General features: G+C 38.3%; 1 protein-coding gene across 1 annotated transcript; it reads right to left on the bottom strand.

Annotated features, from left to right (window-relative positions):
- Positions 1 to 1130: 1130 nt before the first annotated feature.
- On the bottom strand, positions 1131 to 54214 carry cfap46 (cilia and flagella associated protein 46). The gene is made up of 50 exons (XM_065295949.1): positions 54166 to 54214; positions 53931 to 54046; positions 51739 to 51870; positions 51304 to 51368; positions 50503 to 50667; positions 48905 to 49028; positions 48516 to 48604; positions 47177 to 48307; positions 46802 to 46901; positions 46613 to 46708; positions 46272 to 46456; positions 44173 to 44401; positions 41716 to 41827; positions 40934 to 41054; positions 40538 to 40653; positions 37596 to 37690; positions 35079 to 35185; positions 34769 to 34981; positions 32483 to 32696; positions 31463 to 31606; positions 31250 to 31360; positions 30773 to 30954; positions 29949 to 30083; positions 29676 to 29841; positions 28908 to 28977; positions 28397 to 28544; positions 27882 to 28065; positions 26902 to 27055; positions 26568 to 26776; positions 26354 to 26473; positions 25938 to 26099; positions 25059 to 25207; positions 24076 to 24168; positions 23560 to 23623; positions 23227 to 23367; positions 22530 to 22730; positions 20631 to 20737; positions 20335 to 20517; positions 19903 to 20038; positions 19556 to 19753; positions 19052 to 19240; positions 18601 to 18708; positions 14597 to 14776; positions 13786 to 13941; positions 13615 to 13712; positions 13301 to 13377; positions 13074 to 13216; positions 12738 to 12841; positions 12276 to 12322; positions 1131 to 1809 (listed from the first exon to the last, which is right to left on the bottom strand). The coding sequence occupies exons 1-50, from the start codon at positions 54212 to 54214 to the stop codon at positions 1646 to 1648; spliced, it is 7782 nt and encodes a 2593-aa protein (XP_065152021.1). The 3' UTR covers positions 1131 to 1645.
- Positions 54215 to 60948: the final 6734 nt, after the last annotated feature.

Genomic DNA, 60948 nt, shown 5'->3' with positions numbered 1-60948 from the left:
AAAACTGCTTGTTTGTATATTAAAAATTGTTTGGTTTATTCAGCTATCCCATGCCTTTCTTTATTTCATAAAGTATTTTTTTCATAAAAAGATATTGACTGCACTACAAAACATTGTTTTGCGTTTATGTTTCAGACTGCTTATGTTTACCAAATATTCCTTCTGTAGGCTTTTATATTTACTTTAATCATCAAAGAATGAACCAACACAACATCACAACTTTAAAACAGAAAGTAGAAGATTTATTTTAATGTGGTGACAAGGGACAAGTAGTAAATAACTTTTAAATTAACCTTTTGTGTTTGTGTTGAAATTTAAAATCTCTCTGGGTGGATCTTTTTACAAGAAGCAAAACTAAAAATAGAGCCAAACCCCAGACAAGCATGCTGTCAAAAACAATTCAACAAACATGTCAATGATGTACAGTATTAAAAGTTAAAAGACAGATTGAAGTAATAGTTTTGAGAGATTTTACAATAGATCATTGTTTATTTGACAATGTGTCAAAAAATCACCAAAACCTAAATTATAGATTGATTTTGATCAAGACTTATGATCAGTGAAAATTGTGCGACAAATTTCGGAAAACTGAAAACTAATTTTATAATCTCAGAGAATCTAAAAGAATGATTTAAAACTTTTATTGTAAACTACTTCTTGGTTTAAAGATAAGCTTCACATTAGATTCATATTGTTTTGCTTTTATACAGGAGACATACTGCCAACCAGTTTACTTTCATTTATTAACAGAAGGTTAATGTGGCGTAAACTCTTTGGATTCCATTCTCAAATTCCTTTATATCAGAATCATCATCTTGCTCGGATGAAAATTACTTTCTTAGATGAGACTTTTGAAGAAAAAAACAAATCTGCTGCTTCACCCACCGATTTTTTTAGGACTGCAAGTCTGTTACATGTTTCATATCAAATCAAACCTTTTAATAATGAATTAAGGACATGCAGACAGCGACCAACCTTCTAGCACACTGGTTCTCCAACTTTTTTAGGTTTAATTACACAGAATTTATGATAAATTCATGTATTTTATAAAATGTCATTAAACTAAAAATTTACAACACTGTCACAGTTTGATGACTGACCAATGTACAGTACATGACATTATGTTTATTATTAACACTGTTTTAGGTCACTCAGTCTTTAAATGTAAAAATATAAACAGTAATGATATGCACTCATCTCAGTCATAGACACAGTGCCACAAATCAATGAACTTTAGGCTACTTCTCATTCAAAAGACTATATCTGAGGATCTACATTCATCACCTGAACTATTCAGTTCTCAATAATCTATAAATGACATATGAATATATCAGCACAGGTAAGAGATGAGAAAACCTTCAAGTGTCAAAGCATTTAGCTCTAAATTTGAAAATTTACATAGTTAATAAAACGTAACCACAGGTTTGATTTTTCCAGAGATTAACAGACTAAAAAATCCTGGCAGAATGTTTGATATTAAACATGTTTTATTACTGAAAATGTGGTACAAATTCATCATTCAATTTTTTGATCATTAAATGAAGAATTATTTAATCAGACTTCATCACACAGTTATTAATGTATCAGATCTGTTGATCTACAGTAGTCATATTTACTGTATGAGAAGAGATGAAGAGCGTGCAGTTTAAACTCTCACAGCTTCATCTGTCTGTAGACGCTCATGAAGAACCTGCAGTGAGAAATCTCGAGATACACGACCGATACCATTCACCTGTAGAGCTGACAGAGATTCCAATGGCAGATCTGACAACATCCGGTCAGCTAAAATCACCAAACTCTCATCAGTTTCTGGAAAAACACAGACAAGAACAGACACAACACACATTAAAAACGTCAATCACATTCAACACATCACAATCACAAGACTTTTTTAAGACGTCAAATAAATCTTTGGTGTCCCCAGAGTACTTATGTGACGTTCCAGCTCAAAATACCATATAGATAAATTATTATAACATGTTAAAATTGCCACTTTGATGGTGTGAGCAAAAATGTGCAGTGCCGTGGTTTGATAGTGCAGATTAAAGGGCGGTGTAGTGGCTATTTGTCCTTAAACTTAAACAAAACTAATAATAACAAACCTTTCAAATGGCCACTAAGGCTGCGTCATGGGTAGGCTTTACGCATGGTTAGAGGTACAAAAATAAACTAATGTCCATAGCCAAAGATGAGTTCGAGGAGGTTTATTTACACATATAAGCAAGCTCACAGACATTTCCTGCTGCCTCTCTCACGCTGTGGTAAAAAACCATATGCCCTCGCAGCCTTTCCGGTTCCTCCCACCTTAACCCATTTATGCAAATTAACATAGCACCACGTGACCAAACTATAGACTATATATAGTACATTGAAACTTAAGCCTAAAATAAACAAAGTGCAAAAAATAGCTCCAACAACCCAGCCCCTAATTGTGACGGTAAGTTACCCACAATTAACCTTAGCTGTTAACACAAAGGAGCTATAATTATAACCTAAACATCAAGCTTAAATCTTGCATCTTCAGATTCTCCATGCCTGCAAAAAAAAACAAAATAGATAGAAAACAGATGAGAAAGAGAATGAGATGCATAGTCAATTGTTAGCCTCCAAGAGAAGACAGAGCTTGGTTATTGGTCTGTCCAGGATACTGGTCTTCGTTTGGACCTTCACAGAGCGAACCAGTCCTCTTGAGTCAGCTGTAGTACTTAGAACTCTACCCATCATCCACGAGCCTCTTGGAGCTGTAGCATCAGCGATTACAACAATATCTCCAGGAATGAAGTTTCTTTTTTGCCTCGTCCATTTTTGTCTTTCTTGCATTACAAGCAAATACTCTGATGTCCACCTTTTCCAGAAAAGCTCCGCAATGTACTGCACTTGCCTCCATCTCCTCTTAATATACAGGTCAGAATTTTCAAACAGACCTGGTGACAGAATGGGCTTGCCTTTCAGCAGAAGAATGTGATTTGGAGTGAGCGCTTCCAAGTCATTGGGATCCTCTGAGACCTTAGTTATTGGCCGGTCATTGAGTATTGCTTCTACCTCACAAAACAGTGTTTGCAGGCCTTCCTTGTCCAGCAGTTGATGTCCAACAACAGAGGTAAGTACACTGCGCACAGAGCGAATCAGACGTTCCCAAACGCCACCTTGGTGAGATGCAGCTGGGGTGTTAAAACTCCACATCACTCCTTCCTGCACCAAAGTCCTTTCAATTTTAGAGTGATTTAAAGCAGCCAGGGCCTGCCTCAGCTCCTTCTGCGCACCAACAAAATTTGTGCCGTTATCTGACCTCATACTTGTTACAGGTCCTCTTCTGCAGACAAACCTTCGCACAGCATTGATGCAGGAGTCTGTGTCGAGGGAGTTCGCCACCTCCAGATGTATTGCACGGCTGCTTAGACAGGTAAATATCACTCCATATCGCTTCAGCACAGTTCTCCCTCTCCTCACATCCAGTGGTCCAAAATAGTCTACTCCTACATTTGTAAAGGGCGCGTTATCAGGCACAACTCGTTCCTCTGGTAAATCTGACATCTTTTGTTCTCCAAGTTTTCCTCTGTACCTTCTGCACACTGTACATTGTGAGAGAATCTTCCTGGCCGCAGAGTTGGCATTTATAATCCAATACTTTTGTCTCAATCTGTAAAGCATGTGATTGCGTCCAGCATGTCCAAGTTGATAATGGATGTAACGTAATATGAGCTGGGAAACATGCAGATCTTTTGACAGAATCACAGGATGTTTAACCTCCAACGGCAGGACAGATCTAGACAGGCGTCCACCAACTCTGAGGATGCCATCTTTAATGAAGGGGTCGAGGCGATAAAGAGGGCTGTCTTTGGAAACAGTCTTTGGGTCGTGTTTTAGTGAGGAAATTTCAGTGCTGAATCTTTGGTTTTGTGCAAACTGAATTATTGCCCTTTCGGCTTCCTCCAAACGCTCTGGTGTCAAGCTGGATGTTCCAAGCGTGGCTTTGAATTTTTTAAGCTCCTTTTCCACATTTTCATTCTGCTTGACCACATATTCTTTCCTCTTTTGGCTCAAAAGTAAAAGTCTTTCTTTCAACGCCAACAACCAGGCCACTGATGTTTTAAGCTTTCTCCAGGATGAGAAATAGTGAATGAGCCGACTGAGGGGATTGTCACGGTTCGTTGCGACAGCATTCATTTTAAGTTCCCTTTTCACCTCTGGATCATCAGATGTGATGGAGGAGAAGTCCAAGTCGAGTTTTGGCCATTCGGTGGAAGACAAATGCAAGAAGTCTGGTCCCCTTAGCCATTTTCCTTTCCCAAATTCCTGAGCTCTTAGTCCTCGAGATGCTTCATCTGCAGGATTATCTTTGGTGTTTACATACCTCCACTGATCTTTATCTGTGGCTTCTCTTATAGTGCTGACACGGTTAGCAACATATGTGTGAAAGCGCTTTGTTTCTTTGAAGATGTACTTGAGAACAGTAGTGCTATCAGTCCAAAAAACTGACCTTTGCAATGGCAACTGTAACTCCTTCAACAGCATGGAATTCACTCGAACTGCAAGCACAGCTGCAGCAAGCTCAAGGCGTGGGATGGTTAGTTGCTTTAGAGGAGCAACACGAGCCTTGCCTGTGATGAATGAGACATGCACACTGTCAGCACTCTCCAATCTCAAGTATGAAACAGTGCCATATCCTGATTGACTGGCATCTGAAAAATTATGCAATTCTGCTTTCACTTGTGTTCCAAAGTTCTTAGGTTTAATGCACCGTTCCACTTTAAATCCACTCATATGCTGAAGTTCAGAAAGCCACTCAGACCAATGTCTGGAGACGGCACTAGGGACTGGCTCATCCCATTTGAAGTTCATTCTACACAGCTCCTGTAACAGTAACTTAGCAGGGATTATGAAAGGAGACAAAAAACCCAGTGGATCATAAAGAGAGCTCACCACAGAAAGGATGCCTCTCCTGGTGTGTGGACGTTCCTGTACCGCCGTCCTGAAACTGAACGTGTCTCCTTGAACACACCATTGCATCCCAAGGGCTCTTTCCACAGGGAGTTGGTCCCTATCCAAATCCATGCTCTCCAAACCCACTGCCTGATATTGATGGGAATAAGTGCAAACACATTTTGGCTATTTGTGACCCACTTTTGGAGATGGAAGCCACCTTTTTTACAGAGAGATGTTAATCCATGTATGAGCTTCACTGCATCTTCCTCTGTTGCAGTAGACTTGAGACAGTCATCCACATAGAAATTTGTTTTGACTGTGCTGAGGACGTCGGGTGAGTATCGCAATGCATTATCCTCAGCAGTTCTTCTCAGTGCATAGTTTGAGCAGCTTGGAGAGGATACAGCTCCAAACAAATGTACACACATCCTATATTCCTCTGGCTCCATTGCAACATCTCCATTGGGCCACCATAAAAAGCGCAAGAAGTTAACATGCTTGTGTGGGACCCGGACCTGATGGAACATGGCGTTGATATCAGCCATAATAGCAATGGGCTCTTCTCTAAACCGGAGGAGGACGCCAATAAGCGTGTTAGTGAAGTCTGGGCCCTGCAAGAGCTGGCTGTTTAATGATGTACCTTTGTAAGTACTAGAGCCCGACCGATATGGATTTTTGGGGGCCGATGCCGATGCCGATATTAACTCGAAAAGAGCCGATTTATAAGCCGATATTTTGATTTGGAAAATAAACTGGATATTAGACCCATTTCCTATAAACTGCACTTACACAACATTCAATAGCAAAATATCTGCCTGTTCTATGTATGTGGGCTGTATAACCTTTACAACTATTAGCATTATGTGTAAGAAGAACTCTTTATTTGGCCACCCGTTGCACGCGCCTCAAGAAACATCTGCCCGTCAGAGACCGGCTGCATGAGCACAGAGGGAGGGAGAGAGAGAGAGAGTTTGCTGGAGACCCGCGGTGGATTCACTGCATGGCGCTTATTATAAAAAATTACACAAATAACTCGTTCATTTGTTATGAGTGGATTATTTTATATGGCGAATGGCGCTTCACATTAAAAAGTCACTTGAGTGTTAACATTTGCAAGCCTTAGAAACACGTGTAAATGATAAACTTTCCCTGTTTAAATATGCATATTAATCCGCGAATCGCATGCGAGCCGAACCGCGGATCGTGATCCGTACGGATCACGGATCAACTGCGATCCATCACAGCACTAATAGCAAGCGTTTAAGAGCCTGCTACAAAGGAAGCTAATGTTAGTGTTAGAATAACGTAACAGTTGTTGTTTTTTCGAGGCACGCTGTACATAACTTCTAGTCATTGACTACACGCGCCCCCCTGCCACAATTACGCGGTCATTATGTGGGAAACACTGCAGATATTTAGAATAAGTTAAACGCTAACGTTATAGTTTGACCTCTTATTAACGTTCGCGCTCTTCCACTGATAAACATGGTATTACAGAATATTTAGAAGTGATAATGACAGACTCACCTCTCATCCAGGTGTAATGCTCTGCCACTGGCTTGGCTGATAGCTTTCTTCTGTAGCGGATTCTGGCGCTGTTGTCAACTTGGGAGTTGCAGACCTCCCTCTGGTGGGCAAACTATGCAACACTCATAACATGAGTGAAGCATGAGACTCTGTTTCTCATGTTTTTTTATCGGCCGTTATAAACGCCGATGCCGATTTAAATGCAATTAGCTCATATCGGCCGATAATATCGGCCGGCCGATATATCGGTCGGGCTCTAGTAAGTACAGCCACAATCAAACACAACACGCAATTTACCTTTGGTTGGGTGATGTACACCATGGTGGGGAATGTACCACACCTTTCCTTGTTTTGGAGCGGGCTCATTTGTGGGAACCTTTTCTGCATATTCTTGCTCCAACATGTTGTTGACAAAATCAGTATATTGAGCCTTGAATGAAATATCTCTGTTAAATCTCCTCTTCAGGCTTTGGAGTCTTTGTAATGCAATGCAGCGATTATTTGGCAAAACAGGATCTTCAACTCTGAAAGGTAAATCAATACAATAATGTTCATTGTTAAGCACTGCTGTATCCTTCACAATTTTCATAAATTTAATGTCTTCTCTTGACATCTCAAGTTGTTCGTCATATGTTCTTTCAGCAAAGCCATGATTGTACTGCTGCATCAACATATTTTCCAAGTGCTCCACAGATATATGATTAGCAGTTACAACAGTGAATCCTGATTTGACGCCAGCACCTCCAGAGTCTCCAACACGAAGAGGCCCGTTTATGACCCAACCAACTCTGGTCTTCACTGCATACGGTCCACCACATTGGCTGTTTATTAGTTCCCATGGCTCCAAAACTTTGGGAGAGTCAGTTCCAATGAGCAAGTCCACATCTGCATCTACTTCATGTAGCTTAATGCTACTCAAATACGCCCACTTGGCAACATCATCCTGACATGGCACATTGACTTTGGATACAGGCATTTCTGTTTGTGTCAGAACAGATGGCAGCTCAATAAAATCCTCGGTATCAAAACCAGACACCTCCAGACCAGTTATCACAGTGGTATTAATGGTTTTAGTCTGTCCCATTGTCCTTAATAGTATGTTACAGTTTTTACCTGATAGTCCCAGCCTTTCAGCCAGACTTGCAGTGCAGAAGGTACCAGAGCTCCCAGGGTCCAAGAAAGCGTAAGTATGCACAACTTTATTACTTTTCTGACTTTTCACCTGCACAGCCACAATGGAAAAAACAGCAGTATCCTCTTCACCAGCCCCAATATGACCACATGTCTGCTGCTGCTCAGGTACAATGCTCACAGTTTCTTTGCAGGATATCCTTGTAGTATCCTCCTTCTCCACATGCAGGACAGATGGGTGTTTCCTGTGACACACTTCACAATCCAAACGACTCCTACAGTCTTTGCTTGTGTGTCCATATTTCAAGCACCCAAAACACACACCTTTCTCCTTTAGAAAGTGAATCTTGTCCTGTTGGGTCTTTCTTTTAAACTGAAAACATTTTTCCAGAGTGTGATTAGTGAAATGGCAGAACAGACATTTGAGCTGATTACTATGGGCTGTTAAATTTTTCTTTTCTCTATGTTCATCCTTTATTACATTGATGCTGGTGGCAAAGGTACCACTTTTCCTTTTCTGCTTAACTTGAGTGGATAACTTTGTGTGGCTGGTGGGGAAAACATCATTAATATTTCCAAACAGCGGGTCTGAAACAATTTTGACTTGTTTTTCAATAAAATTTACAAAATCAACAAACACTGCTCTGCTTCCAGTTTGTTCCAGTATATCACATGCCACATTTCTCCACTTTTCCCTCAGTTTGTATGGAAGTTTCATTAGAATTGTCCTGAGGTTAGCTGGTATGTCCAACTCCTTCATGTACTTTATATGATGTACTACATTGGCGCAACCTCGGAGAAACAAAGCATATGACTGCAGAGCGTTAACATCCTCAGGTTTTATTGAGGGCCAATTATTGATTTTGTCCATATAAGCAGAAGAGATTGTGTGTTCACTGCCAAAATGTTCAATCAAAAGTGTTTTTGCTCTTTGGTAACCCAGATCAGAGGGCAGATGCTGACAACTTCTTACAATGTTTCTTGGTTGCCCCCTAGTGTATTGTTCTAGGAAGTACAGACAATCACTGAAATTTTGAGTTTTATCCTCTATACAATTTTCAAAGGCTCTGAGAAAAGATTTAAAGTACAGGGGATCACCATCAAATACAGGTATATTTCTCATAGGCAGAGCAGAGGCTGTGTTTTGTTGGACCAACAAGGCAGTAATTTCATTTTGACGCTGCATGATGTTCAAAATGTCTGGAGAATTGATAGATTGATTATTGTCGTGAGCATTTAGCAAAACCAGTGGTTGTGTACTTTGTCCTTGAGAAGCAGGAATAACATTAGGTATGGGTGGTTGCATCACAACATGTTTGGGTTTAGCACCAACAGGGACAGAATTTAATAAGCACCTAGGAGAAGGTTCAGAGTTTTCATTGGTGGGCACAAAATGGTCAGCAGTTGGATTTAGTTCATATTTTCCTGGAATTTCTGACCTTTCCAAGTAAGAGTTCATGCCATCTGATGTTGTAGATGCACATTTTGACACTTTAGAGCCACACTTTGAATTTATTTCTAGAACCTTCAATTTTGCGTTGGTCACCTTTAATTCTGCTTCCAAAGCAAGTTGTTCCTTTTCTCTCCTTAAACATTCCTGTTTCTTCTGTAATTCCTCTTGGTCCTTTTCCTGTTTCCTTCTTAATTCCTCTTGTTCAAGTCTTATTTGTTCCTCCTGCGCCTCCAAAATGTGCTTTTGTTTTAGAGCAGCCATACGCTCCTGTAATGCTGCTTTATCTGCTTGTGCTAATATTTTTGCAGATGCACTAGAGGAAGTTCTTGACAGTTTAGAGCCAGCTTTTGAGCGCGCTGCAGAACCTTTATTGGAAACACTGTCCTCAGGCCTAATATCAGTTTGATTATCAGGCGGTTTAATTGGAAGTTCATATAAATGGCCTGTATTTGATAACCACCCTTTGACATCATCAATAAAGTTTGAAAACAGTTTTTCCTTTTGTTCAAAATATGTATTCTGTCTTTCCTTTTCATCCTGAGGTATGTTCAATGACACAAATGACAAATGATGTTGTTTTGCCTCATTAACACATGTTATCATTTGACCCAAAAGAGACTTGACTTCACCGATATTGTCTGCAGAATGCATCAATTCATCCATTTGATTCATGAACAATTTGGCTTGTCTGAATTTCTTCGATCTCTTTTCCTGACACGTTTGCATGAAAAACATCATTCCTTTAACAGTAAAACTTGTACGTCTCTTTATCGCAAGCGCCGTGTCACTTGTGGCTTTGAATACAACGTCAGACATTTTTACTTTCTATTGACGTTGGCCACGTGCACACACAGTTATTTGCCAAGGTTAAATAAAGCACATACCTTGCGGAACTTTGTTTGTAGCGTTGTTGTCTTTGCGCACGGATCTGAATGCGTGCAGTGATTGTTGTTGCGCGCGTCCGTGCGCGTCACCTGTGAAGGCTTTGGGCCAGCCTTTGCGAATCCAAATGTAACAAACTTCAATCCTCCGTTCCGTAAATGCAGCTCCAGCGCTCCAATAGCGCCACCGTTATCCAGTACGGTGTCCAATGAAGCTTTACACTGTAGGATGGGTCGTGGCTTGATGTTTGCGCTATATCCAGTCCGCACCTTCGCGACTCCTAGGCCCAGCGTTGTCTCGAGCATCCAGGTAAGTAATCCACTTTCAATGGGGTAATCCAGCAAACAACGAGTCCAGGGGCGGGTTTTTTACTTATGTAGTGGCTATTTGTCCTTAAACTTAAACAAAACTAATAATAACAAACCTTTCAAATGGCCACTAAGGCTGCGTCATGGGTAGGCTTTACGCATGGTTAGAGGTACAAAAATAAACTAATGTCCATAGCCAAAGATGAGTTCGAGGTAGAGGTCTACACGGGTCCAAAAATTCCTACCCGAACCCGATCAGACCCGTAAATGTGCTACACTGAACCGACCCGGACCCGTCTGTTGTTTTGAAAGCTGGACCCGGAACCGACCCGGACCCGTCTATTATTTAAAAGCTGGACCCGGATCCGACGCGGACCCGTCTATTATTTAAAAGCTGGACCCGAACCCGTCCGGGAAGAAACAGACCCGACCGGCAAATATTCTTTAGCTAAATGTTATTAATAAGTCAATAAACAAGTAGCGAAAATTAAACTTTTTGTCTTACCCATAACGTTAGAAGTTAGTCTTCTCCCTCCTTGTACCTGACTGTGTGTGATGCACAATCCTTATTTCCAAGAAAGTTCCATCCATGTTATTCCTCTCTTGACGATTGAAATGTTTAATGCTTATTCCAGCTTTAAAAGTCCACTTTGTTGTGTATCGGGTCAACTTGCTTAATAATGTTTGCCCATTTGGATTATAATAACGATTGCTCGTTCGGTGTCATAGCTGCTTTCGTTAGCTTTACTTTGCTATCATCTCTGTGCTCTTTGAGCAGAGTCGCGAAAACTTTAGATATAATACCAAGACGGTCAATTTATAATATTATTATAAAAATTATAGAAGTCACGTCAGTGCAAAATGCGCGGTATGGTGGAATAGGTCCCGCCTTCTAAATAAAAGAGCCAATTGTCAAAGGTAAAGTCATTGCGTCTCACTGCAGAAGCTCCTGACTGGTAGCCAGAGAAACATTACAAGAGCGCATGCGCGTTAGCTGCCTGGTTGGAGCAACCAAATATAAACTTTTTAACGCAACTTTAGCGTCATAGAAAAAATGTATGCGACAGTTAATCTAAGTTTTTGTTGCTGGATAAATATTTTATTTAAATGTGAGTGTGTGTTCTCCGAGTCCGATCGACCTCGGGTATTACCCACAATGTTAAACAGACCCGGACCCGAAGTAATAGATTGAGACCCGACCCGGACCCGGCTGATCATTTAAAATATAGACCCGAACCCGTACGGGTCCCGGGTCGGGTCCCGGGTCTTCGGGTCTCGGGTCTTCCGTGTAGACCTCTAGTTCGAGGAGGTTTATTTACACATATAAGCAAGCTCACAGACATTTCCTGCTGCCTCTCTCACGCTGTGGTAAAAAACCATATGCCCTCGCAGCCTTTCCGGTTCCTCCCACCTTAACCCATTTATGCAAATTAACATAGCACCACGTGACCAAACTATAGACTATATATAGTACATTGAAACTTAAGCCTAAAATAAACAAAGTGCAAAAAATAGCTCCAACAGGCGGTATTTTCCCCTTCTGACATCACAATGGGAGCCAAATTTCAATTAGCTATTTTTTCAAATGCTTGCAGAGAATGGTTTACCAAAACCAAGTTACTTGGTTGTTCTTTCCCACATTTTAGGTTATAAGCACTGGGAACCCAATTATAGCACTTAAACATGGAAAATGTCAGATTTTTTATGATATGTCCCCCTTAAAGTTAAATGTTTTGTGTGTACAAGCCCTGAATCTTTAAATATATTTTATGAAACATGTTTATTCTATTTTAAGACAAGACACAATAACACTACAACTGAACTTGTCTTATGATAAAGTCAAAGCTGAAGAACTGATCAATAATTGTATCTTTACAGCAGCTCAGATCAAACATCTTTTAATTCTATGAATAAACAGTGATGCACTTCAATCAAAGCACAGAAATACAAATAACAGATAAAGCTGTCATTCTGACAACAAGTGAGAGATAAATTCACATGAGCAGATGACAGCAGAGTGTTATTTTGTGTTTGCATGTGAGACGTACCAGACTGAGGTTTATCAGGAGCAACACGGACCGATGAAGAGCACACGCTGGGATAAGAGAGAGAAGACAAGAGAAAATTTATGAAGATGAGAGACAAAAAACCATCACACACACGCACGTTTGTGTTAAAACATGAGTTATGCAATTTCACAATTTTTGGATTCACACAGACAGATTTGCTCACCTGTACCTTATTTTTTTGTATTTATACTAAAAACACAGCCTTGTTACATTGCACACACGCACGCACGCACACACACATACGCACACACACACACACACACACACACACGCACACACAATGTTTATATTGTCAATCATAAACTTACATGAAGAAGATTGATCATTAATATAAAAGTGTGTCTAAGTAAAGAATTTGTGTGTGTGTGTGTGTGTGTGTGTGTGTGTGTGTGTGTGTGTGTGTGTGTGTGTGTGTGTGTGTGTGTGTGTGTGTGTAAGTACCGAAGGCACGAAAAGTTAAACTGTGAGAGAACAGGATGCAAATAGTCCTCCATCGCATTTATCAATGACCTGAACACAGAATCCACATCTTCATCTGTGTGTTCCTTCAGACAGACAGACAAATAGAGAGAAAGAGAGAGAGCCAGAGAGGGGGAGAGAGAAAGAGAGATACTAAGAAATAATGTTCATTACTTTCTGTCCACTATATTTAGATGTATTCATTTGGCAGACACTTTTATCCCAATTGACCTATAAATGAGCATTTAACATTATGTCTAAGCAAATGTCTGATGTCAGGTGGAAATGAGTCATCAGTAGATCAGTGTTGTGTCATACGGTCTCTCTGCAGACATCATCGCTGGTCTGATGTGAGTTTGTCCGCACATCCACAAGTTTGTAATCCTGCAGATGTTTATGAAGCTGCAAAAGATCTGAGTGTTGAACCGAGACTTTCACAACTTTAGAGCAGATCAGACCACCTACAAACACACAACAGATACAAAATCCAAAGTTGAAATTCATTCATTGTCTGTGCAAAGGAAGAAAAAAATAACCGTTGTTACCTATTGAGTTTACACTCTTTCCTTTAGGAGTCTCTGCAGTTTTAACCTTTTCATAGAAACCACCATACAGCACAGATCTACACAAATACAGATGTGTTACGTAAAACACAGATCTGCACAAACACACACAGCATTGGCAAAGTGGCACAAGTACACAATTTGGTACTGAAATGTAACAACTCAGAAACACAAAGACTGCTGCCCTCTAGTGGAGAGTATAGAAACAGCAAGATTCAACTATATTTAAAACCAAACATTAAAGAATTGAAAAGACTAAAGCAGAAGAGAACTAAGAAAAAACGTCCCCGGTTTACCCATCATCTGAGTGTTGTAGCAGAAAGATCTTCATGTTGGGAGGCATTTCACTCAAAATCCTCATGTGGTTTGGGTTTATGGTCGGGTGACTGCGGACCTGAGAAAAGAAACACACAGTGTTTGTTATATCTGCTGTACTTCCACAAGAGCTGCTGTAGTCAGTCCAGTACCTGAAAGAGACCCGCATGCTCTTGTCTTACTGCTGCCAGTACAGCACTGGATCTGTGATCAGACGAAAAGATCAGATTCCTCCTCAGATCAGACTCACTGACATCAGAATTTACCGCATGCTGGCCGGACGACATCTCATTACACCACACACTGCTCTGAGATCAGATGAAACACCTATATTAATATTAATCAGCACTGCGCACACATACACACACTTTAAATAAAGACACAAACACTGCAAGGAAAATATTTTAGATATATGTGACCCTGTCTTATAATCTAATGATGAAATTAGGAGCATAAAAGTTTGATTTTACATTGATCTTTGATATGATCTTACTCTGTCAATATCAAAGATATCAAGTTTATATTTTCACAGAATGTTCATGACATTATAAATCACAAAAGCTTGGTTTTCACAGACTGGATCACATACTGTTTTTATTTACAGGCAACACAAAGTCATAGGGATTTTACTTGAGTCCTGCTATTAACTAGTTACTGTAAATTGCTTAATATATTATATATATATAATATTTTACTGCTTTTTTGTTTTACTTACTGACTGTAAATTATTGCTAACATCTATTTTTACAGATGTTCCTCTAGAGAACTGTCATTTAAAATAAACATATGGACTATATATACATTGTTATAGCTGTGCTTCTGCAAAGAAAATAGCAAAGTAGCATACACAGATCTGAATATGCAGATGTATAAAAGGCTGTTAACATCTTTGTGTTTCACTGAAGAAAGACATATATGTAAGGTCATTTTTGAATAAAGCATGTCTTTATAAACACATCAGACCTGTAGTAGGGCGAGGTACTGGCCGCTGGTGCTGGTGTCAAACTGACCATGACACTCCAGTAGATCTGAGCAGACACCAGGAATCAACTGTAGAAGATTGTGCTGTAAACTCAGAGTCACAGACTGAACGAGCATTTCACTCGACTGAGCCAACAGATACTGAGCGGCCTTCCTGCGGTTCTGAAAACACATACAGTACACACAGATCACACACATATAACACACAGATCACATACAGATCACACACAGATCACATACAGATTATACACACACATCACATACAGATCACACACTGATCACATACAGATCACACGCAGATCACATACAGATCACACATAGATCACATACAGATCACACACTGATCACATACAGATCACACGCAGATCACATACAGATCACACACAGATCACACACTGATCACATACAGATCACACGCAGATCACATACAAATCACACGCAGATCACATACAGATCACACGCAGATCACATACATATCACACGCAGATCACATACATATCACACGCAGATCACATACAAATCACACGCAGATCACATACAGATCACACGCAGATCACATACAAATCACACGCAGATCACATACAGATCACACGCAGATCACATACAGATCACACGCAGATCACATACAGATCACACGCAGATCACATACAGATCACACGCAGATCACATACAGATCACACGCAGATCACATACAGATCACACGCAGATCACATACAGATCACACGCAGATCACATACAGATCACACGCTGATCACATACAGATCACACGCAGATCACACACAGATCACACATAGATCACACACAGATCACACACTGATCACATACAGATCACACGCAGATCACATACAGATCACACGCAGATCACATACAGATCACACGCAGATCACATACAGATCACACGCTGATCACATACAGATCACACGCAGATCACACACAGATCACACATAGATCACACACAGATCACACGCAGATCACATACAGATCACACGCTGATCAAATACAGATCACATACAGATCACACGCAGATCACATACAGATCACACACAGATCACATACAGATCACACACTGATCACATACAGATTAAACACACACATCACATACAGATCACACACTGATCACATACAGATTAAACACACACATCACATACAGATCACACACTGATCACACACAGATCACACGCAGATCACATACAGATCACACGCAGATCACACGCAGATCACACACAGATCACACACTGATCACTAGGGCTGCACGATTCAGAGAAAAAATCTAATTGCGATTTTTCTTATCAAAATTGCGATTCGCGATTTAAAGTGCGATTCATTAGTATATAATAAAAGAGCTACATCCAGGTTTGTTGTGGTGGTTTTAATAGCACCAAAGAAAGATGCTGTGCTACTGTTTATTTAAAACCTCTTAAACATTGTACCAAGTTCTCTGCAGGACTTTGCTCTTTTGCAGACACAATTTTTTTTTATCTAAGAACATTAAAATACACTTTAACAAAAATGTATTGAAAGTTTTATTTAAAATAACATATAGGCCAATGTATTTTGGCTGTCACTAAAACAATGCTTCTGACAAGCAAATGTTTAGTTTTTTCTTTTAATCATAAGACTATACTCATCTTGTTTTACTTTTCAGGCATCTGTAATAAATGTAAATATATTAGTTATTAGAATCTATGATTTAACATAAGCAAAAAATACAAATAAAACACTGCACAGTCCTCACTGTATGATTTTAAATGTGGAGCTGCAGAAGCTTGTTCAGTTAAGAGTAAGGAGTGATTTTAATTTTTGGTGTGTAATAAACATTTCTGACACAGAAAGCACCAGGTTACTGTCACTTTAAGACACAAGACAGCTTTAAAACTGCTCTGCTTCAATATACTGATAAACATCCAGCTGTTTATGTCCACTTAGACGAGAAAGAAAACTTAAGTTTAGTGATCACGCGTGTGCTGACTGCTCTCTGTGTGCGCGCTTCATGAACCCTAGTGCCTGTAAATATTCAAAGCGGTGCAGATGTGCGCGTGCAAGAAAGTATAATGTACCTCTTTCGTCTGCTGTGTTCCGGGCTTTAATGAAAGCTGCTTATAGTCTGATGAGGCGCCTGTCATTGTTTGCGATGCATGACGAGAAACGGACGTATATAAACCTTTCTTTAAGTCCAACATTACACAAAAGGGAAATGTTCTCGCGCATTTCTGTCCTTTCATTTGCCGGTTAATGAGTTATAATGGGTTTTAAAAATGACTAAATCCAAAATCTGACAACTTCATGACATTCCGCGTTGTGCAGTTAATTCCATTTGTATGCATTTCGCGATTCTGTCCGTGTTTTCCGCATCGCGGAAATCATATGGCCGTACACTTTGTTGAGGAGTTGAACTGCTGCTCGCTCATGTTTTCCAAATGACGTTATCTGACGTGTAGTCAGCACCTCAGTGTTAATGCACTCTATTGGTTTAAACTGCATCAAATGTAAAATGCGCATGAAGCGAACTGTCAAAAACTGCGTACTAGATGATTGTTATATTTGATAGTTTTGAATCGAAATAATCGCATCTCTTGCGATTCAAAAATCGCATCCATTCACATCGCGATTTCGGTTTAAAAACGATTAATCGTGCAGCCCTACTGATCACATACAGATCACACACAGATCACATACAGATCACACACAGATCACATACAGATCACACGCAGATGACATACAGATGACATACAGATCACACACAGATCACACACTGATCACATACAGATCACATACAGATCACACGCAGATGACATACAGATCACACACTGATCACATAGAGATCACACACAGATCACACGCAGATCACACACTGATCACATACAGATTATACACACACATCACATACAGATCACACACTGATCACATACAGATCACACACTGATCACATACAGATCACACGCAGATCACATACAGATCACACACAGATCACACACTGATCACATACAGATCACACGCAGATCACACGCAGATCACATACAGATCACACGCAGATCACATACAGATCACACGCAGATCACATACAGATCACACGCAGATCACATACAGATCACACGCAGATCACATACAGATCACACGCAGATCACATACAGATCACACGCAGATCACATACAGATCACACGCAGATCACATACAGATCACATGCAGATCACACACTGATCACATACAGATCACACGCAGATCACACGCTGATCAAATACAGATCACACGCTGATCAAATACAGATCACACACAGATCACACGCAGATCACATACAGATCACACACAGATCACATGCAGATCACACACTGATCACATACAGATTAAACACAAACATCACATACAGATCACACACTGATCACATACAGATCACACGCAGATCACATACAGATCACATACGGATCACACGCAGATCACATACAGATCACACACTGATCACATACAGATCACACACAGATCACACGCAGATCACATACAGATCACACACTGATCACACACAGATCACACGCAGATGACATACAGATCACACACAGATCACACACTGATCACACACAGATCACATACAGATCACACACAGATCACATACAGATCACACACTGATCACATACAGATCACATACAGATCACACACAGATCACATACAGATCACACACTGATCACACGCAGATGACATACAGATGACATACAGATCACACACAGATCACACACTGATCACATACAGATCACATACAGATCACACGCAGATGACATACAGATCACACACTGATCACATACAGATCACAAGCAGATCACATACAGATCACACACAGATCACACACTGATCACATACAGATCACATACAAATTACACACTGATCACACACAGATCACATGCAGATCACACAAAGATCAAACATTGATCACATATAGATCACACACACATCACATACAGATCACACACTGATCACACACACAACAAACCACTTTGTACCTGTAGCTCTGCACTGTGTTTATTGTCTGTGTAGTTCTGCTTCCGCTGTGTTTTATGTTCTTCCTCTTTCTCTTCTTCACTTTGTGTTCTCTTCACACTGTGATTATCCTGCATTGTACAGAGATCATACTGACTTCATGAAATCAATGACTCTCTAGAGACTTAAAGACTTTAAATTGTTGCTGTTTCCTACAGAGAGGCCCAGACTTTCATTTTAATGATCTTAATACAGTTTAAACAAGGGAAACAGTTGCAGAGAGACAAAAAATCTATAATGTGCCGGTGGACTTGAGAAGGTCTGCCAGAAGTCTGTAATGAGAGATGTAATGACAGACTGCTTCCCTTAGTACATAATCAATACAAAAAAACACATGTATAAAATTCATTAATATTTCACTACGTTTTCCATGACCATAGTAACCCTGAAATGAACATCTTGTTGGTGCTATACCGTGATTGGCTCATTCCACAATGTAGACGAATATAATGGGTCTTGTTGATGAGCTAAATATCTCAGACATCTTCCCATCATGGCAAGTGAGCGAGCTCTGGTCTCCATGCAGTTGATAGAGAGAGAATTCACAGCAGTGAGATGTGTCAGAATCACCTGACTGAGACTTTGACCTACACCGACCCACTCCTGAAGGTAGAAACACAATACAATGTGACACACATAAATATCACATCAATGTAAAGCGTCATACAGCACTCCAATGACTGTTTACAGCAAATATATGACCATGATATTATCTGAATTATTTGTGTTTGATAAACAAAAGTAAAAACAACTGCTGTCAGATGATTATTAAATTGTTAGTTTGGTTCATCAAACCGCTGACTTATGTCTGCTAACAGAATAACCAGATAAACCTCACAGTCAATAAGAAAACACTGATGGTACATCTTCTTTTTTTTCATAACAAACTTAATAAACTTGAAGAACTTTTTTTCTTACCGTTTGGAGATCAGTAAGATGTGAGCTGCTCCTGATGAACTCTTCCACTGCTCTTTCCTCTGATGTCATCATGTCTCGTGTGATGGCTCTTCTTTTCTCTTCTGCACTTTGAATCTCCAGCATCATCAGGGCGAGATCAGCAAAAGCCAGTCTTAGACGTACACATGCGCGCATCACAGGAAGATCATACCAACCAGACTGGAACACACACAAACACACAAACCACTATATGTATTTTCATGTAAATTCAGGTTTTAAATTTGGAATAAGGCTAAAAAGAATCAAATTTAAAAATTAATAATAACACTATAAATGAGTTAAAAGTGATCATTCAACATCTGTGATACCTGATGTGGTGGCAGAAGGTTTAAGACGGTAAAGACAACATCCTCATGAAGGGACACAGCCGACTGTATGAGGTAGAAAGCATCCAGGAGGTGGCGCTGTTTCTCTTCTTCATTCACAGTTTGCACAGACAAGATTCTTTATGAAAGAGATGAGAAACAATCAGACATTATTAGTAGGACAGTACAGTACATAATAATTATCAGGGTCTTTAATTTATAACAAAACATTTTAATTTTGCAAAGGTATTTGTTTCAGAGATCAATTAAGCCACTAGCCAAATCGATGCATAAATGCAGACCGGAAGTTCACTTTGCTTTAGGCTTGTAACCGCGACAACGTGTACGCGTCCGATGTAATCATCTATACATCTAAAGCTCATGTTTATAGTATATATGATGAGCAGTGTGTATTGACGTAAGCAAGTGAATTACCTGAGTGTGTTGGCATGTTCTAGTGTGACGTCTGCAGTGCATGTCCTGTAGCCCAGCTGTAGCAGTGTTGACGCAGTGTGTTTTAGTGTAACACAGACTGATGTCATCATCACTAATGTTGAATCACTTAGTGGAGATGCAGGACCATCAGGACAAAGCAGGTGTCTGCGCAAAACTGCACATCTGCACACACATGTGCACACGCATGCACGCACGCACACACACAGTAGTTACCAATTTTTGACTTATTCAATATTGAGCAGCTAAAGTACAGTACAGTAAAATCAGAAAGGCACCTGGTCTCAAGTGACGCGATGAAGAAACACAGAACCCCAGCTCGGTTCTGTCTCTGTTCCAGTACTGATCTGAAGGATCTACAGGCTTGATCTGTAATCTCACACACCTGCGCACACATACACGCACTGCATTACATATCATCTAAATGCAGAATTTATAATGATGAATTAATTATATATTTCATATATGTGACCCTGGACCACAAAACCTTAATTCGCACTGGTATATTTGTAGCAATAGCCAACAATACATTGCATGGGTCACAATTAATGATTTTTCTTTAATGCCAAAAGTCATTAGGATATTAAGTAAAAATCATGTTCCATAAAGTTATTTTGTAAATATCCTACTGTAAATATATAAAAAATTTATTTCTGTGAGTGGATGCAGTTGCTAAGGACTTTATTTAAAAAAAAAACTTTAAAGGCGATTTTCTTAATATGTTTTCCACCCTCGGATTTTCAAATATTGTCCTATCCTAACAAACCATACATTAATAAAAAGCTTATTCATTAAATGTATTAAAAATTGACCCTTATGACTGGTTTTGTGGTCTACGCCGGTCACATTCGTTTTTAATAGGGCTGTCAAAAGATTAATCGCATACAAAATAAAAGTTTGTTTTTGCATAATATATGTATAGTATGCACGCACTGGGTCTAATTATTTTGTATATATAAATACACATACATGCATATATGTATTTAAGAAACATTTACATGTATATAAATATTCATTTAGATTTATTTAAAATATATTTTATATTATATATAAATAAAAAAATATATACATAAACAACATTTTTCTTAAATGTATACATGTGTGTATTAATATATAGATGATAAATACACACAATACACACACAAATATATTATGTGCAAAAAACTTTTATTTTGTATGCAATTAAGTAAGGGATAATCCACGGCCAGCCATGCATTAAAGGGTTTTAATGCACGACGTAGAGGCGAAGAACCACCCGACGCGTTGCCTCTGCGAAGTGCATTAAAACCCTTTAATGCATGGCTAGCCGTGGATTATCCCGCTTATACCTTGGTTATTTGCCAAGTTAAAGCTGTAATTAATGTTTACAGTGTAATTTTAACCGACAGGTAAAAAATGAGGGTCATCTTCTTAAGTTAAGGCTCGCAATCCGTCCGCTTTAAATAAAGTAGTGCCATTGTATTGCATTTATTTAAATGAATTATCATATTTATTTAAATTCATTAAATAATTTATGAATGACAGCCAACACTGACAGTGACAAGGCAATCTTTATTTGAACTAATCATTTATTTAAATGAATTATGTAAAGTGTGAAATAAAACCGACGTCTCTAACCACGATTACTACATAAGGACACATTACATTTATTGAAATGGATTAAATTAAATGAAAACAAAAATCAAACAGTTGGAAATCTCTCTCTCGCTCTCTCTGCAAGTGTAACTGTGTTACTATGGTTACCAATGTTTATAGTAGTGGATTAATTTCTAACTTTAATCAAACTGACTGGAACTACCTGTGCGTTAAATGGTTTTAATGCACACCTTCCAGCCAATCAGAATCGAGTATTTAAACAGACCATGGTATAATCATGATTAATCTTTTGACAGCACTAGTTTTTAATGGATGTTTTGCCCTTTTATCAGTTTATCAGTACATTTACTGATGTAATTCTAAACCAATAAAAAAAAATCAAGACACCTAATTATTATCTTAACTATTAATTATTCAATTAGCACAGTCACCCAGCTGTGATAACAGTATATGATCTCTCTTTATGCCTGCTATAAATCAACAGGAAAGATTTAATCACACTGAATCATCCCAAGAGCAGGAAATCATTAGTTTTACTGTTCATTACAGTTATTAGCATAGCAGCTGTCAATCATTTGAACCTGATGGTGTGCATCTGGTACTCCTCGTCCAGCTACAGCTGTCAGGAGCGTCTGGATCAGCTCATACCAGAAGGTCTCTTCTCCACCCAATTCCTGTGCTTGCTGAAGGAGCACAAGAGCGTCACTGTATCTCTGCTCCTGGTTGGCCAGGACAGCCTGGAGCTGTAAGCTCTTAGCCAATGACCTCTGGTCACCTTGTTCCTAAAACACACATAATGTTGACACAATCCATCACTATTAGACAAACACTGGTACTCCTGTATTTAAAATGTAATGTGGTTAAAGAGCTAGCAAGAGTAGTCACTGTGTAAAAGCATCTCCCACAATAAAATTCAATGACAATAAACATCAGTAATATATAGACATCAGGTTACAGAGTACTGAGATATTTCACTTAAAGGAGTAGCTTACATAAAAATGAAAATCTGTCATCATTTACTTTCCCCTTAAGTGGTTTTAAACCTTTATAAATTACATTCACTATGGAAGTGAATGGTGCCCGTGATGTGTTTGGTTATAAACATTTTTCAAAATATCTTCATTTGTGTTCAGCAGCACAAAAAAATTGATACAGATTTGAAGCAACTTGAAAGCGAGTAAATGATGAGAGAATTTTAATTTTTGGGTGAACCATCCCCTTAAAATAAAATTATAGAATAAAACAGTAGAGAGTTTATAATTCACTCGTTTGTGTCACCTCAGCTAACAGTTGAACTCGTGTAAGCAGGACTTTAGTAGATTCATGTAGATTCATAGTAAGACAAATATCAGCTTTCTCTAAACACACGTCACAAACACCCAGACGACTTCTGTTCACATCACCTTCATCTACAGACGTCTGTAAGACACCAACAGCTTTATGTCACATTTAATATTCTTCTCAAGATGAAATTAGTCAATACATGAAGTGACTTGTATCTATTTATTTCACTACAAATGAAAGGTCATTTTCAAATCTGAACAAATTATGTTTGTAATCTCAAATGTTTGTGTTTTTCTTTCAGTAACATTTATAATGTACAGTACTGACCTCATCTCTCAGGTTGCTGTCAGATTGAGATTTATTTCTCTGAGTGATGATTGTCTTACGGCCACTGAAAGCATATAAAGTGTCAGTGTACATTATAAGTCTAATAATGACAGTTAGGGATGCATCGATACCGATACTGGTATCGGGTATCGGCCTCGATACCACATTTTCTAAAGTACTCGTACTCGTTAAAAGTCCCCCGATACCTGGAATCAATACCACGGTCTGAGAAATATCTATGTTTGAGCGGCGTGTAAGGGGTTAATGCCTCTTGTGTTGTCCAAAGAGGCAGAGTTTACAACAAACTAGAAAACTAGTCCTTTGTTTTTTTGTTAAATTATATGACTTAAGCTCTTACCTGTAAATTTAAATCATGTTTTTTTATTAAGTACTTGGTATCGGTATCGGCAAGTACTGAAATGCAAGTACTCGTACTCGTATTCCAAAAAAGTGGTATCGGTGCATCCCTAATGACAGTAATAACTTCATGTTATTTGTAATGATGAAGACTCATACTGTGTCTGTTCCTCCTCTGAAAACTGTGTGAAACTCTGAAGTCTTTCACAGTATGGAGACTTGAAGCCCAGCTCATAACAGTTCTTGATGATCCTGAGAGATGACAGTCATTATTATTAACTATATGAAGACTGATATATAGCCAGACTTAAGTGTGTGAACATCACTGCATTATAAAGAGAGTAACAAAATATAAAACATGTCATCTACAAACAAATGATGAGTGAATTTATGAAGTCACAGAGGTGTGGAGATCAACGCATTCACTTTTTTTCTCATTTTCAATACAGTTTCTATTGAATTTCCATGTCAAACCCCACAGACTTTTCTATTATTTTTGCATGAAAGTCTCGTAGTAGTTTTTGAAAAAAAAAAAAACAGAGGCTTGTTATCTAATGTTATCTAAACACAGTGGCGGCCGGTGACTTCTTTTTAGAGGGCGCTTGATGCGAAGTTCGTGACGACATGTATGTAGCCCGTCATGTGTGTGGTTCGTCATTTCGAAATATGTGTTCTGCGCGTCGAGTGATCCTATGTGCATCACGTGTCTGGTCAAAATAAGTGCCTGCTGCAGACGCGTCTAAAGGGTTTATGATAAGAGACGCTCGCGTTTGCCAGCTACTCGCATAATCTCATGAGTTATCAGAGTTTAAGGGAGTGTCTTACGTGTATTTTGTGAATGTGAGCGTCTCTTTTATCAGAAACAGGTTTGACACGTGTACAGCAGCTACTTATTTTGATAAAACACGTGATGGACATGGGATCTCTTGACGCAACAAACATATATTTTAAAAACACAAGCATGACACTCCGAACACTTATTTTGAATGTGCGCCCCTCGGATGAGCAATCACGAGCCGCCACTGTCTAAACGTAGTCTTAATATAATTTAATCCTAGTGTACTTCTACACTTCCTTCTGAAGAAACAATGCTGATGATCATTAACTTCTCATCAATGCTCTTTACAGGGACGAGAAGTTACCTGAGACGGTAGAGACCAGACTGATTCTTGTTCTGGATGAGGTCATGAGCGATGACCTCTGCCAAATGAAGAGGGACAAAAGTCAAAGGGATCAAACCGGCCGATTCCAACTCTCTGACCAACACGTCCAAATAAAACAGAGTTCGGCTCTGAAATACATCAATGACACACATGGGACAACCAGGTTATCATCTGAAGAGGAATAAAATAGCTGTTGTGAAAAAGACTCCAAAACATAAGTCATACACACATTTGAGATTCAATGTTAAACTTCTTGTCCTACTGAAGGGTGTACAGATTGTTTGAGAGACATCATAAAAAATCTCAATTACTATTCTGAATTATTCTTATTTGACAACTGTATTATTTTTCAGCTCTTTAGCTTTTCTGCCTTTTTTGTGTTGAAATGCCATTTTGTTTGTAAATGCTAGATCATTTTAATCATACCAAATTTATGTGATGTTAAGGTCTTTTGAAGTCCAAAGAAATGTACCTGACCCGAAATGACCTGAATAACTTTTTCCCTAAACCCGACATATGTAATATTAAAAAAAAAGACCCAACCCGAGACAAACCAGAGAAAATTATACACGAGTCCGACTCGACCAAGTGGCAATTTCTTTTTTGCAAACAGAGAAAAGGTTAGAAAAGAACTCGATGCACAAACGCAAAAACACAGTCATTTTAAATTACCCAAGACGCGATATTATTATTCTGGCCTGTGTCCGAGGCACACGTGAGACTTTTTGACCCGAACCCGCTCGGGTCTCGGGTCGGACCATGGGTTTTCAGATCTAAGTGGACCCGTGAAGACCTCTAATGTGATGTTATTAAAACACAATTAAAGTGAAGGTGGCCCTCTAGTGGCGATTCACTGACCTGCATACAGATGTTGGCGCTGTTGATGCTGTACGGGCCGCTGTCATAACAGAAAACCTGTCGTACCTCCTCTGGACACTCAAACTGAGCCCATTGCTCAGGGCTGATGGGAAGACAAACCTCAGGAGCTTCATCTCTGGGTTTCACCTCAACAGTGGATGACTGAAGAAATAATAAATAAATGAAACTCTATAATGCTACTGTTTTAAAATATGAGTGTGAAGTAATATGCATCCTATGCAACAATACAATTTCAAACTGTATGTTAAATTCAGTGGATGATATACAGTTATACAGAACACCACACAGAGAGTACACAATGCATACTACAGGACAGGTAGTGCGCCATATTTGAGAATGTTTATGCAAGTCTGATGTTGTGAATTCATTGAAAATATATGAAAGATGTTTATCACCTGCTTAAGCTTCTTCTCATCCGGTCGGCCTTTGTCTTTTCTAGAGCTGGAGGAGATCGCAGCGGCTGAACGATTCCTCAACTTTTCTTTCATCACTTCCTGTGCTGTTTCTATGGACACCTGCATTAAAAAACAACTGTGTTTTTTTGGGATGGGAGAGAGATACAAGCAGCTGATGCTCTTAAACATGTTAGTACTGTAATAGCGCAGGTACCTTCCAGATGTGACGTGTAAAGCTAAAGGCCATAAGCAGGTACTGCCAGTGTTTGGGAGAAGATCTCTCTTCCATAAGAGCCAGCATTGTGTGCGCTCTGATCAAACCTTCCAGACGTCTGATCTCCCTCACATCATATAAACACACACCAGACTCAACAGTGTTCATTTTCAGCCCATGTGGATTCACTTCATCGGCATCCACTGCATCTTCTCAAAGACAAACACAAGACCTCTATGTTCTCACATGCTGTAGTTAATTTAATCACATTATAAATGTATAAAGTTCATCTTGTGTCGTAAGTGTGATAAACTAGTTAAGTTAGCACACTTACCAGATGTCAACTTTGAGTCTGTCTTTGTGAACATCAGGGTATCTATGGCCCAATCGATCTGAAGACGGGCATCAGTTTCAGGAAAGTGTGTGAAATACAGCCACTCTCCAAACTCCAGGAGGAGCTCAACCTTCTGCCACTGATAACTAGGATCCTAAAAAACACAAACACACACACATTACTGCAGTGTTAAAAATAAAGGCACTTCATTTAAAACATAGGTCTTTAACGGGGGTCCGGGGACTCTTGGGGTTCCATCGTGGTATTACTGGGGGTCCTCCAATTTAAAACTTTATTAATGAAAATAAATACCGTCCGGTAGCGCCGCCATCTTAGTCGCGTCCGCATTCAGGATGAGAGCTTACGCAGCCTACGGAGGCTACTCTGCTGCTGCTCTGTGCCCCCGCCCTCCGAATTTGTTATACGTCACTAAGAAAAGTGCGTACACTACGCTAATACTCTCTCCTGAATACAGAGGAGTCTAAGATGGTGGCGCTACCGGAAGGTATTTATTTTTGTTAATAAAGTTTTAAATATGGATATTTCTACAACAACACTGCGCGGATTACCCTCAGAAGACCTTTGTTTATCATCCTGGAGCCGTTTGGATTTAATTTGCGAAGAATGGACGCACTTTTTTTGGACTTGAAGGTCGTGGACTATGGGTGGACCCCGTAACATTACATTTAATCAACTGAAAGATCTAAAATATTTACTAAAATATCCAAAAATGTGTTTGTCTGAAAAACGATGGACATATGCAACTCGGACAGCTTGGGGGTGAGTAAATCATGGGTTTAATATCGTTTTTGGCCGAACTATCCCTTTAAATGTGTTTTGATGTCATGACAATAATGCCTGGCTATACAAAATATTACTTTATTCTGTTGAATTTATGATGAAATACATGTGATGAAAAGTTTGTGTGTAAGTAAATGAGATACAGTAGATGGAGGTGAGATGATGGTGTGATGGTTTACCTTCAGTGCTGTAATGGCGTTCTGATAACACATCAGTTTCTGTTGTTTGTTTTTAACACAGAGTGCTACACGATGCCACAGACGAGAACACATGAGCTCATCTTCATCAGAGATCTGTTTCATATCCAACACAATACTCTCTCCCAGCTGAGCCTTCACCAGAACACGCTGCTTAAACACAACACTGTATGCACAAATGAACAATGAGGTTTAGACCGCAGTGTCACATAAAATAAAGGTTTACCTGCTAATCATTTTATGTATATTAGATATTTTTTAGGTTTGGCATGTTAGTCCATGTTATTATGTCTTTAATTGATACATGTTCTGAAGTATAAAGGAGACAGCATGTCAATCAAAATATACAGTGTCCTATTTTAAGGGAACAGCTATGTGTAGTGGTGTTCAAAACCATAGTGAACATTATTGAGGTGAGACATTATCTGTGGTTCAGTCCAAATGTCCATTCAGTGACCCATGATGCACTGCAGATGTACAGATACTATGGCACTCACAGTCGATGTGTCGAGGGCGGCATCACTTTGATAGCCTCATCCAACACCTGCAGACCTCTCCTTAGATTTTCATCATCAGCAAATACATGGAAGAGTGCGATGTACATGGAGGACCACACCTTCAGATCATTGCCAGAAATACCAAAACCTGTAGACACAGAGACACATAAGTAAAGGTAAATGTAATGTAAATATATTGTATGTTTTATTGCTCTTTATGCCATCACTAGTTTTGTGCTGTGATTCAGTCTGCATTACAGATTTATTCCAGCGGGTGGCTGTGTTGTTCTGCCAACCAATTTAGAGGTTTAGTTGTTGTTAAGTTGCTGGCCAATGCAGATAAAAACTCAAACAAATAAAATAACAACCCAAATAGAAGAAAGCATTGAAATGCTACAAGTTTATTTGATTCTTCATTTATTTAAAGAAACTGTCATATGATTATGAACCATAAATGCAATGCATTTAAAATAAGCTTAATATATGTGCAGTACAGTCTGTAATGTCTTACTTGTGAAATCTGGTGGGTGTATCAGAGCTCTGGTCCTCTTCACTTTTGATACCATCTTACTTTGTGTGCCCTGAACACACAATAAAAACCAACAGATGTTTTATGACACCAGCATCTTACAGTAAATATCAAACGAAAAGACAACATTTTTCCAATGGTTAAAACAAAGTTTCACGACAAAATAAATAATGAAAACTTGAATATCTTAAAGGGACACTTTTTTTTGAAAATATGCTCAGGAGGCGCATTGATATTACGCAGCAGCCGAAAATAGTCCCCTTAGTATCTTTCAATAGCAAGGGACTATTTTTAGGCACTGCGTAATATCACTACGCCTGCTGCAGCGATTATTACGCCAGAATGAGAGTATAGTTCCTAGCCATATCTGCCAAGAAAATCGCAAATTTTAATTTGCCGTCTGTCTTAGTACTCTATGTAACTAAAGAAGAGTCAAGTTTTAAATTGGAAAATTATCAAAACTCTTTGGTTATTTTAAGCGCAATGCTAATAGTCTAATCAGATTCAATGGATTATGCTAAGCTATGCTAAAAGTGGTACCGCCAGACCCGGAGATCGGCTGAATGGATTCAAAACGGTAAAAATCAAATGTTTAACTCTATGGGACCATATTTTCAAAAAAAGTGGAGTGTCTCTTTAAATAACTTGCACAAATCATATTTCATGTAAAGATTAAACATTATAAGATATGTCAGTGAATAACAAACGACCATTGATATGATTACAGTATGATTTGTTCTTTGGTCTTACAGTAACATGTTTAGTGTAGATGTTTCTCACAGCCTGCAGAATGAGCTCCAGTGTTTTTTTAAGCTGTCCTCTGTTCTGTCTGGTGTTCAGTAGGGGCACACAGGCGTTCCAATAGTAACACACTGCTCTCATACACAGACACCATGTGCCCGTCTGTTCTGCGTAACTATAAAAAACGACATAACTGGATATAATTGACAAAAACATTTTCATGTTCGCTTCATGGAGATAACGAGGTGGTCAGTGTTAGACTGAAATAATGATCATTCTGACCTGACACTGGACTGAAGCGCCTCAAGACCCGTCATATATCTGCTGGAATCAACAACACTGACCTCATGAATCAAACTCAGACCTCTGACACAAGCAGCACTGCACAACATCTCCTGTACTGAATGCACATCAAACCTAAACACACAACACATATAGACAATCACTACATGATGTGACACTAACTTCACAAGATATTTCTGTGTGTTACTTAGTATTTCTTTGTAAAACATAAAAAAATGTTGAAAAACGGTGGTGTTTTCCTTTAATTATTGCTGAGGATAGATTAGATTATACTAGGGTTATACAGAATAAATGTATAGACATTTTATGAAAAAATATCATATGCTGTACTAATGAAGTGTGTTTTTATTCCCAACACAAATCATTAAGACAATATACAAATGTTAAATATAGATTTAAATTTATTCATAATTATAAATACTTATACCAGTGGTTCTCAAACTTCTTCAGCGTGCGGCCCCCCTTGTGTACAGTCAATAAAACATAACATATTAAATGATACAACGTAGTGCTGTTGGCTAGTAGCCTTATTTTTCTGAGGTTGAATTAAACAGAATTTATGATAAATAAATGTATTTTGTAAAATTTTATAAAACTGGGTACTCCCTTGCACCATCTGGCCCCCAGATTGAGAATTAATAATCTCTATTAATATAGAGATGTTTTTCATTTAGCCAATGCCCTTTTTCGGGTGTGCATAGATTAACAGTTCTACGAGGGCTCGTCCAATCAGAATCCAGAGCTGAATGAATCAGTTGTATAAATGGTGAGTATCTGACAGGTGTTTGTATGGTGGTACTCACAGAGCGTAAGGGCTCATATTCAGACTGTTTATTGCGGTCTGCTCCATCTGCAGTGCATTATGGGTGCAGGTCATGATGATGTCATGGTCAAGTGTCTGATGGGCGAACAGGGCGAGCTGCGTCCATACATATAACTCCACAATAGAGCTGGACCACTGACAGTCTTGTGCCATCTGTACTAACTGAAGGATAGAGACACACACAGAACAACTCAACATTGCAAATAAACACAACATCAGAAAGAGCACACGCCATGTCCCATATGTATTTTTAAAGAGCCCCTTGATACACTTTCTCAAGCATAAAGATCTAATGTAGACTATATCTATCTAGTGAGGCAAAATCCCTCATTGTGTACAATTACAGACAGACTGATAAACTTTTGAATGTGTATAAAAATTGTAGAAACTTGTTAAAGTGATCAGTCAATATTATCTATCATGGGGTGTTTATTGAGGATATTCATCAGGTTTTTACCACAGACAGACTGGGAACTGTAAACTTCATCAGTTTGGTGTTTGTGTTACAGTGCAGCATCTCCACACCAACCAGCACACGAGACATCGCTGTCACGGCCTTGTTTTGACTCTGGCAGCCAACAGAGACACAAAATCATTCAGGGTAATCACTTTAAATGACATACTGTATGCTTGACACTGACCTGTAATACCACTAACACTAATACCACACCTGATCACTGATGTTCAGCTCCTGTCCAATCTGCTGCTGAAGCAGTAGTTTAACTTTCACCCATGTACTAATGAGCTGTTTCCTCACATCGATGGACACAGGCTCTGTGTTCCCATTGGACATCAGCAGTGCATAATCACAGACCTATTATAGAGGCAGAGTCAGGTATCAGCAAAAGCAGTCAGTCCTCACAGATCCAGCTAAGAAACCACTTCATGCATTGTGCGTTTTCAGCTTCCTAGAACCAGCAGACCGCTTGACATGTTTTTAATAGATAAATAAATAAATAAATAAACTCAAGGAAGATTAATTATAGCCGTCAAGCGTAAAACGTAATGTTAGGAAAGTGATTAGTGAATCATTTTTCCTATTAAAAAAGTCTTTCATGCGAAATTATAGCTGATACTGTACATGAGGTGAGGGGGAGGCGTGTATCCCACACACCAATTTTAATTAAAAAGATTATGAACACTATAGAGATAAGTGTAGTGGATAAATGAGAATGTGAATATCCACAAAACAGATTGGCATACAGTATCTTGATTGAATTTGGGACATGCAGTTTTGATCCTGGATGCTGATTGGTCATTCCAGTTTACTATAGTAAATGTAAAAGTAAGCACCTGCTCACTGGTGTGATGTGCATAAGAACCTGTCTGTCACGTGATCTACAGGAACAGTCTAATGCACACTGTGTCCTACACCCATCAGAAGCGACTATATTTACTGTTAAGCCTCTTGTGTGTTATTTTAACATTTCTACTGAATTTTTGTAATTCTACCATTTGCTGCTTGGCAGGTAAAAACCTTAAATCCTTCCAAACCTTTTGCCCTAGATAGTTTGTAAAAGGCTATTGAACACAGTGCTTCAAATTTCAAATCTCCCAGAAAACCTTGCATCAGACCAGACAATACACTGTGGTGTATACCGTACGTACATGTGTGTGCTATGTAGATAAGAAATATTTCACCATTTATAGCCTCAGGTGAGCAGAAGTTGGAAGATTCTTCACTGCTTACCTCCAAAGCTTTTTTCGCATCCTCCATCGCGTCAAACTGCAGGCCGTTGGCAGAGCTGGATTTCTCTACAGCCTTTCCTCTTCCTTTTTTCGCCTTTTTATCTGGAAGCTGCGTGACTTTCTTCTCGTTGTCATCCGGCTCCTGATCGGCATGTGCTGGTGTGATGAGACCCTGAGCCACGGCGTCACATAACAGAACCAGAGAATCCACGTCCCTGTACATTCACATCAACACAACCGCTGTATATAAGAGTGTGTTTGCTATATTTGTGTATTTTAAAGGAAAACACCAACGTTTTTCAATATTTTACTATGTTCTTACCCTAACTTAGACTAATTAATACATACCTATCTTTTTTCAATGCGTGCACTTTATCTTTGCATGGCGCGTCGTAAATGTGTTAGCATTTAGCCTAGCCCCATTCATTCCTTAGGATCCAAACAGGGATGAATTTAGAAGCCACCAAACACTTCATGTTTTCCCTATTTAAAGACTGTTACATGAATAGTTACACGAGTAAGTATAGTGGCACAAGATAAAATGTGGCAATTGTTTAAGCGAATAAAAATGAGAACTATATTGTATGGCGAAAGAGCACTTAGTTTACAGCACTTCAACCTCGGCGCACAGTAAAACTCAAGCTTCCAGCAATATTACTGCGCCCAGGGTCGAAGTGCTGCAAACTAAGTGCTTTTCCACCATACGATATAGTTCTTACTTTTATCATCACAACTTATCATGTAACAATTTTTAAAATAGGAAAAACATGGAGGTTTTTGATGGCTTCTAAATTCATCCCTGTTTGGATCCTAAGGAATGAATGGGGCTAGGCTAAATGCTTACACATTCACAAAGCACCATACAAAGATTAAGTGCACGCATTGAAAAAAGATAGTTATGTATTAATTTCTCGAAATTGAGGTAAGAACAAAGTAAAATATTGAAAAACGGTTCTGTTTTACTTTAAAGTTCTTGTTTTACATATCCTATTTTCAATATATTACGATTTGGGACAAACTAATTATTTTTTTATATTATTTAGAGCTGATAATATGGGGAACTGGGACGTGGGCTGTGATATTATGATGTGTATAACTCACAACACTCGGTTCTCCCAAGTCTATTGTCACAGGATCTTATGCATCGTACGTTACCCATAATCAGGGTTCCCACACCTTAGTTAACTTCAAATTCAAGGACCTTTCAAGGACTTTCCAGGTCCAATACCCTCAAATTCAAGGACTACATGTGGGGACACATTTCAAGCTCCCTTTTGAGGGAAATGGCATTGCGTCACTGCGGTGACACTTTGGGGACGGCTCCAGGGGTAAGGGCGTCTTAATGTGTATATCAAATTCAACCAATGGTGAGGCTTAACGACAAAGACAGGGTGACGCGGGAGCCAGGAAGTATATCGCTATCTGAAATATTGTCAAAGACGGCGTTACAGGGAAGCAGGAAGTATGGCAAGGGGGACGAAGCATCTCATTCCCTTTTCAGGGAACAACAGTAACATACGTAACCCGAGACGTTTTCATGTGTCAAACACAACTATGCAAAAAAGCATTTTGGAATGAATCAACATTCACATACAGAAGATATAAGCATTTAAAGCGAACAGTTTAGCACGTGTGCTTAAAAAGTCTAGAATTTTTATGATATTATCCTACACTACACAGGGAATAATATGGATTTTTTTTTTGCATAAAATAGATTCAAGCACTTTCAATGACCTGTATCTTTGTATGGATATTTTCAAAAACTTCCCAGGGCCTTGAATTTTTTGCCCAAATTCACAAACTTTCAAGGATTTCAAGGACCCGTGGGCATAATGCACATTGGCCGCTACCAGAAGCTAGTTATTACAAGTGTTAAATATGGATATTTTTCTTACAAAATGGCATTGAGTGCCCTCAAAAAGTCATTATTAACCCCCTAGAGCCATGTGGATTACTTCTGTGAAGAATGAATGCACATTTTTGGGCTTAAAAGTCTTGGACCCGGTTTTCTACCATTATAAAGCTTGGAAGAGCCAAGGCATTTACTAAAATAACTCAAATTATATTTGTTTGAAATATGAGTAAATCATGGGCTAATTTTCATGTTTTACCAAACGATCTCTTTATTCATTCCACTCCTCAACAAAACACACGAGTTGAGAATCATTCATGTCTGGACCACACATAACGCAGGAGGACTTATGCCCGAAAATTTAAATATTTCATGTTTATTCTCTCTTTATATATAATACACACACAAATATAGTGACAAAAAGCACAAGCTTACCCAGCACCCCCTGTCTGTCTGTGGAATTCTAATAAGCGACTGTATGTGGGCAACAGAAGTCGATGCCCTTTGCTGGCCAACAGCCACCTGTTGTAGCTCCACAGCTTTACAGCTACATTTGCTACCAACCAGGCTTCATTGAGCTCTGCCCCGAGCTCTGCCCCTCGAAGGAAGTTAGCTGTGGCATAAGCAGATAAATCCTTGATCCAGTCACTGAGGAGATAAAAAGAAGTACAAGCCAGAAATAAAAGCCAAAGACAGGAGAGAGATCATGTTAGTGAGAGTAGCTGTGAAGTTTCTCTGTGTTTACCTGTACAGGGTCCAGTGGACATCATCCTCAGGTGAGAGTTTATCTTCAGGAGGTACAGGAGAAGCATTCAGTTCCACACCTTCTGAATGAAGTTTTAGGACAGTTACCTACACCAAAACATGACATGTGTCTTAAACGTTTGATGATAAAGTTTGATGATAATTACATGTAATGTTGCATCAGCAGAAAGAAAACTTACAGAGAAAAAGATTTTTGAGGTAAATCTACAGGTCTAATTATTGCATTATGTTTTGATCTTCAGAGGTATGAACTCATGTGATTTTCTGACCTGATTTAAATCATGTGTGAGTTCATGGGGGGGGGGGGGGGGTGGACTCATAAAAAGGCTGCTGGGAACTCTGGGACTCATACAGTTACAGTATAACAGTGTGACTGATGATCAAAGCATCACACACATCCACAAGGGAACTCCCAGCTCGATCCTTTCACTTCCCCAGGACATCACGCTCATCGAATTAAAAAGATGCCTTTTGAAAAATCAAGCCCTCCAAATGCAAAAGGAAACGTATTCATGGAGAACAAAGTGACGTGCTATCAAAGAGAAGATGCTCAGACAGGCTTCTGCTTTTGTCAAGGTCACGCCTCATCTCCTTGTCTTTCTGAACGTATATTGTTCTGAACATCTTTATCTTTAGTTCAAAGAAAATGCGACATAATTACAGAAATGATCCTGGAGGTCCAATGTGGTCATTAAAAACCCATCACAGTGTATACTTCATTATCAATATTTACTCCCTTGTTATTTCAAACGGGTTTAGGGTATTTTTCTATGTAAAACAAGTGAAAGTTTCATGTAACAAGCACAACTTGTGATCATGCTTGTACATCAAATAAAAAACGATGGTAAAAAGTGGTGTGAAGGTTGTTTAAAGGGCACCTATTATACAAAATCCACTTTTACAAAATGTTTAGACATAAATGTGTGATCACAACAACCCAGGCTTTCTTTTTTAATCCCTATTAAACCAAAGCAGTCTCATTAGACATGCTAGTTTCATTTTATTGTTAATGTGACATCACACTGATAAAGCCCCGCCCACGTCCACTAACTGACACTCCTGCATTACCATAGTTTCCACCCACATCGAGTTGTACCCTGTCTGCAATTTCAAAATGTGATATATATTGTCTTAGACTGTATTCACAGGAATCAGATCTGTTTTACCTAAAAGTGCTCACTGTCTCTTTTGGTAAGAAAGTGAGGAGCAGTAGCTCATTTGCATTTAAAGGTACAGACACAAAAACAGCGCGGTTTTGCTCCCATCCAAATAGGGGATCCATAGGTGTGACACAAGAAAATGCTTTCTGATGAGCTGTTTCTTTATAAAAAGTGGTTTAGATTCAGATCTTTGTAGACATGTAGACCTTTAAACATGTTTAATATATACGATCAGAAATCCTGATGTGTGGGGGGAACACCGAGAACAAACGCGCACACGCTCTTGAGATTATCACGTGAAACGAAACAATATCCAATCAGAAAGCGAGATGATGGAAAATGGAAGCAGTCATGGCGCAGCACAAAGTGAAGTTGTACAGACCATGTTCCCACTGTCTCCACGACTTCATCCAAACCCTTTTCCTCCTTGAATTTTCGGTGAAAATCATTCCAAACACTATCATTGAAATTTCTTCCTGCATATCGTCTGCCATGCTTATTCTGAAATCTCGCAAGATTTTGTGAGATTTCTGTGGTTCGTGGTCAAGACTCTGCATCTGTTTGTGTGTGGTGTGCTTTCTTTGACACATCATGGCAGACCACACACTATAGGAGCAAAACTGTTAAATCTAGGATTTTTTATTTTCTTGTGTTTGTGATCTATCACATTTTGAAAATCTTATAAGATGCAAAAAATATTTTGGTGTGTACCCGGCATTAGTTCCAGTCAAGACATTAATTAATGATGTACTTTAGATGAGCTGTTGATGAAATGCGTGGTTGGAATAAACTAAGAAAATTAAAAATAAAACCTTGAGTAAAAATCTGTAAAGGAAAATTAGATGTTTTATTAACAGAGACACTTCAGTTATACTGAATGAGGCAAAACCGGAAGACTCAATATGATGGCTACCGAAAGGGCTGAAAGTGATCTGAATGTTTTTGACATTATTCACTTCAGATTGTATCTCTGTTCTGCAATATGTTATTGAAACATAAACTTGCAGAGTGGATTTTAAGATTGAGTCAAAAAACACCTTGACGGAAGTGTTTCCAATATGACTGTGGAGATGTCAATATTGAGGTAACTGCTAGAATAAACATGTAAACAGTTTTATTAACTTTTACAGATTCTCGTGTGCCTGCTATATAGCATCACTTATGGTAAAGCTGTGAATGTTCAATAACACAAACTTGATATGCTAAATAAAGATGTCTGTGTTGCTTCAATAAAGTATAACACAATAATATTTGCTTTTATAAATGATTTTATCACACATTTGAATCATATTTTTCATTAAGTGTATTGCTGTGGTCAGTGAAGAAGCTGTTTATACCTCAGCATTGATGAAATTAACTTCAGCCAGCAGACGTAACACATCTGTTTCTGTCTTCTCTTGTGTGCGTTTTCTCTTAACTGGGCGCTCTTTTCCTCTCAGATCATCAAATATCAGACATGTATGATACAGAGACAAAAAAATCTTCACTTTTCTCTGTTGAACTTGGGCTAAGTTTTACCTTAACATTCATTGATTCACACTTTTACAAAACTTTTTTGGTCAGAATCATTGAAGCCCTAAAGATGCAACAAATCGGTCAGTTAGGCCCTGTCCCAAATGTGAACTTTCATGTGACCTTTCGGTCTCATGGCCTTAAATTGCGCATCCTCGCTTAGTCTATGAGTCTGTAGGGTGTCCCATCTGTCATTTTTATGCTCCGAAGTGTGCTCATCAGTGCCCCCTTTGCCCCCTTGATGCGGTCTTCGGCGAAGCCCGCACTGCTGCAGGCTTCAAACACTTTACCAACCCAGAAATTCTTGCGAAAGAGCAATCCGACCAATCAGACGACCAATGGGAGGAGATCACACTGATTGGCAACTTTTCTATTCCTATTTCTGGCATGACGCTCCAGTCTGTCCCTAAATACGACTCCAGTGTGCCATGGTGGACTCGCATCAAGGGTCCCTAAGGTCTGCACTACATGATGTCATCAAAGGGTGGACTCTGAGGCAAGTCCAGAGTGTGCCATTTGGGACAGGGCCATAGTCTTGCTATTCTTGAAGTTCTGGACAGTGAATATATTCCACAGCAGAATTGGACTCAAACAGAATCATTTTTGCTAAAACTTTGATTTTGGATAAACCCACTCAACCATTATGGGGCGGTTACTCGGACAGGGACTAGACTCGTCCTAGACTAAAATAAATGTAAGAGCTGTCCAAACTGAAAACAACTTGCACTGACATATCTTAAAATACATCAGTGTCCTTTGTTTAGTAAGGCATGTTTGTTAAAACTGTCAGGACCCGTCTAAATCATGTGTTTTATTACATCTAGTCTTTGTGTTCGGGGTCCTGGCAGTACCATGTTTTATGTGGGAAATGTGTGGTTTTAGTATTGGTTTATTCTGACCACGCATTTCCCGGGTCTCGTCACTTTTTCCCCGATCCCTTATTTGTAATGATTTCCAGGTGTATGTAATGAACTTTCTCCCTATTTAAGAGTCCTTTGCTGGGTCCCAATTCGCCTACTTATACTACGACCTAAAAGTATGTACTGTTTTTGTGAGGAAAATGTACGTACTTTTGAGTGTGTAGCAAAAGAGTATGCACGTTCTGGGACGTACTTCGATGACGTCATGCAAAGTGAACGACAACGTGGTTGCCTAGTTACGCACACCAAACGCAGGTCGTTTGTGAGGCGGCTGGTTGTGATGTTCATGTGCAACAATGTGTGTAATGAAAGCTACTTATTTTAAAGTCAAAATAGTTAAAGTTTATAGTATAACTATTGTTTAACGTATTTTATGCTTATTTTATACTTATGTTTGCAAATCAGAAATACCGCGATGAAAATGAACCATGCTTTTACTATAGTAAAAGTTTAGTAACCATATTTCTTAATAAAGTTAACATTTGTACAGCCACAGTATTACTACAAATAAGTCAGTGTGGTTAAACTATGATTAGTGTAGTAAAAGGTGTTTTTTTCATAAGGGTTTATAGTAAGGTATAAATCTAAGACAGAAACATAAAAAGAAATACATAAAAAAGACACATGCATGACACAGTACTACAGCCATGGTACTTTATTTTCACAACATCAACTGAATATTACGAGACAATGATAGATAACTTTAATTAGGGTTAAACATTTAAATTCTTACACTTAAAAGCTGAGGGCGCATCTCCGCTGCTGCGTCTGGCTGCCATATTTACATCACCACAAAGCTCCTCCCTCCCGCACGCAATGGGTTGTGGGCAATATTAGCCGTTAGAGTGTGGATCGATCTGCACTTCGAAATCTAACCGGAAATAGTAGACCATCCGGGTATCTTTGGGATACTCATTTCAACATACTACGTTTTGGGACGTACTAATTCTAGTTTCGAATACTATTTAGGACGGATAGTATGCGAATTGGGACTCAGCACTTGTGTTTGTTGTCCAGTGCGCGTTCGTCTTGTTGCAAACCTTGTCGTGTTCCTGAGTCTGGTATTTGTGAGTATTGAAGTTATTTAGTCTAGTCTGTTATACGTAGTTTGATGTTGGTTCATGTTTAGTTTTATGTTAGTTTAGTGTAGCGTGTAGTCTTGTTTTGCCCCCTCGTGAGTTTTGTTTTCTCTTGTTTGTTAATAAATTATCATTTTTTAGTTCTGTCTGCGTTTGGGTTCATTCTGTGTCTGAAATCCTCACACAAACAAGTTATATTTCCTAGTTTAACCAAGACCTAGTCTTGGCTCAAGCTAATCCCTGTCTGGGAAACCTCCCCTGAATGAATTATTTAGACAAGTTTTTCTAAATTAAATCTGTTTGTACTACAACAAGCTTTTTAATAATAACTGATCACATCAACCGATGAGTGAATGATAGTTGTCTATGCATTTTAAATTTGATTTAAAGTTTTTAACATCCAAGGCACTTACACCAGGGTTCCTCACATCCTACCCTGGAGAGCCGGTGCCTTACACCAGGGTTCCTCACATCCTACCCTGGAGAGCCGGTGCCTTACACCAGGGTTCCTCACGTCCTACCCTGGAGAGCCGGTGCCCTGCCTAGTTTAGCTCCGACCTTATTCAAACACACCTGAGCAAGCTAATCATTGTCTTCACGATAACTAGAAAATCACAGGAAGGTGTGTTTGATCAAGGTTAATGCTAAACTCTGCAGGGCACCGGCTCTCCAGGGTTGGATGTGAGGAACCCTGACTTACACATAAATCTCATTCCTAGAACAGTAGTGTATTATATCAGTACTATTTTTTTAATAAAGGACACTTACTTGAGTTTTTCCATCGACCGTCATCATAAAGCAGGCAAAACCGACAAGCTGCCCTGCACACGTCATAAACTTCATATTTCCATGCGGTTTTGGCCAGCAATGCCCACAACTTCACCCTAAGAAACAAACAAACATCTGTTTATCACTGACAGAACAACAATACCAATCTGACATAATGCTGATGGCTGCAGTCATGTTAAATAATGAAAACCTCCTCTGGCTGGTTTTACAGTTCTGTTCTTTTATTAACACTAATGAAGTCCTGCTGGACCAGGTAACACACTGTAAACTTACAGTAGTGTACTGTCTCTAGGGCTAAAAGTTCAACTCACATCACCAGAAGAGCTATACTAGGGTCATACTGTAAATGTGTACATCACCAAGGTAAATGCAGACCTCTCTCGATCATCTGAGTTCTTGTCAAGCCCAATCAAATGACCTTCGACCTTCTGAACACAGGCGGTGTAGTTCTGGGCTTTAGCAGCCAGCTGTGCAAGGTGTCCTTGTGCTTCAGTACCTGGTAAAAGTGAACCAACACAAAGTTAATCTTAAGAGCTCTATGCAGATTCTCCTCAAATGTCTTGCTGAAGTGAAGATCTGCCTTAGGTCAGTCTGACATCAGCCTAATGCTGAATAATGAAGTTCATTGTCATTTCAATCCATCGCTGTCATCACTCAAACTACATACGTTTAATTGAAATAAAAAATAATAATAAGGTCATCATTGGCTTGAGGGTACAGAGCCACAGACAATGTGTGGGTGTCAGCGATTTGTCAGTATGGTTTTGTAACATCACACTTGCTCGGGGTAAGTCATTTTAGCCTAGATGACATTAGTAGTATACATAATATTTATTCTATTTTGCTAGGAGATCGATGAAAATATGGGTTTTATATTTATATTATATTAAGTAACAATGTGGCTTTTTTTAATAACACAGAAAATGAAAAGCTGCAAAATCATCTCCTCATTATTTAATGCAATAAAACTCTTTTATTGCAAAAAAATGCTATAAAACTGACAACTCTGACTAAATTCTGAGTCGAGATTATATTGAGAAATGGCTATAGGTTATCATCTGTCACCACAAAAGTATAGTTTTAATTTATATTCCACGGGTGAATCATGTAGATGCTCTACAATTAAAAAGTCCTATTAATGATGAAAACGTTCCAACCTTTCATTGTATTGTCAGCATCCAGCACCATACGGAAAGCATCAGGTGCAAGAGTGATTCCAGCACTAACCAACAGAGGCCTGTTTGTCCCACACCCTTGGGCATCCCTAGTCTGTTAAAAAAATATACAAATAATTGTGTTATCCATGTTATGCATCCACCAGCTGATACTGGTGAGGTGCAGAAGATTGTAGACAGAATTGTAAGGCATCGTATAACTTGAAATCTTTACCAGAAAGCCTCATTATGGTGCATTATAAAATACAACACATTGGTAATTAATGTATTACTAAAATGTATTTATAAAACAAATTCATAATTTTAAACTATATTTGTGTGTCCAATCTATATGGACACACAAATAAAGGGCACATATTATGTCCATTTTAACCAGATGTGATATAAGTCTCAGGTGTGCCCAGGGAAGTTTCAACTCAAAATACCCCACATATCATTTATTATAGCATGTCCAAAATGCCCCTATTTGGGTGGAAGCAAAAATGCGCTGTTTTCATGTCTGTACCTTTAAATGCAAATGAGCTACAGCTCCCATACCCTTACCAAAAGAGACAGTGAGCGATTTTAATTATAATAGATCTGATTCCTGCGAATACAGTCTGAGACAATAGTATCTCACTATTGAGATATGGTGGACAGCATACAACTCGCTGAGGGTGGAAACTATGGTAATGCAGGACTGTCAGTCAGTGACTGCGGGTAGGGCTTTATCAGTGTGATGTCACATTAACAAGAGAATCAAAACAGCATGTCTAATGGGACTGCTATAGTAGCGTGGTTGTGTTCACAAACTGCCAAAGCAAATGTGTGTCCAAACGACTTGTAAAAGTGGATTTTGCATAATAGGCTTAATGCCCTTTAAGCAAAATGCTAATATCAAAGGAAAGATGCACTGCAAAAAAATCTTAATCAGTAAATTACTTGTTTTCCAGTAAAAACATCCTTGAGGATACATTTAGTTAAGAATTAAAAAAAGCCTGAGATACTAAAGCTTGTTTTCAAGGAACACATCTTCTCTTTCCGCGTATGTTAGAAGCATTTCTAAAGCATCTTGCTTTAAGCATCAACCTAACAAACATTAAGTAAAGTTTACGCTTTAATAATGCAGTGAAATAAACTTCAGACATACTGTGTAAAAAACAAGTTAAAGGGATAGTTCGGCCAAAAAAGATATTAAACCTATGATTTACTCACCCCCAAGCTGTCCGAGTTGCATATGTCCATCGTTTTTCAGACAAACACATTTTCGGATATTTTAGAAAATGTTTTAGATCTTTCAGTTGATTAAATGTAATGTTACGGGGTCCACGACCTTCAAGTCCAAAAAAAGTGCGTCCATCCTTCACAAATTAAATCCAAACGGCTCCAAGATGATAAACAAAGGTCTTCTGAGGGTAATCCGCGCGGTGTTGTTGTAGAAATATCCATATTTAAAACTTTATTAACGTAAATAACTACCTTCCGGTAGCGCCGTCATCTTAGTCGCGTCCGCATTCAGGATGAGAGCTTACGCAGCCTACGGAGGCTACTCTGCTGCTGCTCTGTTCCCCTGCCCTCCGAATTAGTCATACGTCTCTAAGAAAAGTGCGTACACTACGCTAATACTCTCTCCTGAATACAGAGGAGTCTAAGATGGCGGCGCTTCCGGAAGGTATTTATTTTCGTTAATAAAGTTTTAAATATGGATATTTCTACAACAACACCGTGCGGATTACCCTCAGAAGACCTTTGTTTATCATCCTGGAGCCGTTTGGATTTAATTTGTGAAGGATGGACGCACTTTTTTTGGACTTGAAGGTCGTGGACTATGGGTGGACCACGTAACATCACATTTAATCAACTGAAAGATCTAAAATATTTTCTAAAATATCCGAAAATGTGTTTGTCTGAAAAACGATGGACATATGCAACTCGGACAGCTTGGGGGTGAGTAAATCATGAGTTTAATATCATTTTTGGCCGAACTATCCCTTTAATTTATCATTGGTTAAAGGAAAACACCACAGTTTTTCAATATTTTACTATGTTCTTACCTCAACTTGGACAAATTATTACATACCTATCTTTATTCAATGCGTGCATTTAATCTTTGTACAGCGTGTCGTGAATGTGTAAGCATTTAGCCTAGCCCCATTCATTCCTTAGGATCCAAACAGGGATCTTATTTTTTATCTGCTTAAAAAATCGCCAGGTTTTGTTTTGTGCCACTATACTTACTCATGTGTAACTACTACTAAGTTGAGGTACAGTAAGAACATTGTTTTCCTTTAAGAGACTGGAAAACAACTGATTAAGATAAATACAGATTAGTTAAATTCATTTTTGCAATGTGTATTTGTAGACAGCATGATGCTCACAGAGCTCAGAAATGACTGACAATCAAGGACACACACTGAATATACAACACAGAAAAAAACTGAAGAGCTGCTGAGATGTGACCTGCTGTATAAGCTGAGCGGCTCGCTCCTCAGGGCGTTTGGGTGTGATGTGAGGAGAGGAGCGCAGCTGTAGGAGATGTAAAGTGAAGGAGAGATGTTCAGTGTAAAGTCCTTTCTGATCAAGCTGCAGGGCTCTCTCAACATGTTTCATAGCAGCTTCCAGTCTGTCATCTTCCTCCTCTATATCAGCCAAATCAGCATGAATCTCGCATAACACATCCAGCATCGAGCTGTGAACCACATGCAGGACAAATACACACAAATGCACCAGACATTAGGGCTGCACAATTAATCGAAAAACTAATCGGGATTACAATTACAGATGAAACAATTACTTAATCACCAAAAGCCTGAATTTAAGGTCACGTTCTTCCTGATCTCATTTTTCAAACTTTAGTTAGTGTGTAGCTGTTAGAGCATAAATAATACGTGCAAAATAAGTTCAATACCAGGCGATATATTTTCTTTAACAGACGTCACGGACACTATGTTCATATTGTTTTACAGTCTGTGTGGTCAATATAAATTTTTTTGACTAAACTACGCCTACATGAATACGTCAGCCGCCAGCTAATCTCAAACGGCACTGATAAAGCTAAGCTGCTGTCGAATCACAACACACTAAACAAACTACACAATCAGAACTCGTTATGTATTTCTGAAGGAGGGACTTCAAAGAACAAGGAAGACATCAGCCCCTTTTTAGGACAGTGAAAACAGCGCTATACAGATAAGTAAATTGTGTGAAAAATATCGCATTTTTACATGTGAAACATGAACACATGTTATACTGCGCACTGTAAACACAATCAAAGCTTTGAAAACACAGAAAGAACGGGACCTTTAAAGCTTTTCAATTGATATGTTGATGTGTCCTTAAGCCCAGTGGTTCCCAAACTTTTTCAGCGTGCGGCCCCCCTTGTGTACGGTGCATTCCTTCGCGGCCCCCCAAAGAAATTTTGTGACAAAAAACTGTTCTAATACTCAACATTTTTATAAAAAAAAAACATGAAATTGTACAAAAAAGTAGTGCTTTTTGTTAGTAGCCTTATTTTTTTAGGTTTAACTACACAGAATTTATGATAAAACAATGTATTTCATAAAATGTCATAAAACTGGGGCCCCCCGGCACCATCTCGCGGCCCCCAGTTTGAAAACCACTGCTTTAGCCAATCATTTTGGATTTTTTACTAACAACATAATTATTTGTTATTTACATTACATTATTTAGATTTGGATGGTTAGAATTTACTTTTACAGAAAGTTATAAATCATAAAAAAAATTCATTAATCTGCATTAATAATCGAATTTACAATATCAAAGTAAACAATAAACAATTAATGATTTTTGTCATAATCATGCAGCCCTACTGTTCATTATTATAAATAAATAAATGTCAGTTTCCTCTGTGTAGCAAAAAAAAAAAAAAATATCAGAAATGCTTTTTTCAATATAGCATACAGTAAATGACCAGAAACAAATGCTGTTGAGCATCTAAAATCCTATTTTTATATTCTTGTGCGGTTTTCTGAAGTTGTAAAATAGGAGAGGATTTTCTGGGAATAAGGAATTGTATTTTAGTCTGTCCCGCACTCAAAACTAATGTACAGCTTTATAACACTTACAAGAACACAGCACACAAGACTCTTAGGATCTTTACAGGCTCATGCCTGGAGTATAGTCTGTTTTTGTAAATGTATGCGAACATGTGCACACGGTCGAATGCACAGCCTTGCAAAGTATAGTTTATTTGACTCGTACTGTACATGTACACAGACGTTCGATGCATGGGATGCAATGCATCTGCTGGGCTACATAATACATTTCCCTATAAGCGCATACATGACCAACGCATACAAATTTACCCAGGGTTTAAAAATCTGGTGGTGCGCATACAGTAAGCTTGCACTCTTCTGATGACGAAAATTGCATAACGCATGTACAAGGACCCTCGCATACACATAAAAAAGAAGTCGCATAAACATTTCGCTTGGCAGAAGAAAGAGAATATGAGTTTAGGGAGAGTAAATGATAAGAGAATCTTCATCATTATCTCTGTTAATGGAGTGAAAGAAGCAGTATTGCTCACGCACACACACCTGTCTATGCCCTCCAGCGCTCGTGCGAGGGAACTAAGAGGTTTTTTGATCTTCTTTCTGAGATTTGGTTTTAGGAGGGGCAAACATGTGTTCCACTGAGCCACACACACAGTTTGGATCACCCTAGCGTCTCTGTCTCTGAGTGCAGTCTGCAGTAACGCGTCCAGTCTGCGTACAACATTCAACTGGAAACAAACACAAAAAACAGGCTGATCGATTTGGTGAGATTAACTATGAACATTACACTATTTGACATACTGAATCGATCCACAAGAATCAAATATTAAAGTCTTGTGGGTATGAATGTTTACTCAGCGGACAAAGTTACTGTAAAGCTGCACCTCCACACTGGGTCTGGGGTGATTTTCAATTCTGTCTCTCTGCTTGCTGAGGTCACAGCAACACTGCAGACACTCCATCATTATACGCTGCCTGACCTTTATAAAAAGAAAAACAAGACAGCTTTGTGTTAACAAGAATAAGAATTGAAAAAAAGCTTATAGTGGAAGTGAAATCACAGGTCTGCTTACAGTTAGGTCTGTGTTTCTGAGCCACATTAGACAGTCGGACATCACCTGATGCTGCTCTAACTGCAGGGACAGGAAAGCCAATTCCAACAAAAAATCAATCCTGTGTTAGGAGAAAAAACAAAGCTGAGAGACACACAGCAACGGGAAAATAATAAACAAGAAAGACAGAGATGAATGTTTTCTCTGTCTCTTTATACTAGTGTGTTCTTCAGACACTTGCACAACAAACTAACGTTAAGTACATTTAGTATAAAAAATTAAACATCATTTTGTACTATCCAAATTTCTGTGCACTGCAGATACAATGCAGTTCATGGCACAAGCTGTCATAAGTGGATTTGCATGGTTATTGATTAAATGTAATGCTGGGCACACCTGTCAGTCAATGAGATATAGGAACTGTGATCCAGAACAGGACCAGAGCTGTCAATGTTGGCTGGAGGACTGGAGCTCTGGTGGTCAGGTGGAGGACTGGAGCTCTGGGATTCAGGTGGAGGACTGGAGCTCTGAACTTCAGGTGGAGAACTGGAGCTCTTGGGGTCTAGCGGAGGACTGGAGCTTTGGACATCATGTTGAGGACCGTAACTCTGCGTTTTAGGTGGAGGACTGGAGCTCTGGGGGTCAGATGGAGAACTGGAGCTCTGAACTTCAGGTGGAGAACTGGAGCTCTTGGGGTCTAGTGGAGGACTGGAGCTTTGGACATCATGTTGAGGACCGGAACTCTGGGCATTAGGTGGAGGACTGGAGCTCTGAGCTTCAGGTAGAGGACTGGAGCTCCTGGGGTCTAGCAGAGGAATGGAGTTTTGGACATCATGTTGAGGACCGGAACTCTGGGCTTTAGGTGGAGGACTGGAGCTCTTGGGGTCTAGCAGAGGACTGGAGCTCTGGACTTCAGGTTGAGGACTGGAGCTCTGGGCTTTAGGTGGAGGACTGAAGCTTTGGGATTCAAGTGGAGGACTGGAGATCTGGGCTTCAGGTGGAGAACTGGAGCTATGGGCTTTAGGTGTAGGACTGGAGCTCTGGGCTTTAGATGGAGGACTGAAGCTTTGGGATTCAGGTGGAGGACTGGAGGTCTGGGCTTTAGGTGGAGGACTGAAGCTTTGGGATTCAGGTGGAGGACTGGAGCTCTGGGCTTCAGGTGGAGGACTGGAGCTCTGGGCTTCAAGTGAAGGACTGGAGCTCTGGGCTTTAGGTAGAGGACTGAAGCTTTGGGATTCAGGTGGAGGACTGGAGGTCTGGGCTTTAGGTGGAGGACTGAAGCTTTGGGATTCAGGTGGAGGACTGGAGCTCTGGGCTTCAGGTGGAGGACTGGAGCTCTGGGCTTCAAGTGAAGGACTGGAGCTCTGGGCTTTAGGTAGAGGACTGAAGCTTTGGGATTCAGGTGGAGGACTGGAGCTCTGGGCTTTAGGTGAAGGACTGCAGTTCTGGGAGTCAGATGTCAGCAGTAGTAAAGTTTCCTTTAGTGTCACAAAGTCATCTTTTTTCATTTTATTAGCTTCAACCATGCTGTGGAGAACACAGACACAAACACAACATCAATGCTAAAATAAGCAACCATAAAATACTGGAATTTACAGAAGATCTGAAATTGACCACTAGTAAATTAAAGGCCTGGAAAATGCTCAGTAATTTGCTATTAGCTAATGTTTATTATATTTCTTTACATAGTTTATTTAACAACTCACTGTTTACCTATAAGAAAGTTTGTACGTACCGCTTGAGCTTTTCAATCTTGTAGATCATAAGCAGTTTGGGATTTTTAATATTCAACATGTCAGACTCATCTATGAGGTTGTGTCGAACCTATGAACAACAAATGAAAATAAACAGGAAATAAAAGTAACTGCATGTATTTTATAAAATGTCATAAAACTGTGGTCCCCTAGCATCATCTCGCAGCCCCCAGTTTGTGGACCACAGCATTAATGTAACATTTAGATAGGCTCATGTTTAAAATGAAAGAGAAATGATTTTATTTGAAGATGTATTCTCAGTTTCTTCTTGCAGTGTGAATGTTTAGATGGAACAGACGCATGAGGAGGCTGCAGCGCTATGAGAGGTGAATGTGTGAATCACATAGAAAAAAGTATGCCCATGATTTACCTGTATAGTAAAAAGCCTGGGATAAACCTCTACTTTATGTGACTTTATAAAATCTGAGGTGACCTTGGCGAAATCAGCTGCTTCCTGTTCTTTCCCAGCATCACACAGGCATACAATAAGCTGCCTGCATATAAAAAAAGGGTAAAATAACATGAACCATCAACCTTCACTCCATTTACTGTCCCACCAGAAGATAAGTCTTTACAAGAGACCCCCCCCCCCGCATTTAAATGTCCACTGTAACCTTAAATAAAGACAGTGGAGTCAAGGCAGGTAACAATCAGTATATTAACTTTTTAGAGTTTACAGTGTGTGGTCCAGAGAAGGTTGTATGACTACAACAATAAAATGACCATAAAAGAGTTTCATTACATCATGAAGTTTACAGTTTGCTTTGTGAATAACAGAATTTTGTCAGTATAACATTCCTTAAAGCAGGGGTGCAAAACTTGCTCTGGAGGGCCGGTGTCCTGCAGAGTTTAGCTCAAACCCTAATCAAACACCCCTGAAGTAACTAATTAAGGTCTTAATAAGCATACTAGAAACACACAGGCAGGTGTGCTGAGGCAAGCTGAAGCTATACTGTGCAGGACACCGGTCCTCCATGACCGAGTTTGCCCCCCCCCCCCCTCCTTTAAAGGGATACTGTAGTTCACCATAAAATTGTTTCAAACTTGTATAAATTTCTCTGTTCTGCTGAATACAAATGAAGATATTTTGAAGAATGTTTGTTATTAAGCAGATCTGGGGCACCATTGACTTTCACATTAGGAAAAAATAATGCTATGGAAGTGAATGGTGCCCCAGATTTGTTTGGCTATTAACATGTATACTTCTAGGTTTGGAGCAAAGTGAGGGTAAATGATAATAAATGATCACAGAATGTTCATTTTTTGGGAACTATCCCTTTAAAGATTTTACCTGTGAGCACTGAATTAAATCCACAGAATCACTGAGACCTGCACCATAATGTTAAATTTCAAAGGCAATGCTGGCCTTCAAAGTATAAAACATAAATACATAAAAAATATGTAAGAAACAATATTCTACAAAAACAAAGTCTATTTTAAAACCACTGCGATGTTTTTGATAATTTTCCTATATAATGTGTTTGGACTAGGGCTGTCAAAAGATTAATCAAGATTAATCACATACAAAATAAAAGTTTGTTTACCTAATATATTTGTGTGTGTATTGTGTGTAATTATTATCCATGTATAAATACACAAATAGATGTATCAATTTAGGAAAAAAGTAATTTATGTATATTATATCAATATATCCAAATCTAAATAAATACACTTTTAAATGTTTTTTTAAATACATGCATGTGTTTGTATTTATATATAAAAAATAATTACACACAGCACACACTCATATATTATGCAAAAACTAACTTTTATTTTGTATGCAATTAATCACGATACATTTTTTGACAGCCCTAGTTTGGACATTTGACCTTTTCCATGACATAATCAGCCAACAATAACAGCTGGATTTTCAAGTTAGACTAAAAATAACCAAATTGTGGTTCAAGTTTTTATGTATGTGATGGGTGTATAAAATAACTAAATTTTTAACAGTATAAATCCACTTACAGCATTAGTTCAGCCCTCCATTTATGGTCAGGTTCCTGAATCTCCTCAAGAGCTTTGACCACCTGTGTAAGAGAAGACACAAGGTGCTGACGCTGACCAGGTCTCAGGAATAGCCGAACTGTCTGAAGATATAACTGTGACGCGTTATACACCAAGAAGTGATATCTGAAAGAGCAAAATTTAAACAGGACATGTAAGAAAGAGACATTAAATATTCAAAGATGATTTTCAGTACATCTCAATTCATACAGCATGACGACCTTAGATCTAAAACCCACTGAAGACTTAATGAGCTTTTCAAAGAGCCACAGAAGACTCACTGGCCATGAGAAATAAAGCAGTTACGGCAGGATGAGCTAAACCAAAAAAGGTTTGAAGACTTACAGTCACTAATTTATCCACTAGAGAGCTGCCTGCATATTAGTAGGAAATATCTGATACATGGTCCCATTGGTAAAGCCTGAGAGCTTCTACAGAGCAGTGTTTAGACATCCATCATTGACCAATTATAAGTTTACAGTGGATAAGATCATCTAGCTGTCCCTTGACAGCGGTTGCTTTCGTTTTTTATCTTTATATTTCTTATGAAGATGAGACTCGATGAGTGCAGCTCTTCAATGATAAAGTGTATGATTGATGACAATCCTAAACATTCTCTATAAGCATCTTAAAGCCTAAAACTGTTTACTTCCAATTAGACATGTTTTCCCCTACATCAGAGTTGGCATAAAAAGCTTTCGTTTTTTAATATGAGGTATGACAGTATAATGTGGACAGGATTGTTTATATATAGATACTTACCTTGGCTTGACTTTAGCAAACTCAATTGCCTTTAGATACCACATCACAGCCTTATCCAAGTCCTTCTGGAATTATTCAAGCGATGATAAAGATAGTCACAGAGTGAAACATCTTAAAAAAAGAGATCTATCAGACGAGACGAAAGGCCTTGGATTCCTCTTATAGGACAAAAACATGATCACACCACAGACCAAAAATACAAGAACTACATTTGTGTTTTTAATTTAGACCTTTTTAACTGAAAGGTCATTCATTATAACTGTGTAAGGTTCTCATTGTAATGTCTAGAGGTCAGAGAACACCGGCCCACTTTAAAGAGTTCATTCTTCCAACAACAAAAAAACACATTACTGTGTGATGCATTATTTAAAGAGTAAATGCAGTATAAACAATGAAGACTATTATTGAACTACAGTGACAATTTCTTTTTCTTACCACTTTAGTAGTGTTGTGTTGAGAGACAAGCTGAGCCTGACACAGATACGCTCGACCCAGTAACTGATTAGCTGGAGGTTTTCCATTCATAAACATCATTATACAGTCCTGAGCGATGTTCCTACAGCCGAGCTGAACACACAACACCACATTATGTTCACAATCACATCACATATAGCAGATAACCGAAAATGCAAGGATATTTTACACTGAAATAAACCTTGTTAAGTCACACAGGTTTTACATTATGTGGGTCAATATTATTAGGATATTAAGTGCAATGAAGATAATAGATTTCCTAAATATATAAAAAATCTTTTTTTATAGTAATATGTGTTGCTAAGGATTTCATTTGGACAACTTTAAAGGCAATTTTCTCAATAATTCGATTTTTTGCACCCTCAGATTCCAGATTTTCAAATAGTTGTATGTCACCCAATATTGTCCTATCCTAGCAAGCCATACATTAATGGAACGCATATTTATTCAGCTATTACATGAAATGTCATATAAATCTTATTTTCAAAAATTTATTATGAAGGTTTTGTAGCCCAGGGTCACATGACAGTATTGTTCATGACAGACAGAAGTGTAAAATGTTTGCAGGGTAGTGAGAAAACATGAATAAGTACCCAGCAAGCAATAGCCATCATTTTACCATCAAGGTTAACTACTGTATAGACCTGATACAGTCTGGCTATAAGTACGGTAACCATTCTAGTCAAATAAATTAATATTTGGTTACAGAAGAAAAAAGGAGTAAACTGCGCTTCTGTGATCCAAGACAATCCAGTGTGACCAGAGAAGGACGGAACAATATACAACAAAAAGATCGCCGGTGCAGCACAGATGTCTGTATAAAATTATTTTAATAAAGATGCACATCTTTATTAAAATAATTTTATACAGACATCTGTGCTGCACCGGCGATCTTTTTGTTGTATAATATTTGGTTACATTTGTTTTATCCAAAATAACTTGTGCGATAATTCATCATGTAAGCAACATTGATTACAAGATGTTTGGTTTCATTTATGGTTATGGTTATATGTTTATAAAATTTTAACTGACAGTCCAAATTTTGCCTTATTTTAGCCTAGACGTCATCTGGGCTGTGTTTGGATGGTTATTAGATGTCTTTTAAATGCAAATCTGCTTGCTGGATAAGCGCTGTTTAAGATGATGCCTACCTAGACAAACCAACTCATCCAAAATGATTAACCACAGTGAAACTTCTTAAAAAAAACATAATAAATTATTGAGGAACAATTTTAAAGTGCTTGAGTACAGACGGTTAAGTCCAATTATTTCAGCTTACCTCAGTAAGTTCGTTTGTATTATACAGCATGTGAATTCATAATGCTCAGTGTTTGTGCTGTCTCAGTATGAGGTTTAATCTGTATGGTTATTCATTTAGGATTGCGCATTTTACAACTCATTGAGCAAAACTCTGCTCATCTGCTCAGCACTTTCTTCAGCTGTTCTGTTTTCAGCAAAATCAAGTATGAGATACATAAATTACTTCATTTGTCAGATGTGACATTTGATCATCTGTTTATGAGGGATGATTTACATTTAATATACTAGGACAAGAAATCTGTTTTCTCTCCCTCTGGTTGATCCAAGAAATGTGAAAAGGTTGCTTATAGAGAAAGGTTGCCATTTTGATCAAACATTCGGGTGGTTTGAGCTCATAACAACTTGAACTTTAAAATGTACTTTCTTTATACACTTTCCTGTTCTTTCTGTTCATCCAGAACCTTGTCATGTCCAGTATTTCTCCAGCAAGTAACTAGGTTGTGAATGCCATCTCATCATGACTTTAAAAGTGATTAATCTGCATTTTGTTATCTTAAGTCATTTTCCTCAAAGTCATTACTAATTCTCACAATGTTAAAACTGCTTGTAGTCAGAAACAGCATTGTAAAAAATTTTATAAGCTAAACTGCTCGTTGGTTAGATCATCATCAGTGTTGACTTGATTTAAATTATTGTATTTTTAACACATGTAGTAGTAGGCTAAACATGGTATATGATTTAAAAATATGCCGAGGGGAATTTCTGTAGATTTGGATTAATATGATTAATATACCAGCAGCTGATTAATAACAACTTAACACAATACTTTTGACATTTTTGTGATAACATGTCCATGTTAAATATTAGATAACAGGTGTAGTGTAATGGCTCACCTGTAGAGATTGTTCAGCACACAGAAGACAGAACTCATAGTGATTATATCCACAATCAGATACTGTCAGATCTGAGACTCTTATCAGATCATACGCTTTCTTCAAAGACACAAGATCTGAACACACAACAGCACACGAACAAACAATATATGCTATTTTTTTTACAAAACAAAACATTACAGCAGCATATTTTATTGCTATTTATTGAATGATTGACTAAAAGCATATTTGTTACCTTTGTTCGTCTGAGCTTTTGATAAATATTTACGAATACGAAGATCCATGAAGAATTTTACATGTGACGTCTAAATCTTCGTTCAAATTCAAATTCTTTCCTTCAAAGCGTTTCAGCAGAGCACATTTGCTTTCAGATAGTTAACAAAGAATAATTAACTGTATGTTAAGGTTTGAATTGTTATTTAGGACAAGTTCAAACGTACAGTAACTGCTGAACTAGCGAGAGTTTGGGGATGTCGTCTAGGAAACGCTAAACAGAACGCGCATGCGCACTTGCGCAGGATCAAATAGCTCAACGAGTTTCGTATCTGCTAGCTATAAAATCTGATAGAAAAATACAGAAAATAATATATCTACTTTATAACTGTTTGTTGTTTATAAATTATAGTTTTATTAATACAACTTTTATCATTTTATTTGGTGTTATGCTAACTTTCTGATATGATATTCTGAAATTAGTTTTTTATTTACTCATTTAGTCTTTCTGTGGTTTTATTCCTGCAAACATGACGTTGTGTTCTATTATTGTTGGCTCTCATATGATATTCTGATTTGTTTTTACTCATTTATGTTGTTACTCTTCATGCAAAATAGCTTTGTATGCTATGCTTACTGTTGGCTCCTTAGACAAAATGATAAATTCTACCTCGTTTGTAAGTCGTTTTGGATAAAAGTGTCTGCTAAATAAAAAAAATTATACATACATACATACATACATGCATACATACTGTATATAGCATCATTCTAAATTCTGCTGGGTTGTTTTTAAACCCAAAGCTGGGTAAATATTCGACATAACACATGTTCACTTAATAAATAAACCTATGGTATTTTTGGCATAGGCATAGGTTTATTTATAACTCAACATGTGTTCTGTACAATATTTACCCAAAAATAACCCAGCAGAATTTAGAGTGATGTGAGGCGAGCATCTTGGGGCCAATTCACACTGATCCAACAAATGGCAACAAACTGGTTCATAGTAAATTAGATTATCTGTGTTAGTTGGCAAATTTGGCATTCATTGGATCATTGGTCCAGAACAGTGAAAGTTAATTTTTCTTTCAAATATTTATCTGTGAATGCATTTAGGTCAGCAGGTTGCATTCCCTGGGAATTGAACCTATGACCTTAACACGGTTTTATGACCTTAACACGGACATTGACAGTCATTATTAAACTCAGTTCAATTACAGACACTTATAGACTTATATGTCAGGAGTGAATATATTAAACAACACTATAACTTTAATAATTGCTATCTGAGGACTGAAGGCTTAAATATTGAGTAGAGCTGATGCAATAACAAAACAAAAGAGTTTAAGTGTGTATGTGCTGAATATTTTATAGGAGCGCTGTGCAGTGTATGTGTGTATATGGACTAAACAACAGCGGCCCTGCTGGGTTTCTTCTCGAGAACTGTTTTTGCTTTTCTGAGAGGATTTCACAGCTGCTGAGCAAAAGACTGTCAAAGAAAAAATCACCATATTAACTAAACATGGCTTCATGCAGGGACTTTATCCCCAAAGAACACCTTTGATGTGAACTGCAAACCAATTTATAAACCAGTTGGGAAACTAACAAGCTAACCATAATTGACTAAATTGCTGCTTGGAAAGACAACACAAGATGAAGGCTTACAAAATATTAAGAAAGTTTTTTATGCATTCGACAGCATGCTTCCAAACTAATGGTTCATTCAAACTAGATAGTTCTGAACAATATGTTTTCTCTGGGGAATTTAACAATAGCCTAAAAACCTTGACACCATGCGTTCATTAAGTTCTGTAGAGATGTAAGAGTGCTGGACCATCATCCATCAACAGGATAAACTGTAACTGAAGGCACATGAATCTTACTTAAGATTTAATTTCTGATCAATTAGGCCCTTGATTATTTAATATCCTGTAAATATAGAGCAATAATGGGTTTTGCAGATAAAAGTGATGCTTCATTATAGCAATCACACTTTGACATGCCGGACAAAGACAGAACATGTGATGATAAACTCTGTAAATAGCTCTTCTGCACAAGAAATGATGTCTCAGCCACAACCGCACATTAGTGCATAGGTGCTTTATTTACAATGTTCGATTGTTATCAAAAGTATACAAAAATTATTTAGAAGAAAATGAAAAAATCCCATTAAAAATCCATTCTCTGAAGCCGCTCTGCAGGCTCATGGGATGGTTGAATTATGAATAATGTGTAAATGTAATAAGGCTTAACATGAAGTGTATAAATAATGTTAAAATAATGTATCTACAATATGAGATTTATTTCAGTTTAATTACCCCACAAATTAGTTTGATTTGAGAAATGAAACCAGAGGCCCGTTTCAGTAAGGACGTTCAACCAACTCCGACTTGAACTCTGAGTTAACTTACTCTGAGATGGGGAACTCAGTTACAGAACAGCTGAAATGTGTTAGTTCAATCGTCTCTAAGTAGGTTAACTCTGAGTGAGGCGCGTGCACAACCACTATGAGAAGCCATCAATGAAGCAACAAAATTACGATTCGTCATGGCAACAGCACGTAAAAAAAGAGGTCTGAATCCTTTTTAGTTCTAAAACTGAAAGTGCTGCTGCAAGTGTACAGCAACTACAAGCAAATATTTTAAAGGGGACATTTTAGTCTTATATCAAGTTTTTGGTGTCCTCAGAGTACATGTGTGAAGTTTTAGCTCAAAATACCACATAGATAATTTACTAAAGCATGTTAAAATTACCACTTTGTAGGTGTGTGCAAAAATGTGCCGTTTTTGGCAGTGCAGTGGTTGAATAGTGCAGATTAAGGGATATTCTTATCTCCTTCTGACATCACAAAGGGAGCCAAATTTCAATTACCTATTTTTCCACAAACCTGTAGAGAATCTTCAGGCATGTTCCAATAGACTTGGAACCTGCTGAAGTGTTTCCAGTTAAGTGTGCTGTATGCATCAGACGTTCAGCCAACAATCCCTTGGTGTCTGAGGCTGAGAGTATGCAGGTTCAGGGCTCAATGCTCCAGATAAGATGAACAGAATAATTACTGAAAACATCAGGATCAGAGATGTTTTTTTGCATGTGTGTGTTAGACATAAATTTTGCATTCTTGTGATGCTTAAAATCACAAGCAAGTCTTGAAGAAATTTAACTGAACCGTATTATACAGAATAATTGTTATGGAGTGAATATGAAACACATTTTTCAATAAGCATTATTTATTAAATAATAACCTCCAGCCATGTGCCATGATTCTGCCGTTTTGTTCTTGTTTTAGTCCTAGTCTTAAGGCAGAGTGGTAGCACATGGCCTTTGTTTATTCTGTGTGCTTCCTTATATCGTCTCCAGACCCTGCTCACTTGTTTCCTCGTTACTTACCTTGTTTTTCATCCTTATCACCTTTTTTTGTCTAGTTTATTGTTTTAAATGTACAGATCTATAAAGAATACTCGCTGAAGATTTGCGTATTTCTATCTTCTTTCAACCTCAGATGTCAATCTCATTGTCTTTTGTCTGGCTGTCGGTCTGATTGGTGATTATGTCGCGGCCTGTTTTGCTTGTGCTGTTTCCATCAGTTCTCTGTGTTCTTCAGCGAGGAGTCGCTGTGTCTCTATCTGTGCTGGTCTTCAGTGCAGATCTAAGCATCTGCTGAGGTTTATGTTTAGCCTCAGCAGATGGTGGGATTCACAGTTTCACCAAGCTGATGCGATATACAGACATCAGTACACTTTTTGAAACCAGATCTTAAAGCTGATGTTTATTTAGGGTCCAAAATGCACCATTTTCAGCAATGTAATTTAATTATAAGTATCTTTAAGTGTTTAAGTTCGTTTTTTACACCCGGACCAAAAATTAAATCAGACCCTACACTATAAAAAATTGCTGTAATTATGCAGCTGGTTGCCAGTTACTGTAGAAGATAAAGACTTAAAATGTTTCATATTCATTTAACTTTGAACAAACTGTTGCCGGTAAATAACATAAATGTAAAATCTACAGTATCTACAATTTCTACATGTTTTACAGTGTACCCAACGCTATTGCCTGAAAGGTTACAGTAACAGCCAAAGTGTGAAGGTTAAGCTTCTGCAGTTTGATGCCTTTAGGGTATAATGCTGAAGTATGAATATGGGCATTTTAAAAGTAGGATTCAAGGTTTAAATGTTATGATGGGGCAACTGGATTTTGCCAGGGCATGTAGGATTCATTAGTATGAATCTTTAGCAGTATTTCTTTGCCGGTTTCCTCCTCTCTCATTGCAAAAGAGAAGAAAGAGGAAGAATGTGAAGATAAACTATTATGAAAGGACAGTCTCTGACCTGAAGGCAAACACACCAATGGCACAACACCCGTATGTTTGTGTGAGTGTGTGTTTGTGTGTGTTTGTGAGAGAGAGAGAGAGAGAGAGAGAGAGAGAGAGAGAGAGAGAGAGAGAGAGAGAGAGAGAGAGAGAGAGAGAGAGAGAGAGAGAGAGAGAGAGAGAGAGAGAGAGAGAGAGAGAGAGAGAGAGAGAGAGAGAGAGAGAGAGAGAGTTGTGCTTTGTTTTTTATGACATTAAATTCACACTTTTCACGGAAATAGCTTACAGACACAAAAATGTGGTTTTCAGTGTCCTGCACAATATTATCAACTTTATATTTATTTATTTAATTCATGTTTCAGGTCTTATTGTAAATTAAGTTTGACTGCATGTTATTTGAAAGAGGTTTTTTTTCTGTAATCCTTTTCAACAATATTGCTGGAGTAGGAGTGTGATATGGCTCTATATCAGCATGGCTGTAATTAGGTCAGAAACACAAAGCCACAGGCCAACTAAAAGGAAACAATAACAGCCATGCTGATATAGATCATATCGGCGATATTGAGTTTATACAACAGTTTCACTGCAAGCTTCAATAAATCAAAAAACATCAACTGAGTGTCTTTCTTTCCTCGACGGATTCGATGCCCAGGAGGCTGACGGGTAACCAGGGCCTAAAAGCAGACACCAAGCACTGGCGAGTAACCAGGCATTGGCCAGTATATATAACGGTGTCATTCGCCAGTTGGCCGTGGACAATTTTGGGTCACATATGGACAAACCCACCAGTTGGGTTAACAGTTTGGTAACAAACCAGCATTTTTTTTGTGTCTTAGTTTAAGACCAGTAAACATTCTTCTTCTGGTGTTAACTGTATGATCAGCAGCGTGCCACGCATGGACAGCTGTGTTTATCCATCTTTATGTGTTTCTCTCTCTTGAGAATCAGCTTTGAAATCGTATTGCTTATAAAGTCATGCATATTTTAATCAGATGCCTGTGCAGTGTTTTTTTTTCTGTAGCAACCGCAACAGCCAATACTGAAAAACACGACAAACATCTTCAGCTGGTATAACTTGAGCAAAGAGCAATTCATATTTGTAAAATCCTTAAATATTTTTATATGCATATGTTAGTTGTTTGTTGAAGGCAACATAATATGATGCATTGGAAATATTTTAAAATGGAACAGGATATTCATATTTAATCAGATGACAAAAGTGTCCCTACAAGTTGTTGTGAAATAAAATGGCTTGTTGTAACATTAAGAATACAGTTCATTATTCTGAGCTTGTGCCCTTTTAAAAGTCCCGTTCTTTCTGTGTTTTTGAAGCTTTGATTATGTTAACAGTGCGCAATATAACATGTGTTCATGTTTCATGTGTAAAAAAACCGAGGTATTTTTCACACAATTGACTTATCTCTGTAGCACTGTTTTCACTGTCCTAAAAACGGGCTGATCTCTTTCTATGAAGACTTTGCTGCCACTCAAAAAATGTAGCCAATTATTTTAAAGTGGAGGGGCAGCGAGATGCCTGTGATGTCATAAGCATCAGTTTTTCAGATTGGGCCGTTTTCTAAAAGAGGAATTTCAATGAGACTGAGATGTTTAGCATGTTTAGCACTTTTTGTATGTTTGTGAATGTGGGTAAACTACCATTATTCAACAAAGACAAGGTAAAAATGGTTTTTTATTCTCTGTCCCCTTGAAGCAAAAAAAAACAGAAAAAGTTTGATGATGATTTCTGGTTCCCAGAATGCTTTTCATGAGGCTGTTATTGTATAGTTTTATTCTGTAAAGATAAAGACTTGTTAATATTTAAAATTTATTCAACTTTGAACAAACTCTTGCCAGTAAATAACATAAATTTAAATCTACGGTAATTTACCGGCAACCCAGCTGCAATATCATTTTTACAGTGGAGATCACACTGAACATCTGTCAATATACAGTAACACACACATAATGTTTGAAGTGATCATCACTTGAACTGAAGTGTGGTGTCTGATATCACTTTACTTGTTGCTCGAGCTAAAGATGAATTGCTGTAGTTTACCAAGATAATCAAGTGCATGTGCTTTACTGTGTGAATCTCAGATCATTCTGACACATTCATTCATGAATCAGTGGGTGGTTTAAGAAAGATGGAGGAGGCGTCTTTCTGTGTTTTATAACCCATTTAAAGAAAACCATCATGGGAGAAGCCCGTTTGAAACATCTCACCGTAATAGATTTAACACAGTTTGATTTTTTAAATCTTAAATCATTAGATGTTGTTTGTTGCACACTGCAAACATTGTTAAAAACAAATTATTTACAGGAACCAATGTTTAATTCAGTTTTATTTTCATCATTTCAAAGTAGCTTCAAACCATGTCACTACAATTAATCAATTTATCTTTTGTCTTTTTTTGAACAAAGCAAAATAAAACTTGATCAATGCACATATTTAAAAACCTAGTTCACCCAAAAAAGAAAATTCTGTTATTATTTACT

Source organism: Paramisgurnus dabryanus, chromosome 20, assembly GCF_030506205.2.
Source record: "Paramisgurnus dabryanus chromosome 20, PD_genome_1.1, whole genome shotgun sequence".
In the NCBI taxonomy this organism is placed as follows: domain Eukaryota; kingdom Metazoa; phylum Chordata; class Actinopteri; order Cypriniformes; family Cobitidae; genus Paramisgurnus; species Paramisgurnus dabryanus.
Note: the sequence above shows the minus strand (reverse complement) of the source record. Positions and strands in the feature narration are given on the sequence as shown.

Coding starts and splice junctions, on each gene's coding strand:
- cfap46 (XM_065295949.1), bottom strand. CDS start 54,214: ATGGATCTTCGTATTCGTAAATATTTATCAAAAGCTCAGACGAACAAA. Junction 48,308..48,515: donor AAGATTGAAAAGCTCAAGCG/GTACGTACAAAC, acceptor TGTTCTCCACAG/CATGGTTGAAGCTAATAAAA. Junction 35,186..37,595: donor TTAATTTCATCAATGCTGAG/GTATAAACAGCT, acceptor GTTTTGGTGTAG/GTAACTGTCCTAAAACTTCA.